Here is a 61,767-nt window from a genome sequence, read left to right as displayed (position 1 = left end):
CTTTCTTCCTCCTCATTAGAAGACTCCCCCTCTGTTGTAGATGACCAATCCTCGCTGGAACTCCATTCATCAGCGGTGGTCTCTAACACAAGATCCTGTTGTCGACCCTCCTTCATGTTGTAGATAGTGCTCTTTCATTTTTTCTGCAGCCCCTTTTGTGATCTTAGCTCTAAAGTCCCTATCTCCCAATCTTGTCTGGCTTTCATTCCCATTAGCCATGGTTGCCCAAGAATGAGTGGATAACCGTCCCCCTTCACTAGCATCACATACATGTCAAGCTCCAATTGCACTCCACACACCTTTACCTTAACTTTCTTTATAACTCCCAAACAATTTGCTACTACATTGTTAGCCATTTTGGCCCCAAATTCAGTAGTTTCATTTATCTCTAATCCCAAACGATGCATCAACTTTTCCTTCATGACACAAATCTCTACACCTCCATCCACATATGTCTTTGATACTCTCTACCCATTGATTTCGGCTTCCACTAGAGGCACAATATCTTTCATCTTTCTAGCCTGGATTACATTCACATGTCTATTCTTCATGGGTCTAATGCTTACCATTTTAAACCATTGTCATCGCACTGTTAGAGATAGATGTAGTAATTGTGGCCATGAAATTTTTGGCCCTTGATCCCTCACATCATCAAGCAAATCATAAGCTCTAGTACCTTTACCCAGGGAAGAATCATCTAGCTCAATGTATCGGTGTGAGCAAGCCCTTCTCTTTTTACTGCCACGTGTCTTTGCAGCCTTTGAAGACTCTGGCTTCTTTTCCATATTTTCAACCTCCTATGGTGGTGTAGGCTCCATCCTCTCAATTTTTCAAGATTTCTTCACCACCATTGCTTCAACCTCTACTACTTTGGCCTTCCCTTTGACATCACTCTCATCCAAACTAATCATCATGACATCATGATTCTCTAGCGGCTGGACAAGCTAGGGCGGCACCTCTGCAAGTGATCGAGAATGCTGGAGAGCTTGAACCGGCGGTGGAGGCCCTGGATTCAGTGGAACAAGCCTCTCCCTAGGTGGTGTCACTTGTTATCCCCTCCTTCTTGATTGGAACCCATTTCCTGGCAAATGCCTGGGATGAGGAAAAAAGTACATACCATAGCCAGTCTCCCCACAATTATAGCAAACATACTATCTTTCTTATCTCCTTAGACCTCGACTGCCTTCGTTTGTGAGGAGAGGGGGCTGTACTCCTTGCACCAAATTCAATGAAAGGCTTTCAAGTTGATCAGTAATGCATTGTAGGAGCTCTTGCTGTGGCATCTCTAGTTCGCGTGGGGCCTCTGCTATTTCTGTAGGCCTTGGTATGGTTGGTAAAACCTACATGGGCTCAACTCCCCCCTTCAATTGGGCTTGATACTTCAATTTTCTATCTTTCTCCCTGGCATAAGTAACTGATTCTTCATAGGATGTGGGAAACTTTCCTTTGACCTTCTCCCTTAGTAGAGGGTGGAGTCCAGCCAGAAAACAATCTTTCTTAAGGCAATCAGGTGCTCTCTCTCCTTTGGCTAAGGAGACTATCCATTTATCCCACCATTTTATAAACATACATTCATATGCTTGGTACTCCCCTGGTAAGGTTTGGCGAAGATCTAGGAGTTGTCTCCAAATATCTTCAAGAGGCTCTATATCTTGGTACTTATGCATGAATGTGGTCTTGAGATCTTCCCAGTTACCCTTGTAACCTCCGGGAGAGCTTTGTCCCACACTCGAGCATCACCCTTTAGAACTAAAGAGAAGGCCCGTACTTTGGTTGCTTCATCATCTCGTCCTGTGACTAGGAAGGCCATTTCTAAGGCATCTAGAAATGTCTAGAGCTTTCTGTCCTTTGTGCCCAAGTCATATCTTATTAAGGATAAAATAAATGGATTCACAGATGCATTAATCTCAGTAAGACGACGAGGCCCCAATAAGCCCCTTATGATATTTTGAAACCTGAGCTTGTGCTAATTATTATATGGACGGTTTGCCTAGCAAGTGGACGGATATGTCTTTACAAATCCCTATGGTTCATGGGATACACTTAGAGTAGAATGATTATGTGCACATTAAAGGAGATATTATAATCCAAAATAGGAAATATTATGGGATCAGGGGACAACAAGATCTCTCTCAACCTCTCAACTTCAAAATAGAAGACCAATCTTTGCTGAAAATGTATTTTTCTACTAATGCACACATCCACCCGAATATTTTGAACCGATTGAAAGTTATAGAAAGTAGGAGTAGTCATTTATGCATTAACTACAAATTTCCACTACAAACTTTCATGAAGCGTGTTGTTGAAGCTTTGGCCTCTTAGATCCCACCATTCGAGAAATGCGAAAGATTTTCTCACCACTGATTAGCGTATCTTTGGTGTAACCATCATCAACCTTGTAAAGTTCATAGGCTTCGATAGCCACCTTCTCAATTACTTTGAGTCTTCTTGCTAGTAGTAGTTAAATCGCATCACCATATGTAGCCTCTCGCTAATACCGCATACCATTGATGTATAGCTCCCCTTCCAAAAACTTGTTAATCCCCGAATTTGAAAGCGCCTTCACCACTTGAAGACGAGGCTCCTTAGGGAGTGTCTTTACACTAGACACCAAGCACTCAACACAATGCCTTGACCTAGAGACTTGATGAGAGCAAGATTTCTCTTGAAGCAAAGAATTATGTGTGTAATTAACTTGCTTTACTCGTATACGTGCCATTTTCCGATAAAGATTCTTCTTCTCTCGATCTTCTTTTGGAAACCATAGTGGTACTCTTGAGCAATGAATCCCTTAAATAGGGTTTAATGAAGATTCATCCTTAGTGATTCCTTGATAAACACTCGTTGAAGAAGAGAAAAACTCCTTAGATGTTTCTTTTTTCATAGAAATTGTAGAGCGTAGCTTGAGAACTCCTCTATGGATGCACAAAAAATGAAGGCTAAAATGATGAATGGGTTGCCTCTTACCCATCTAACCTCCAATCCTCAATAAGAGAACTAAAGAGAGGCACCACCTAGCCAAAGGGACAATGGGCTAGGAAACCCCTTTTCTCAAAGAGAATAAAAATAACCAAGACACAACTTCACAAGAGAGAATATATGTACTAGACACCATATTAGAATATGAGAGAGAGAGGGAGAGAGATTAGAGGAGAGGGAGACAAGAGGAGAAGAGGTAGAAGAAGCTTGCCATTAGGAGAAGAGGTAGAGGAAGCTTGCCATTATGTATTTATGGAATGAGAAGATACGAAGAGAGAGAGAGACAAGAGGAGAAGAGGTAGAGGAAGCTTGCCATTATGCTATATAATAAAAGAACTCACTCATAGCTTACCTCAAAGAGATAGACTAGCATGAGGGTATTCTAGAGTGCTCTCATGTGCTTGTCATTCTCCTTTCCATTGTCATTGTCCTCCCTTACATCTCCATGGGCTCCTTATATAGCCTCCATGAGGGATTAAATTAAATTAATCTTTTTGATTAACATAATCCTAAATTATATATAGTATCTTTGAAAATATGGAGAATAGTGGATGGGACAAGTCCCCACCTTGGTCATCATGCAAGAATCCAAGGGTGGTGGTAGACAAAATAGAGAAAGGGAGCTAGATTACAAGAGATGGGTGCTCAAAGCACATTATTATAATATATTTACAAGAAGGATAGAATGGAAAGTTGATGTGGTGAAAGAGAGAAGAAAATTGCATGTAGCCAATGGTCTGCACCTTCGTAACTTCAAATCGTTGAAGGATCTGAAAAAAGTTTATTCTGCAACTTTGTAGACCAGGTTAAAACCGATTGGGCAATGTGAGAATTTTCTTGAAATTTGCTTTTTCTTGGGAGTTATTGAGATTACAAAAAATGGCTTCCAAAAGCTGCTTTGACTTTAGTCCCCCATATATATATAAATACATATAAGTATGTGACAGAAGGAATCCATGCTTGTAAGCTTTTGTATAAGATCCAAATGACACCATGATGTGGATATTAACTTGTGTACTAGGGTGAGGTGTCCTCTAATGATAGTGATAGATTCCAAATCTTAGTGATACACACAGAACCCACGTGTAGTTGGAGGCTAGTCCTTTGAAAAATCTATGCACTCACTCAACTCCTAGGTGTAATCCATTTCCATATTCACACTAAGATAACCATCTCTTTTACCCTTTACATTGACATCCCTCCTAAGAACTCGTTCCCCCCCATTTGCTAGAGTTATCATAATCGAGAAGTAATGTAGTATACCTAGTGCTTGAAGAGTAAACCCAAAGTGATATGGTAAGGCTCTTGATAGGTGTTTTGGCCAAATTTTGTGGTAGAAAGCTGGTTTGTAAAAAACCCGGGTCACTATATATCCATAGCTTTACAGCAACAAGCCACAACATTTTATATCTATTTTGCAACTAAATGTTCCAATAAAGTGTCGCTACGACTACACACTTTGTTTGATTGATGTTGAAATTCAATGTTTTCATTCCATTTTCTTCACTTTAATGGAGTGTTGTATAGAGAGATGAATAAATGTTGTTAGCTAAAAATGTGTGCTCCATAGTGATAGAATATTGGAAACAACTCTCTCTAACAATCAATAAACTATGAGGTGGTAGAAGTGTAGAATTAAATATGCATACTATGATGTCTCTATTATGTTAATAATGAATCGCATGTGTATTTGCATGCCCTAAGATCATGACTAATAAAGATAAGTGGCTATCATTCATATAGACCATATGTATAGCTACCTTACCATAACAACGTTAAATTTATGATATATAAAGATCATGTAGAGCATTGAGTTTCTATATAACTTTTAGTTGATTCTTTCTTGAAATATGCATCTTAAGTTTAATAACACGTAGTTTTTGGGTGCATGTTCACTAGTACCACAAGCATAATGATATGTGGTCCCATGACCATTATCTGCACATTAAGTGTGTGGAAACTTGTCAATCCATGTCTACTTATGATTTAATGGCAAAACTTAAGCAACAAAGCATGGCAAGCACTATGTATGTCTATGGGATATTACAGTGTCTAGGAGAGTTGCACTTGTTCTACCATTGTACGTTAGGAGTATAAAAGTCATTTCACATGTCAATTGTGATTGAATATGTCATGTACCCCTTGTCATGGGCATTTTAATGTCTAGGACCCAACTTTAAGTGAGCAATGATGTGGTAGTTATCCCTAAAAGTAGCCCTGGCTTTTAAATGTAATTTATGGGTTGCATATATGCACCTATAGGGTAGGAAAAAGTGGCATGGAAAGCAAGCTTTTGCCGAAAGATCAGGGATAAGCAAGGTAGAGACTTGAGAAGACTGGTAAATGCTTATGGATGCATGGTGCTATAGATTTTAGATTTTGGGACTATTTTACTATTTTCATACAAAGATTTTCAGGACTAAAGTATTGTGATTAGATATTATAGAGGATTTTTCATTTATTCAACTACTATCTCTTGTATATGGAGTACTCAAAAACGGGATTTTTGTGGGAAATTTTTAATCCCTCTTTTCCTATTATTGTAGGTGAATGAGTGCATTATTCTAAAATACAAGGGTTTTGAGGCTCTTTCTTATGGAGTACATAGTTCTTTGGGCTATTTTGATCCAAGTCTATCATAGGGTTACATTGCGCTTGTTTTAAGGTCCTACTTGCATTGACTATGCGGAGATTGATGTATTGCAATCACTAAAGCTTTTGGATTGAAGTGTCTGGGTCTAAGATATCATCTCAAAAGTGTTATTTGACTAAGCTACCATCTTGATCATAGAGTTGTAAGTCTAAAAGTAATAGTGACATTCTATAGAGATTGAATGAAATGTTCTTTGCAAGTAACACAAGATATAGTTTGATTTCTCTCTTGCATATTTCTTTTACCTATAATTTCTTTTGTCTCTCATTTGTTAAATCATATTCTCAAGACCCTAGTGGTTTTAGGCCTAACACTTTATCCCTCCACTGACATTTGGTAAGTCTAATGTGAAAGGAGGACTTTAGAATTGAAAGATGGGAGACCAAATTGCCATGGTTGTTAGAGCAAGAGATATTAGGAATTTTATGTGCACTTATGACATGATCAAACATGAAGAGGCAATTACCAAAGCTTTGCAAGAAGTTGTTGCAGAGTTGAAGAAATTTGATGGAAGAAATATATTTAAGTTTTCATGTATCTATGTAGAGAAACTAAAGATAGCCAATGTTCCAGTTGATGAGATGCCACTATATTTTAATAGGGTTGTGGCTCATGAGTTACAAACCCAAATGAATGCAATTTATATAGAGCATGGATGGAACTAGGTTGATTTTAAGAAATCCCTAAAAGATGAATATTATATTAAGAATGCTGACCAAGTTACAAAAAGGCATTTTCTTGAGTGGGTTACAAACAAAACTTGCCGAAGGGCTTTCTACTTTAAATTTGCATAGGGAATTGAAACAATGTTATAACCAATTGAGTGCTACAAAGCAACTTACTCTAGAGATAGAGAATATTATTTTATTCTTGTTACTCATGGAAGATGATAGCGAAATATGGTCTTAAGACAAAGTGGAATAATATTCAAAAAGTTGTTTTTAAATTAGTGAAGAGATAAAGAAGAAGAGAGTTGTTGACTATGCCTAAGGCCTCTATCATGGATAGAGCTAGTACTAAGGCAATCGCAAATAGTACCTTTGTTGGGGATAAAGACACCCATGCCTAGTAGCTCGTGTATTACTACAGTGACAGTACCCGCACATCTGTACAATGCAAGTGGTAAGTGCCTATCACTGTCACTTCATTCTTTATTCATTTAGTGTTATTTGAATAAAGGAAGGCTGATCATACATTATGACTACTGGAGTTCTCACATCTTGTTTGTCTCTCTCTCTCTCTTGCTCTTGCTCCTTTCACCATAGCTCTTACTTCCACTCGTGTGCTTCCACTCTAGGCTCACTCCCTTCAGCTGGTATCAAAGCCAACCATTCCAGGAGATTCTTCATCCTTTGCTTTCACTTGTATTCAAAGCTTCAACTCAAGGTTTCATGGCAGCCATTGTTTCTTTCTCTCAAGGTATGCATTGAGTCTTTTCTTCTTTCAACTTGTTCCAACTTGCTTTGTGCTTGTTGAGGGGATTTCAAGGCTTAACTGAGCCTTGTTGAGTACTTATTGAGCCGAGGAGTAGCCATTTTATCCATGTTGAATGGATACAAAGCATGTTGTAGAAGTCCTAGATAGCTTTGGCAGCTTGATAGCATTATCATATTTTGGCCATAACTTTTGCATACATTATTGGAATTAGGCATTCTATAGCTAGAAACAAAGAGCCTGACAATATCTACATAGTTGGGCATTCACAAAGTTGATCATGTGCATTTTTTTATTCTTTGTTTCACACAGAACAGAATTATTCTAGTTTAGACAGCAAATAATAAATTCCATAATGCATATTTGATGCTTCGAGGATGCTATTTTGATGCCTGGGTTGTATGGTTATGCTTTTGGGACTGATTGGAGCTTAAAATAGCTTAGATTTCACTATCATTTTAGTGCTACAATAATAGGGAAACAAGCATTTATCAATTTAAAGCTTATGCTAATGCTCTTGATGCTTTACAGAATACTCAATGGATATATTGTTGCTTCGATTGTTATGTATACTTCCCAATATACTATGGCATGCTTTTGAGCTAAGACTCGACCTCTGTTACATTGATATTAGATGTGGTTGCATGCCTTCGTTACTTCAATGGCTTATATATTTACGGGCTTGAAGAATCTATTGGATTTTATGCTCTCGGCTTATGCTTCATGTATCTTGGATACTCAGATGTCATTCACCTGATGTTGTGAGCTTTGCTTGCTCGTTTGGTATTTGACTTCTAGGAGCTACTCGGCTTTATGTATTGAGCTACATTGACACTTAGATGTACTATAGAGCATTTAGTTTATGTAGTTGATTATCACAATGAGACAGTGGGACTCACTGCGACATGTACATGCTCTCTTGATATTCATTGGATGCAGTTATCCTATCATGGGCTGATTTGATCTCTTGGCTGGGACCTTGTACTTATGTATGTTAGAGTGTTGTCAGTGGTATTTATATGCTTCTGGTTTATGTATTGACCCTTTTCTTAGTGGGTTATACATCTAGCAATTCTCTTCTTTTACCCTTGAGATGTATCCTATGTGTGATGTCTATGCCTATTGCATGTATGGTTTCTAACACATTGTAGTTATTACTAGTTATAACTAGAAATCAAACTGCATATGAGCTTTGGACATAGATTAAGAATATTTATGACAAAGCATAGCCTTGCATCTCAAACATATTGATTGAAACAATTGATGGATCTTCACATGAAGGGACTTCTATGTCCATGCACTTGAATGAGTTTGACTCCATCATCAGTCATTTAGCTTTATAGGAGATTGAGTTTAAGGATACTTTGCATCCTTTATTTCTCCTTGGTACTCTATCTAAGTCATTGAATACTTTTTGTATGGCTCTCTGTGCTAAGGATGGGCTGAAATTGTAGGATGTTGAGAGTGCCCTCTTGACAAACGAGGTCAACTGAAAGAATGTGGATACTTACCTATGTCCCATGCATTGATGGTGGAAGGTTGAAACGATGGAAATGGCCATTGTAGAGACTCTAACATGTCTCAATCTAGGACATGTGGATAGTCTCATAGTAAGTCTCCTAGTTGTAAGTCTGATCTTACTTGTCATCATTAATGGAAAGTAGTTCATATTCGACCACAATGTCATAAAATGTGCAAAGACAAGCATAAGGAAAGGGAAAGGGTAAAGTGCAGGACAAGAATGATAATCACAACATTGTGCCTAGCAAGTCTAGTATCAAGATTGAGAAGATTAATGTAGTGTAGCTTGATGTATTTGATGATCTTATCTTGGCAGTTTATTCTTTGGATGCTTTATAGCTAAAATTGATGCTTTGTCAATATATACTCAGTGTTGTTTGATAGATTCAAGGAATTCCTTTCATGTGACCCCTCCTCATAGAGAGTAGTTTCACTCCTATCGTAGTATGACTAGATGTGTGTGTTTGGGTAATGACTTGACATTAGAGATAATTGGTATTGGTGATGTCTAGCTTCATTTTAGTTCATGCAGCATGTTCACTCTTCGTGATGTACGTCATGTATCGACTTTCACGAAGATTCTTATACCACCTTAGATGATGCAAGTTATGTTGTCTCTTTTGGTGATTCCTTATGGAAGATTACCCGTAGGAATGTTTTTATTACATGTGGTGCTAAGTCTAGTACCCTCTATCCTTTGCTTGTATCTAGGTCATTTGACCATGATTGGCTATGGCTAGAATTTCACATGTATCTCTTTGGTATCATTGCCTTGGACACGTCTTTGAAAGGAATGAAAATACCTATCAGTTTGCAATATCTTCCACCCCTAGACTATAAGTGTTTTGAATCTTGTTATCATTGTTTATATGGATGGCAGACACCTAGTATGCATAAGAAGTCTGGCATGAAGCACATGGGTGAACCCTTGGCTCTTGTTCATTCAGATGTATGTAGTCCCATGCCCTCTTGGTTGCTAAGTGATGCAAAGTACATTGTCACATTCATTGATGATTACTCACATAAGGTTTGGGCTTACCCTATTAAGGAGAAATCGAATGTCTTATCTACCTTTCAGCGTTGGCTTACTCTTGTTGAGAATCGATCTAGGTATAGGCTAGAATGCCTAAGATCTGATAATGGGGATGAGTATGTCTCAAAACCTTTTGAATAGTTTTGCAATGAGTGGGGTATTAAGCATCAGTTGACCACCCAATATACCCCTCTCTAGAATGATATTACTACCGAATGCACGAATAGGACGATTCAAAAGAGAATTTGCAATATTCTTAGCTAAGCAAGCTTACCACAACACTTTTGGACTAAGGCAGTTATTATTGTCGTACACTTGATTAACAAGTTCCCTTGCATTGCTATTGATTGCCAAGTTGTAGAGGAGGTTGTGAGGCATCCATCATATGCTCATTTTTGTCTCTTTGGTTGTGAGGCATTTCGCCACATTCCCAAAGACAAGTGCAATAAGCTAGATCCTAAGTCCGTGAAATGCATCTTTCTTGGTTATGGGGATGTAGGTGAGATGGGCTATCACCTATGGGATCCACATGCTCACAAGGTTATCTATAACCATGATGTCTTTTCCATGAGAAAAAGATGCATAAGTAGCTTGAGTAGGTGATTGAGGTACACGAGGTGATATTTTAGGAAGAGCCTCTTACTCCCATACAACCACCTAGATAGCCTTTAGTAGCAATTGATGCTCCAATGACCCAAGTCTCACCTGTTGTGCAAGATTAGCCTGCTTTGAGATGCTCTACTAGAGTTAGGAATCCAGCTGAGCACTTTACGCCCTCCATGGATTATGTATGGTGACAAATGCAAATGAGCCTCTCTCTTATGATGAGGCCGTGCATAAAGATGATAATCACTCATAGAACAAGGCTATGCGGATGAATTCTGACTCCTTACAAACAAACCATACGTGGGATTTGGTTCCTTTGCATAGTGGCAAAAAGGCATTAACATGAAGTGGGTATACAAGCTGAAAAGTATCATTGGACGCTCCAAGCCTGCTTATAAGGCATTGGTAGCTAAGGGTTTTAAGTAGGAATACGGCGTTGACTTTGATGCATTCTTTTCTCATGTAATCAAAGTAATGACCCTACGCTTAGTACTAGCATTGTTTGCTCATGTAAAGATGGTCTTTTTACATGGGGACTTGCATAATGAGATCTATATGTAACAGCCTAAGGGCTTTGAAGAAAAGAACAAAGAATACCTAGTGTACAAGTTGAGAAAAATCCTTTATGGCCTTAAGCAATTACCTAGGGAATGGTACCACAAATCTCATGCTTTTATACATTCACAAGGATATAGCCTTAGTGCTATGGATCTATGTTCATACACAAAGAAGGCTCGTGATGGAAAACTTATGATTTTGTTACTCTATGTGGATGATATGCTTATTGCTTGGAGCACTCACAATGAGCTGGATGCCTCAACTCACGAAGAGTTTTGAGATGGACATGGAACAAGCCTCACATATTCTTGGGATGCACATCACGTGTGTGATTGCTATAAGGGGCTCCTTTATTTATCATAAAAGGAGTATACCCAAAAAGTCCTTGAGTGGTTGCATATGCAAGATGGTAAACCTATTGGTTGTCCTCTACCTTTTCATGTGTAGGTTAGTCAAGTCGACTTTCCACATTTTGATGAGCAGAAGACTAAGATCTCTTATGCCTCTATTGTGAGATTGTTGGGAGTAAAGGTGCTTATGCCTAGTCATCATATATTACTACATTGTCAATATTCACACACTTGTACACTGATGCAAGTGACAAGTGCCCATCACTATCACTTCATTCTTTATTCTTTTAATGAAATTTGAATAAAGGGAAGGCCATTCACAGATTATGACTATAGGATAATGTAATTGGTGATCTCTAGCCTTCTATTGTTCCTTCAAAGGATAATGTAATTGGTGATCTCGTCAAGAATATGCAAGATTTATAGATTAAGCTTGCAAAGCCTAAAGATTCAGGAACACCAATAGCTTTGAAGACTCCCCCTAGGGAAGGATTTATCCGCAAATGTATTTGGTATGATAGTCCAGATCAGGATCACAAAGATTTTGATTTGTACAAAGAAGCCTTGCACAAGAATCTAAATTTTTGAAAGGAAGGTAAGATTCATGCTAGTGAGACAGGATTTCCCCTTGCTATGTATTTTGAGAAGGGAGTTATATGAAAAATCCTTGATAATTTGTCTATGCAAAATGCCTATGCAGTAGTGGATGTTGCAACCTATGGACTCTTGATAGAAGAAGCTCTAGACAATATTGCCAATTCAATTAAGAAAGTTGAAATTTGGACAAGTAAAGAAAAGCTTCGTAAAGCAAACTTGAGTAATGCAAGGAGGAATATTAGGGAAAGACTGGATGGGATTCACCCGTGGATTCTTATATTATTTATGCATATTTTGCAAAGGCACAAAATGTGGATATTGTTGAAGAAAAGAGAAAAAGGGAAGAGGAAAATCCAAGGACTTTGAAGAGGGTAACCAGAGGGGATGGGATGATTGATCATGAGAAGTCTACTCCTCTTGCTAAGCCTACACCAAAACATTTCACAGAGGATGCCCAAAAAGAGTAAAAAGGAAATGAATTTATCAAAAGCTGAAGGGCAAATAGTTGAGTGACAAGTTGTTTTTTTAATATAGAGATTGCAATAGATCTAAATAAGGTCTTAGAGGAGAGAGTTCTAAATAGTTACTTTGGGAGAAATACTTGGCATTACCAAGAAGGAGTTTCATGAGGAGATAATAGATATTATCAAAAGAAAGACACAATTTATTGGAGAGCCATCATACGTTATGATACAAGGTGAGAGGAAACAGGTTTACAAGGTATACATGTGATTTGTGAAGAAGATACATGTACTAAAAATGATAATTAGATGGGACAGCTTTGAAGATACCTACCACAAGGATGAGGATCAACTTGTTCAAGAAAAGAGAGTTAGACACCTATCAGGAGGAGGAGATAAAAGAAGAGTCTACACAAGAAAGCATTGAAGAGAATGAGATGATGATCTTGTGGAACATGAGGAAGACTTTGAGCCTGCAGAAGAGCAAGATAGAGTGGCAAATGCCAAAGGATGTGCAGGTTTAGAGGAGTTGGATGTTGTGACACTATGTGTCTGTGGGTTGAAACCTTATAGAATCTCTATTTCTATTGAGATCTCATGTATATGTCTATGGGATGTATATATCAGTGTCTATGAGAGTTATACTTGTTTTGACAATGTATGTTAGGAGTTTTAAAGTCGTTTTACATGTTAGTTGAGATTGAATATGGCATGCACTGTTTTCCAAACATCCAAGTGGCCCTTTTAATGTCTAGGACCCAACTTTAAGTGAACAATGATGTGGAAATTGTGTCTAAAAGCATCCCTACTCTTTTTGACACAATTTAGGGGTTGCATACAAGTGCCTACAAGGTAGGGCAAAGTGGCAAGGAAAGAATGCTTTTTTTCATGCTAAAACTCAAGAAAGATTAGGGAGAAAGCATGTGAAGATAGGAAAAGACTAGCAAATGCTTGTGGATGCATATTGCTACATATACGAGCGAGATTTGGGGACTACCTTACTAGTGATACAAAGATTTACAAGGCTAAAGTGTTATGATTAGGTTTATAGAGGATGTTGCCTTGATTCAACTACTATCTCTTACATGCGGAGTACTCAAAAAGAAGGTTTTTGTGGATAGATTTTGATTTCTATTTTCCTATTGCTATAGGTGAATGGGTGCAAGGATTTTGTACTAAAAATACAAGGGTTTTGAGGCTCTTTCTTAGGGAATGTACTACATATTTCAATGTCCTACTTGCATTGTCTATGCAAAGATTGATGTATTGCAGCCAGTAAAGCTTTTCGAATGAAGTGTTTAGGTTTAAGCTATCATCTTAGAAGTGTGATTTGACTGAGCTACCATCTTGGTCACAGGATTATGAGTCTAAAAGGGATAGTGAAGTTGTATAGAGATTGAAGCAATGATTCTTTGCAAAGTAATGCAAGACACCATTTAATTTCTCTCTTGCATATTTATTTTGCCTACAATTTCTCTTCTCTCATACGTTAAATCATATTCTTTCCCATCGATTTTAGGCCAGACACTCTCCCCCTCCCAATTATGCTACCCACGTGCTTGTGGACATGCTTGACTACTAATGTCATATTGAAGAATATAAAATTTTGGATATGTCATTTGAAGTATACTTGCTGGATGTGAAGTGGCTCAAAAGTGGTGTGTTGTCAGCCAAATATCATAGTTAGAAAAAGGACAAACATGGGCTCTTTGTGATTAACTGAACTCAATTTTGGATAGACCAATGCAACTAAATCTTGTTGATGTTGTAAGGAAGGGGATAAAACTCCTTGTTTCTTATAACAACCTTCCATGTGCAAAAAAAAATTCAATATATCCCTCCTTGAAATTTCTTTGTTTCTTCTCCATGAAGTGTTATCAGAAAGGCCACAACTATAGCATAGACCTATCACCAACATTGACATATCATTCCTTTAATGCAAAGGTGCAGATATTCCCATGAACATTCTAAAGTTGAAAAGCCTAGTATGAATTTATTCTATGAGCCATTCCTATTCATGAGTTGAAGAAAGGGGTTTTATCGGAATGCAGGTGCAGATATAGATGCACCTTAAGACTAAGAGTAACATTGCTAAGCCACATAGTATAATTAAAATTAGAGATTCATAATAATGCAAATGCACCATAAGAGTGATAATAACATTGGTAGTTTATGAAGTAAAATTGAAATTAGAGCTTTGTTACAATGCAAACGCACCTCACAAATAATAGTAATATTTGTAGGCTATGTAATATGACTAAATTTAGAAATTCATAACAATGGAAATGCACCTTAAGAGTAAGAGTAGCACTGTTGGGATATGTAGTACATTTGAAATTAGAGTTATTATATTGTAAATCCAACTTAAGTGTAATTGTAATGCAAGTGCACTTTAAGGGTAAGAGTAAATATAACTACAATGTGGAAGCAAAAGCTAGATAATGTTTAGAATGACATGGCTATAGTCATTTTAAATAATGGCTATTGGTAGATTGATGTGGTTGCAATCATCTAACTTCTCCTTGCTATTTGTAAGCCATGTAGTATAATTGAAATTAATTACGATGAAAATACATCTAAGAGTAAGAGTAGCATTTGTATGCTAGCTATGTAGTACAATTGAAATTAGAGATATATTACAATGCAAATGCAATTAGAACCCATGCCAACCCAATCATTCTAGCAGTTTCTCTAGGATCCACCAACAATAGCCTAGTACAACTTGTTATTATTACGAGAGAGTCAATTGTCTCTATTTCACCACAAGTACATTATCTTCAATATTTTTTTCAAGATAAAAACGTTTCCATGCATATTATTCTTTTATTATAACCTCTATTATAGTAAAGAGTGGCTTGCATTGAATGTTAGGTCTTGGTGGATGTTTCATATGAAAGGGATATAACAGTAAATAGTAATATATGTAGGTTACAAATTCCTTATGATGCACATTCACCTTAAGCATAACAATAACATTGGTATGTTAGCTATGCAGTATGATTGAAATTAGAACTTCAAAACCTGTTTGAACCTAATAAATCTAGCATTTTCACTACAATTCACCAATAATAGTCCAATAAAATTTGTTTCTATAAGAGTCAAATCTTTGTATTTTGCCATAAGTATGTTATTTGTACACATGTCTGCTAGTTCATTCAATCAAGATGCCTTACATATACACATATTCTTTCACCACAACCTTTATTTGTATAGAGTGACTTTCATCAATGCCTTGGAAGAAAAAATATTAGTTTATTGTGGTAAGCACTTGGGACTTGTCATGGACTAGAAACTTGAAATAGATTGTACAAAATTGCACATAGTTTAGTGATGTAGCTATGCAAAAAGGACAACATAATGCTCTAAAAGCTTTGGAGAATGTGTTGTCTAGTAGCATTGGAAATTTCTATCTCAAAATTGATTCCTTGTTGAGATTGATCATAAGTCACACCATCTAAGAGAGGGTTCTATTGGCACATTTTAGAGGCCCTTCATTTACCTAATCCCCTTACCTTAACTAAAAAATACATAGGGTAAAGGGCTCAATAATGAAACATGGTCCATTTAATTATGCGCTTTCTAGATCCTACTAGGGGCCAATAAGAAAACATGAGCTTCCTATTCATAATATGTTTGACAATAAGTCATGGTTAGGCATGCATTATGCATCCTTTTCCAAATGCAACTTCAAATCCTATTTCGTCATTGGCTCACATTTGTTTTAAAGTGGTCCATGGATGGTATGCATTATAGGCATTTTTTGAAAAACAAATAATTCCACTAGCTAGTTCATGCTATTGGCTCTGTACTCTTGTTGTAATATTGCCAATCCTCATTCTAGTGTGTATCTCTACTTCACTACCCCACACATTGGTAGAAGCTAATATATAGAGCACTATCTTACTTGCTAGCTCGTTGCTCCTCCCTATAGTGTTGCTCCTTGCTCCACCACTCCATACATTGGTAGTAGGAGATGAATATAACAAAAAATATTATCATTGTTATAATTATTACATACCTTATATTATCCATTGCAAGGTAAACTAACATATTTTATTATGTTTTGGGTGCTTGTTTTGTGGATTTTTGTATGAATTTTCAAAAAAAAAAAATTTAAAGGAGTAGTGAACTCTTCAACATATAAGATTTTGTTGAGATGTTTTCAAAAAATCTTAAAGATTCACTACTTTCTTTGTTAGAGCTACTTTTCAAAGCAATCATGAAAGATGATAAGGAGTAACTGCAAAATGACTACATGTGTGCAGGTACATGTACATGTGTGTTTAATACTTGCAATGCCTTTGTGTGGTCTCATAAGAGTGCATGTTCTCTCTCTTCCTCCGCATCATTTTTCTCTTATCTCCTTTCTTTTTTTTAAAGTCCCCTATCACTAATCTTTTTTCACCCTATATAAGTGCATATGTATGCATGTGTGTATGTGTGCAAGTATATGTTTGTGCTTCAACGTATGTGTTCGCATGTGTGTGTGTGTGTGTGTGTGTGTGTGTGTGTGTGTGTGTGTGTGTGTGTGTGTGTGTGTGTGTGTGCATTTACTTTAAGTTTGTATTCATTCTCTCTCTCTCTCTCTCTCTCTCTCTCTCTCTCTCTCTCTCTCTCTCTCTCTCTCTCTCTCTCTCTCTCTCTCTCTCTCTCTCTCTCTCTCTCTCTCTCTCTCTCTCTCTCTCTCTCTCTCTCTCTCATAGTGTTATGTGTACATGCATATGTTCATATATGCATACATGAGTGTATGTGTTTGTGCATGTGTGTGTGTGTGTGTGTGTGTGTAGAATATGCACACATGGAAATTGTCAACCATCAAAATATCATTTTATTTTAAAAATCGTCTCACTTTTTATAATGTGTGTATTCGTGGGTGTTTTTAGAGTATGCACATATTGCATGCACATGTTCAACCATTAAAATATAATTTCATCTCATAACATCAATTGGTAAAAAAAAGTCATCTCTATCTAGAGAGAGAGAGAGAGAGAGAGAGAGAGAGAGAGAGACGTACCAATTTCTCAAAGACTCACCTTTCCTCTTTTCATTATTAAATCACCCTTCAAGAAAACCCCTCTTTATTTCTTGAATACCAAACCTCTTGTCCTTGTGCCACATAAGCTCGAGGGTTTTCTCCTTGGTTTGAGAGTCACCCATAAAAAACCTTTAAATAATAAATAGTAAATAAGTAAAGATAAGCATTTACAAGGGGTCAAGCTTGTTTTCCTTACACTCAAAGCTTAAATGACATATATTTTCAGGTAGCTAACATCATATGGTGGGATTTACTATGAGTTGTGTGTATGCAAGGGATATCATGTGATTGGAGTTACCTTGTGTGGTGCAATTTAGTATATGGTGTGCATGTAGGAGAGATGGAGGAGACTATGATGTTTGGCATTCAAGAGAGGTCACCGAGAAGAAGACTTATATATAGAGCTTGATACAATTTGCCTTATAATATGTGAGTTGCTTGAAATCCTTTTTCATATGTTCTAGAGAAGATAATTATTGAGATACCTACATGTGTGAGTATATGTTTATATTACAATGCATGTGTAAGCAAAGAAAAACACAAGTTAGAAAATTTTCAATGATGTATAAATGTCAAAGCAAGATCTTGAGGATGTTATAATTAGTTAATGTTAAGGGTGGCCTTTTCCAATTTTCTTCATTTATGTTCCTAACATACACAATTCTTTTCATAATTGCTTGATATTTTTGTGAATTTTGGTTTTACTTATAACATGTCACATAAAAGGAGATGGAGAAAATAAGAGAGGAAATCCTTATTGCATTATTATGTGTTGTGTGTGTTATTTGTAATGCAAAGAGCATGTTGTTTGTAGGGCACAAAGCACATTGTTTGATTGTGTTTTTGTGAACAAAGGGATTGCTTCCCTTTTCTCACATAAATATGAAGTGAGCACTGTGTAACCTTGCAAGCTTCACAATGATGTAGACTGGCCAACAATGCTAGCCAAGCTAGCTAGTAGGTCTTAGATATGTGAGTGGTCAATTTGTCCTTTATACTTTACTAGCTATAGTGGCAATATTTATTTTTTTGTAAGGTAAGCTTAACATATTTTATCATGTTTCGGTGCTTCTTTTGCCTATTTTTGTATGAATTTTCACTTTTTTAAGGAGTATTGAATGCTTCAACATATAAAATTTTGTTGAGATGCTTTTAGAAAATCTTACACATTCACTACCTTCTTTGTTAGAGCTACTTTTCAAAGCAATCATGAAAGATGATGGGAAGTAAATACAAGATACTACATCACCAAAATGAAGATTGCTTAATGTCCACACATGCCTTCAAAACTAGCGGGCCCAAATCAACTTGAATAAATCCAAAATCGAGCTCAAAAAGTAGTCTTGCTTTGATGACAAAAACAAAGTAATTGTACTATTAAGTTGTGCCATAGAAAATGACTAAAAGTGATAGCTTCTAATAGGTTATCTATTCTTGATTACTTAAAATAGATGTAGGATGGTTTAGCCGTAAGACGATCAATGCATTCATGAAATAATCCTTTCACATAAACACACAAATGGTGTCATGGGTGCAATACATTGGACAGTCCTTGCATCCATAACATTACATGTTTTCTTTTTTCCAAGTTTGGTGTTCTTGAGGAAGATGAGGCTGGTAATTGCGAACATGTTAATTAGCAATAGTGTTTAAATGCCATTTGACTTCAATATCTGTACTGGGACCTGATGGCTACCACAGCTTAAAGCTAAAATTTTAAGAATTACTAATTTTTCTAGATATTGAAATTCTCATTGAATTTGCTTTGATGTTGGTTCAACCTTTTACCAATGAAAAACTCTAATTTATGTTATTCAAAAAGAAGAGAACAAATTCCTTGGACTAGATGATTTTTGTGGTCAATTATTCAATCAATATAAGGACATTGCAAGCATTTGTAGCCTTTGGACCACTTCATCTATTTTGATGATATGGCACGATTTGTAATGAAGGGTATGTTAAGTTAGCCCTCAAATTTATGGAGAGAATCCAACCAAGTTCCTCTAGAACTCTCCAATGCTTAACATTTCTTACAAAATAATTGTAAAAGCTCTAATATATAAAGTTAACTATAATTTGCCTAACATGTTACATTGATGGTTTTATAAATAGTAAAATATCCCTAATGCTAGCATTCTAACTACCGATTATGGGTATGACCATTTTGGCAAAGCTTATGAGAGAGTGAGTTTGCTTTGAGTTTTTGTCAGCTTTTACAAATAGTAGCAAGAATATATATTAGCTTACTAATGGGTTTGTTCTTTAAAGATCTATATGGGAAGGATACCTATTAGCACCTCTCTTATTTGTCACTGTTAAGGAACTATAGCTCAAAGATTTTCAATCTGAATTTGCAAGGCAATTGCAGTAAGTAAAAACTCCCAAACAATTTGGATTTTCCCTTTTGTACCTGGAATCATAACTCTAATATGCATACAAGCCACGACAAGGATTTGTACACTAAATTTAATATGAGCAAGGAGATAACTGGGATATTGATAAATTTACTATGAGCAAGGAGATAACTAGGATATTGATGCTTAGTTGGAACAACTTACTAAACTAGATTAATGAGATGGGTTTTAAGTAATCAATCATGGCTCTATCTCTAAAAAGGAAATATTTTAATGATAAGCAATGAAGATCAAATGCAACCCTTAAACTAGATGAAAACTCCTCCAAGATTTGGTGGAACACTTATATTCAAGGATCTTCCTTCCCCTTGGGCAATAAAAGGCTTAATATTGGGGAGTTGATCAAATAGATTCTCTAGACATCTGAATATGAAACTATGGCACATTATCACTTAGTAGTAAAAGCAAGTGTTCCTTAGTGGGAGAGCGGTTTGGGCATTTAGAATTACAAAGGAAGGTTAAAAGACTACGGTAGCACTAAACCAAACTTGGGGCATCCATTGGAGTGGTAAGATGTGCTTTTTTTGTAGACCTTTCAAAGTGGAAAGGTTGTGAAGCTAAAAAAGGTAATTCCTTTTTGTCCAAGGTAATCTAATAAAGGTACTTTTGAGGGGAGTTTTCCTCCTTGTTCCATTGAGCTTTAAAGTAAAAGATCGGGTTGTTCTGATCTTCTCGAAGTTTAGCATATCAATTGTATTTGTGATACTTTTCTCTCTCAATAATTGAGACCATATGGTGCAAATATATATTCCATAAAAGAACGAAATTTGCCATTAGTTAAGATAAGCCAACAAGAATCAATCATTCAAGGATTCAAGGGGTTTTAAAAGCAAATCAATCTTTAACATTAAGAGAGAAGATTTTAGAAAACCCTTGTTGGTTGGATAAGGAGACCAAGAGAATAATCCAAGTTGGAAAATATTATAATGAATAGAATACAATCAAGGATAGACTAGGTAAAACACTCTACAATGAACAAAGTTTTGTTATATCTCATCTAGGTTGATGAAATGAAGTCAAACTCCATAGAAGAATGCTATGTGACACGACAAAGGGAGTGTGAACGAGGTAAATAAAGTAGTTTTAAGATAAATATGGACCTTTAAAGACGAAGGGGTGAAGGATTCCATTGCTATACGTTTTTGAAATGCATGTAAGAATTGATTGAGCTCATGGAGAAATCTATTTCCTTCAATATAGCCTTCATACTTCTCAATAAGTAGTGGATAATGTAGTTATTGTTGCTTATCTTGATATTAAATTTGTAGCCCACATGTTTTCCATTTTTGCTAGGATGACTCAGAACATTTGACTATAAAATCAAACCTCTAAACCTCCAAGAAACTCGATGGATCCACAAAATCTTTCTCGGATGGTTCTTGAAAAGGCTATGATAAAATCAAGGGTCTAGCAAGGTTCAGCCAAAGGCAGCTAACCATAGTATTTCCCATACATTTAATGCTTTTATGAATATGCAAATGCAAAGGTATGGGGAATAACATCTAGTAGAACATCTTTGGCAAGAGATGGAGGTCAAAATACTAGTAGCTCCATGTATTTCTAATTAAAAGAAATTAGCTTGGTAACAAAGCGAGGCATGTTTATGTCAATTAGCCAATCTTGTTGGTACCAAGATCCCACAGGCCAAAGCTTAGTAACATTACTAAGGGGCAATGTTAGAGCTTATTGCTCTTCTTATGCACCTTTATGCACATTTCATTTAGCCACAGAAAACATCAAGTTGGTCACAAGGACTAACTTGAAGAAAGGCTTGGACACGGGAAAATCTCAGTTTACTTCCCAATGATTGATAAATCATAATGTACATCCCTTCAAATCACAAAGTTTCTCTCCCAATGGCACAAACGATCAAGCAATGCACACTCAGCTTGAAACTTTTGGCACTGACACAAAATCATCATGAAAGGTTTGCTTAAAATCCCGAGCAGTGTCCAAGAAATGCAGGAGAATCACCATAATGACAGAGCACGAAAACATGGGAATTGGCCCAAAGAGCCACAAAAACAATGGAAATGACAAATAAAATGCTCTCAAGCCCACTGACCAGAAGTGAGCTCCCCTGGTGATGGCTCGATTGACATACTCTGGTGTCGGCCCAGGGGTGGAATCAGTCATAGGGATGCTTATAAGAAAGCTTGCATGACAGTAGTACCGGATCGACTGAACATTACACAGAAAAGCAGCAAGAAAGCACACCAATACACACAGCAGCTTGAGCGAGGATACAAGTGCACTTTTATCTCCAACCACCAAGGTAGATTCAACCACACTGCTCTTGTTATTGCTCACCAATACAGCAATCAATGAGCTCAGTGTGATGGCAGCAGTTGCTAAAAGTGTGGAGGCCATAATGTTATTGCGCAAAGTTTGAACAGACAAAACTCCATTCTTTAAACCATCCTGGTACCAATAAGCAAACAAGAAGCTTAAGATAAACTCAATATTGTAAGAGCTTACATATGCCAACTGCTAACAAAATACACAGAATTTTGAAGCTTTAGCTAAATTGAACATTGGATGAGCTTATATGTGCAGGCTGCTATCCTGGCAGAGCAACGAGCACACACAATTTTGAAGCTTAAGCTCAATAGCTGAGATACGCAAGCTACTATCCTGATAGCAACAAACCATAGAAACGAACAAAAACACACTATGTCTAGACGCAAGCACCTAAAGAACAAGTTAAAAACCATTCTGATTCTGATAGACCATAAGTTGTGTTTTGGAATATTGTCATTTCATGCATATTGAAAACATATCATACTGTAAAGTTTTAATCATTACACCTACAAACCTTTGCTTGTAGGAATCCTTTTAAAGCGCTTCAAGAGAAAGATCCAAAGGGTGCAAATGTAAGGACGTACTCTCCCAGTCCCTCTCCCACCTTTTCTTTACACTCTGTCATGTTGGATGTTTGCCTTGTGCAATTGGAAGTTGACCAAAGCTGAGCTGTGTTGGATGTATTTGTCTTGCAGCATTGATTTCTCAACAATAAGGGCAGCAAGCAGGTCGGCTAGATCAGTGGCGTTTCAGCATATAAAAAACATCCAAACCTTGAGAGGTTTTCAGATAGCTATTTACACTAGTAATTGTGTTTCAGCAGGCTTGCACCCATACATTTGCAATTTAAATCCCAGACACCCAATTCAAATGACAGATTGAAGAATTTCCTCACAAGGATGGCTCCCAACCCTTCATCAGACTTCTTCTTAGGACAATTCCTTAAGAAATGCCCTTCTTCCTCGTGGAAAATATTTTCCAGCAGCTACCAAAGCTTGTTATCTTTCTGGCTTTGCTTGACAAAAGGAGCTTTGCACTTCTTTCCATTTGGGAATGGTGCATGAGGTGCACTCCCAGTCATCACTGCTTTCTAAACTTTGCTATCCTTGAAACTTACCACATGACCTATAAGCCAGGATATCCTGTTCAGGCATTCTCGATCAACTGAGTAATCTCTGAGCTCCATGCACAATCCAAGAGAGCATTTCTCAATCTGCTATGATAACAGTACAACCCTGTAAGAAGTAAGTAGAAGCAAAGCATCACTCTCTAGTAAGCCTGATTCTTTGGATCACTCACTTTTTGCTATGATGGTAGCAGGGTTTGAGTTGCCTCTAGTGCAGCTAATCTGAAAGTTTCTGGTTATACCACTACCTGCCAATGACTCCGGTGGAGTTGGAGCTAGTGAAAGGTTGCAGATGTAAACGGGAACCATGGCACACATGCAAAGGTTTTCTGCCAGAAGTGCGGGCAATCATACCCTTTGGATGGAAGGGTGAGCACCAGGATTCCATAGTGCGGAGGCTCAAACATCAAGGCTATGATGTATGGTAGCTTTATGGATCCCCATGCATATACATACCATCACTAGCTAGTCTTTTCAAAGATATTTTCTGGTGTTTGAGCTATGTAGATCGGAGATCCATGGCATTGTATGATTCACTTGGGTTTTGGGCATATGGATTCTTATGACAGACATATGGGAGTGTTCATGGCAAAAGTAAGGTGCTTATTGTGGCTAGGTGGAGGGTAGACTATCTTGGGCCACCTTACAGCATGGCATCCATGCATACAAATTGGGCAGCTTGTGTTTGGTCAAGCCTACAAGGACTGGACTGGCAACGTTACATGACTACTAAGTTTGATGATTGTGTAGCTTATTGGATAATGTGGCAGATGTGCACATGAAGGAAAGCATGAACTTGGGGCGGGCTAACATTTAACCTATTGATGTAAGGGAGATGCAATTAGTCTAGCAACCAGAGAAGGAATAAAGAAAGCAGTTTTTTAAAGCAATTACCAAGGCTTGCATTTATGGCCAGTGGTAGGACAACCTTGCCAAGGCAGTTATGACATGAAGCTCATGTTATGGCTCTTTGTTGTATATACATACTTGTCAATCTTTTGACCAAGAAAAGCGACCTTAGCTTTTCTGTTTCCTTGAGGGGGGAGAGTGTCTTAAAAGCACCAGGGCTTGCAACCTTTCCAAGGACCACTATGGATGGGAAGGAGGATATCAAAAGAGCAAGTGTCATGGGAGAGTAGTTCGAGGATATTCCTGATACACCATTGCTAGCCCACATAAACCTAACACAAGACACACCATGCTAGCCCACATATACCTAGCACGGAGTAATTCTGTTTTCCGCAGAGGGATGTGCCAAGAGAGGAAGAACAAGGATTTGGTTTTGCATCATGAACCTTGAACTTTTGTATCCCGATAAGCCCTTGCTAGCCCACATATACCTAGCATAAGGCTTTTGTATCCCAATACACCCATGTTAGCCCATCTATACCTAGCATGGGGTGGTTTTGTTTTCCTCTTGTGATATATGCACATACCTAGTCTAGTTTCTTGAATGCTTCTCATATGTTTTGGAGTGTTTCTTCTGTGGGTGTTTGAATAACTCCAGGCTGATATTGTGTAAAGGATCATTTTTTGTGCATTAAGAGTGAAAGTCTCCCGATCTAGAACTGATATAAGGCTGCACATGATCAGCCCCTACATGCTGCAACAGTGCATCAGTGAGGGTGCCGGACTGAGCAAGAAGAATGATGTAGGTGATGAGGGGTTGATGGAGACTATGGCAATGGCTCCATATAGAGGCATTTAAGTGGCAGAGTATATACAAGCAAAACTGCTGGAATCTAGCCAGCTGCTGCACATGAGGGCCAACCTGCTGCCACCATTTGGAACTCTGGCCAACTGCCATAAATGCTGAGAGCTGTGCTGACCAGGGGCTAAATAACACGAAACACCTTCTCTTATTGCCTTGGGCAGTGTGTTCTTTGCTGAAATTTGAAAAATTTCGGCACATTGAAGCAATATTGGTTGAGTGTGACACGATTTGGTGGTTCTTTTGATTAAATTTGGTCTATTACAGCTTGGCATTTGCTGTAATTTCTGGGAATTTGAAGATTTGCAGGTGAGCCAGCTTTTGCAATTGCTCTTTTTCCATTTGATTAAGTGACATTTATCATGGCAGCTCATGGACAGAATGATGTCTTCACTTATGTTTCAAAAGAGGATAGATTGGATGGCAACAACTATTCTCTGTGGTCCTTTATGATGAAAAATATGCTTGTTGCAAAAGGTCTTTAGGGTTATGTTAGTGGGGAAGAAGTACGTCCTGGTGATTTGGCTCCTACAACCCCTACACAAGCAGGAGGTCATGGACAAAGGCAAGAGGGTGCAACAACAACCTCTCAACAAGTAGCAGGATGTGGACAAAGGCAAGAAGTTATCCCACAACCACCACCCCAAAGAATAGCTGCTCTGAGGGCTTGGGACACTAGGGATGCCCAAGCATTGTCACTTATTTCATTGGCAATTCAACGATTGATAATACCGCATATTTGTTCTGCTACTACTTCACAAGTAGCATGGCTTACACCTGAGCACATGTTTATTGGTAAGAATAAGGCAAACATTTCTTTTTTGAAGGAGCTTGAAAATGTGAAGATGGAAGAAGGTGATGCTATGCAAGATCACCTTAATAAAATTCAAGACTTGTGTGAGCAATTGATCAATGTAGATGAGTATTATTTTGATGCTCAAATGATTTCTACTACTTTGAACTTAATGCCACCGTCTTATTTGGCCTCCCACACTGCATTGAATCTTACAATGCGGTTCTACCACTTTGAACTCTTTGCCACCGTCTTATTTGGCCTTCCACACTGCATTGAATCTTACAATGCGGGTTTCTCCACAGCCACTTTTCTTCAGTTGGTTAGCATATTGTTGAAAGAATGAGCAAACAAAAAAGAATAGTGATGTGGACTTAGTGCACCTCAACAGGTGCATTGGCAGGCTGCTCAGAGGATACTTCGATTTTTAAGGGGGACTTCCAACCTCGGGATTTCTATCCAGCAGATACAGGTGCTTCTGATCTTGTTCTTGCAGGTTGGAGTGATTCATATTGGGTTGGTGATGTGGATCAAAGGAGGTCTACTACAAGTTATTGTTTTACCTTGGGTGTTGGTGCTATCTCTTAGAGTAGCAAGAAGCAGCCCATGATATCCCTATCTTCAACTAAGGCACAGTATCGGGCTACGTCTTCTACCACATGTGAGGCTATATGGCTTTAGCGGTTGTTGGAGGAGCTTGGCTGCCCCCAAACTCGTCCTACTATTTTGTGGTGCGACAATGAGAGTTGCATAGCCTTGGCACGGAATCCCGTCTTCCATGCCCGGACAAAGAACATAAAGATCCAGTATTGCTTCATCAGGGAGAAGCTTCTGGATGCGACCATTGATTTTGTGTACTGTAAGACTGAAGATAATCTTGCAGATTTGTTCACGAAGGCGCTTCCCCAAACTCTTCTTCAAAGACATGTTAGATCCCTCAACCTTATATCCTGTCCAAGATCTAAGAGGAGGTGTTAGAGCTTGTCATCCCCTGGACATGCATTTTCCTCAGTCAAGCTGTGTACATATGTATTTTACAGCCATGCAGCCATTCAAGAGTGTTACAGTGTGCAGACCAGGTTGAGGTCAGAGTAGCAGACATGCAGGTGCCACATCAGCAGCCATGTCATTGCTGCCAAGGCAGATGCCATGTGGCAGTCTGCAGTCGGCCAAGTGCAGTCGGCCAGTACAGGTCGGACAGTTTTTGCACCAATCGAATTGACTGCATTTAATGCAGTCGACCTGGTCATTATTTGGTATTTCTTTTCTGCTATATATAGCAGCTCTCCAGCACATTGTTCCACACTTGTATCTGACAAATTTCAGCTTGCTGGTGAGGGAGACTGCACTCGGGGCTGACGGAGATCGAGGTCCTCAAGGCGAAGACATACGCAGATATTCTCTGTGCACCTGTGTATAATTCTGCATCCTTATACAGCATTCTTCGCTGCATATTTTCTGTGTTTCACTATCTCTTTCTGTCTCTCTCTTCTCTCTCTGTTCACTCTTTGTCATAGTCATTTGCTTCTGCATTGCTTCACTCTAACAATTAGTTTCACAAGCACCTTCTGCTTCTACTGTCACAAAGTCCGCATCTTTTATCATTGACCATGACTATTGTTTTTACACTTACAGCTATGATTCTTCTTGGGCAGATAGGGCATTCAACTCTATTGAGGGCACTAGTACTTGGTTTCTTGACAGTGGTGCTTCTAAGCACATTACATCCCACAAGGATTTGTTTACTTCTGTTGTTACAGCTCCTGTTGGCAAATCAGTACAATAAGCCAACAATGCATCTTATCATGTTAGAGGCATTGAAAAGATTGTTTTGAAAGCCACTGATGACTCTACTCTCCGTTTGCACAATGCTTTATATGTGTCAGGGATAAATAAGAATTTATTGTCCATTTCTTCTTTAGCAAAATGTGGAATGCATGTCACTTTTGATGATAACAAATGCACGGTCAAGGATAAGAAATTCTTGACTTTGGTGCTCACTTGTACATTATGTCATAGACTTTATGAGTTAGATGCTCACTCTATTGATCGATCAGTTTATTTAACATCTACTCTTACTCCTGCTATGTCACAAGCAAAGTTATGGCATGCTCAAATGGGGCATGTAAATTATGGCAGTCTCATGCTTGTGCCACATACTCAGATGTTGGAAGCCTTACCTCTCTTGAAGAGACCTCCTAAGCACATTTGTGAGGGATGCACTTTGGGGAAAATGCATCAGTTTTCTTTCCCTCGTGATGTTGCTTTCAAAGCTAAGGCCAGGTTGCAAATTGTGCATTCTAATATATGTGGACCCATGCAGACAAAATCATTGGGTGGATATTTTTACTCCATTACCTTCATTGATGACTTTACACATTTTTGTTGGGTTTTTTCATTGATTAAAAAGTTAGAAGTGAATGGTGCATTTTTGGCTTTTACTGCACTTGTGAAAAATAAATCTAGCTATAAGATTAAGAATCTCCGTTCGAACCGAGGAGGGGAATATATATCTTCATTGCTAAATCTCTTTCTAAAGCAAAAAGGTATTGCACATCAATTTACTACTACATATACTCCACAACGTAATGGGACTGCAAAAAGGAAGAATCGGTCACTCATGGAGATGGCCCAATGTATGTTGAATGCTAAGAAATTGCCACATGTTCACATTTTGAAAAGGCGCCCTACTAAAGCATTGAAAAGTAGCCTTTTGAGGCTTGGAACAGCCGTAAACCTTCACTTGGTTGCTTTCCTACCTTTGGGTATCTTGTATATGCTCATATTCCCAAAGCGTTGAGAAAAAAATGGGTAATAAGGCTATCAAATGTATATTTGTGGGGTACATTAGAGAAAGCAAAGGGTACAAATTATATAATCCTATTTTCAAGAAAGTTTTTGTCAGTAGAGATGTGGATTTTGATGAAAAATCAGATTTATCTCTTGCTCGTTATGAAACATATCAAGCTACAAAAGATATGTTTCAAGGGCTGCTGCCCATTTCTTTTGATGATACAACTAGAGCTCCATTAAATGAACAAAATGTTTAGCCAACTGCTCCGTTAAATAATGTAGAAATTCAGCCTTGCTAGATGGTATTTGTAGACTATGCAAGATAGTCATTTGAATGCTCCTCTTACTAGTCATACTTGAAGACAAACACATCTGCATGATTATGCCAATGCTATGGAGTTTGTTATGGCAGCAAACACACATGATGATGATGAGCCTGATTCTTTTGAGGATGCACAATAGAGTGTGCATTGGATGGCAGCGATGCAAGCTAAATATGATTCTCTCATGAAGAATCAAACATGGGATTTAGTTACATTGCCTGTTGGGAAGGAAGCCATTGGTACTAAATGGGTTTATAAGACGAAATGAAAAGCGGATGGATCCATTGATAAGTACAAAGCCAGGCTTGTGGCAAAAGGCTATGCACAAAAAGAAGGCATTGATTATGAGGAGACATTTTCTCCCACAATCCGTATGACCACTATCAAGTGTATGGTTGCATTGGCTGCCCATTATGGTTGGATTGTGCACTAGCTTGACATTAAAACTGCATTTTTTCATAGGAAACTTCATGAAGAAGCATATGTACAACAGCCTATTGGTTTTGCAGTTAAAGGATCTGAAGACTTGGTATGCAAGCTGAAAAAGGCCTTGTTTGGTTTGAAACAATCTCCATGAGCTTGGTACGCAAAAATTGATGCCTTCTTACTCATCCAAGGGTTTATAGACAACCCATCAGAGTCTACTCTTTACGTATGCAAAGATGGGGGATCCTTGTTGGTCATCTGTTTTTATGTGGACGATCTTCTGCTCATAGGGACACACGCTAATCAAATTTCAACATTTTAAAAAAATTTGCAACAAACTTTTGATATGTCAAATTTGGCGCCTTTGCATTACTATTTAGGCATTCAATGTATTCATGATATGAGAGACATTGGATTGTCACAATCCAAATATATTGGTAAACTCCTTGGGAGATTTGGCTTCCAAGATTGCAAGCCAGTAAGCACACCAATGGAGACTGGATTTAAGTTGTCTTTACATGACGACAACTAGATATATTGGTAAACTCCTTGGGAGATTTGGCTTCCAAGATTGCATGCCAGTAAGCACACCGATGGAGATTGGATTTACGCCAAATATTCAATTTGCAATTTCAGCCTTAACCAGGTATATGCATAGCCCACGCATGTCACATTGGCAAGCTATGAAGCATGTTTTCCGTTATTTACAAGGCACTAGGACTCTTGGATTGCTTTATGCCAAGGGGGGGCTGTTGCAATTACATGCTTACAATGATTCAGATTGGGTAGGTGATTTTGATTCTCATCACTCTACCAATGGCAATTGTTGGCTCTTCTTGCATTTCTTGGCTTAGCAACAAACAATCCATTGTTGCCACATCGTCTTGTGAAGCTGAGTACAAGGCAGCTTTCACTACTACAATTGAATGTGCTCAACCATCTCAAATGAAGCTTTACCCGTAAAACTATGCATTGTGTTGTTGTAAGCAAACTCAACCAAGGGCATGTTAGAGATCAGATCACAGTCAGTGCAATGGCAGCCAGTGCAATCGGACAGGCAGCCGCAGTGTGCAGTCGGACTGCCATGTGGCAGTCCGACCTGTGCAGGCAGTCGGCTGCATTTAATGCAGCCGACAGGCAGTTTTCTGGCGCCCTATTTTCCCAGATTTCTGGCTATAAATAGCCGACATCTCCAGCAGTCTTCTACACTCCTCTGCTCGCAGATTACAGACCGGTGACACGCGCAGATTCCGTCTCTGTTCGCAGATTTCAAACAGGAGACAGTGCAGACTGCAGCAGACTTCGAGGTGAACAGCAGGTTGCATCGTCGAGGTGGAGACACGCAGTCCAGAGCACTGCGCCCGTGTATATATCTGCATATCTTTGTATTCAGCACACTTTATACAGCAGATCTTCATCTTCCACTGTCTCTTTCTCTCTCTTCTCTCTCTGCGTTCTCTCTCTTAGTCCTACGCTTCCGCACCGTTGCACTCTGACATGGTATCAGAGCAGTGTTAGAGGGCTGACTGAGCACAGAATCAACCTGAAGAGGAGTTTCTATCGCGACACAAATTTGCGTTTTCAGCGTTTGAGGACAGACAGGAGGGTTGCGCCTTGGAACAAGGCTGAGGCAAGCGTGGGCGCACAAGAAAGGAGTCCATGTGGTGGATTTGCTGCTGTTTACTGCTGTTGGACGCGGAGGAAGTTTGAGTTTTCAGCCTACAAGTGCAGGTTTTGCTTTTTCATCGCCCCCGGCGGGTGAAGAAGTTTCAGGACGCGGAAGAGCCTTAGCAGGCTGAGTTTTCACAGTCAGAGGGGGCTGCTTTTGCGTTTGTGAAGGCATTACAGGTGAAGATGTCTACAGAGATTGACTTGGAGTTCCAGTCGATTATGGACTGGAAGGTGCCTGTCTTACCGGCTCTTCCTGCAGATCAGAAGCTCGACGGCGACAACTACCGCATTTGGCGCGTCATGATGTTGGCCATCCTTGAGTCTTATGATTTGGCGGAGCTTGTACAGAAGGAGATCGACCGGCCCTCGGTAAGAGATGAGTCCAAACTCTCTTCCGATGCTCGTGCGGAGTTAGCCAAGGCTCAATCTCATTGGGACAAACTGAATGCCAGGATTCGTTCCTTTCTTTTTCTATCATGTACTACAGCCGTGATCGCTCACATCGAGCACTTGACGGTGGCTCGGGAGATATGGCTGGAGCTTGATCAGATGTACAATCGGATGACCCTTATGAAGCGGGTTTCTTTGGAGGTACAGATGCGGACCTTGTCCATAAACAAGTCTTCTTCGCTGCGGGGGCACATTAACAAGCTAAGGCAGCTTCAGATGCAGGTTCAGAATGCGGGGAAGCCGATTACCTCCGAAGACATGGCGATCACACTATTGTCCCAGTTGCCGCCATGATTCGGTACATTCTACTCTACCCTTATTGCTTCGGGGCGAGAGTCTACTCTTCGGTGGGAAGAGTTGGTTCCTATGGTCTTGGACCAAGAGGAACAGCTAAAGGGACAGAATGCTTCCAAGACGGAGGCGCTGACAAGTCAAGCCTCTCAGAAGAAGGGGAAGGACCAAAAGAAGAAGAAGGGGGATAACAAGTCCAAGAAGGACAAGGACAAGGACAAGGACAAAGATTCCACATGCCATATTTGTGGAAAGACTGGCCATTGGAAGAAGGATTGCCCTGACAAAGACAAGAAGGACACCAACAAGAAGGACACAAAGGATTCTGAGCGGTGGCTGCACCCTCATCAGCTGCATTTCTACATCTAGCTGTCATTGAGGACTCTTCACCAAATGCTTTTGATGCTGCGATGGCGGCTTTCCAGGCTCCAGAGTGGATCGTCGATAGTGGTGCCTCCCGGCACATGACTCCTTCATCAGATGGTGTTGCCCAGTTGCGACCCTCGCGTGGGCAGATTCTCATTGGAGATAGCTCTTCAGTATCTATTGCAGGTCAGGGTAAGATGCAGCTTATTCCAGATGAACGAGGTAGTACCCATACCTCAGAGGTTTTGCATGTACTAGGCTTAGGGTACCATCTCCTGTCAATTCATAAGATTTGCTCCCTTGGCCTTTTGGTGGAGTTTGACAGTACTACGGTGCGCGTCCTTGATCGTGGGTCGAGGAAGGTTCTATCATCCGGATATGAGGAGAACGGCATTTATAAATTAAAGTCTTCCACCGCCCTCTCTACTCTTCTTCTTACCTCTCAGTCACAGTCAGAGTTATGGCATGCTCGGTTTGGTCACCTCAACTATGATTATCTTCGGAGGGCGTCACGTGGACAACTTATTCGAGGGTTGCCGAATATAGTGATGAGCCAACAGCCATGTGTCTCCTGCATACGGGGGAAGCAGCATAGGGATGTAATTCTCCACACAGCTTCGCGGCGGTCTACTTCCCCGATGGAGCTTGTATCTACGGATCTATGTGGCCCTATGAGGATTGAGTCCTTGCGTGGGAGCTCGTACTTCATGTTGATCGTAGATGACTACAGCAGGATGACATGGGTCTATTTTTTGGCATTAAAGTCAGAAGCGTTCTCACACTTCAAGGATTGGCTTCTCTTTGAGGAGAACCGATCGGGCCGGAAGTTGAAGACCTTGCAATCTGACAAGGGCGATGAATTTGTTTCTAATGAGTTTACTCGGTTTTGTGCAGATAAAGGAATTCACCAGGAGTTTGCCAATACCAACACTCCTCAAGAACATGGCATTCTTGAACCGAAAAACCGCAGTGTGATAGAGATGGCGCACACCATGATGGAGCACCGACAGACCCCTCAGGTTCTGTGGGCCGAGGCTGTGGTTACTGCAGTCCACATCCTTAATCGATCCCCTACTTCGGCCGTTGAAGGAATGACCCCGTTTGAGGCTTACTTTGGGACGAAGCCTGATGTTTCTTACTTTAGGGTCTTTGGGTGTGATCCGTATGTTCACATTCCCAAGGCTCATCGTGATAAATTTGAAGCAGCTTTCCGAAGACAGGTATTTGTTGGCTACAGCTCCTAATCCCAAGGCTATCGATTGTATGATCCCGTCAAGCGGGATGTGTACACTAGCCGCGATGTGCGGTTTGTGGAGGTTCCGGCCATATCAACGGGTGAGGAGCATCCCGTTCTTGGAGATCCAGGGGAGAGTTGGGCTCTTGCTACAGTTCCACTGGAGCCCGTGCCTTTTGATTATGATTCTGTTTCTGACACAGAGTCTACTGTTCCACCGGTCACCCCTGAAGGAGTTACCACCGGTGGAATTCCAGAGTCTTCCGCTGATGGCGAGAGACGAGGGGAGGTTCGGCCTCCTCCTCGCTGGGCCCATGACACACTCCGTGATTCAAGGATCGAGGGGGTTCTTGAGGAGTGGGGACCGCAAGATGGTCCGCGGCGGTCACGGCGGCACCAGGCACATTCTACGGAGCTTGTTTGCTCTAACTATTGTTTGATGACCCGTGTTATGCAGGATCGAGAGCCCACTTCCGTGAAGGAGGCTTTACAGTCCACACTATGGAAGAAAGCTATGGAAGCCGAGTTGGAGGCTATTGAGCGGAATGGCACTTGGTCACTCGTACCCCGTCCCCCGAATAAGAAGGTGATTGGCGTCAAGTGGGTCTTCAAGACCAAATACCTTAGCGATGGTTCTTTGGATAAGCACAAGGCTCGCCTTATTGCTAAAGGTTTTGCACAACGCCCAGGGATTGATTGTCATGATACTTTTGCCCCCACAGCTCGTATGGCGACCATTAGAGCTGTTCTTGCCTTGGCTGGCCATAGGAGAAGGCCTGTTTACCAGTTGGATGTGAAGTCGGCCTTCCTCAATGGTGATTTGAAGGAGGAGATCTATGTTGAGCAGCCTCCTGGCTTTGGATCTTCAGATGGGAAAGTCTACAGGTTGAAGAAGGCCTTGTATGGCCTCAAGCAGGCTCCGCGTGCATGGAACGAGAAGATTGATTCGTTCCTCCAGTCTCAGTTGGGATATCGGAGTTCCAAGGCCGATCCGCAGCTTTATGTTCACACTTCCGAGGATGGTTGTGTGCTTTTTGTGTTATATGTTGATGATTTGATTGTCACGGGTGATGATGCACAGCAGGTCCAAGAGACGAAGTCAGCTTTACATCGGACGTTCGAGATGACAGACTTGGGTCTACTCCATTTCTTTTTGGGCCATGAGATTTATCAGTCGCAGAGGGGGATCTTCATCTCTCAACAGCGATATGTACAGGAGCTCTTGGTGTCTTTTGAGATGGAGGATTGTCGAACCCTATCTACTCCTATGGATCCGAACTGGAAGGCCACTTCCCAGTCAGCTTCTCTCTTGGCAGATGCTTCCCGCTATCGTAAGTTGATTGGGTCCTTGATTTGGCTTCTCAACACTAGGGTTGATCTTTGTTTTGCTGTTGGGCTCTTGGCAGGGTTCATAAGTGAACCTAAGACGGTGCATTGGCAGGCTGTTCAGAGGATACTTCGGTATTTGAGGGGGACGTCTGATTTAGGGATTCATTACCCCGTAGGGACGGATGGTTCAGATCTTGTACTTGCAGGTTGGAGCGACCCGGATTGGGCCGGCGATGTGGACCACAGGCGGTCTACTACAGGTTACTGTTTTACCTTGGGTGCAGGTGTTATCTCATGGAGTAGCAAGAAGCAGCCCATGGTAGCCCTTTCGTCTACTGAGGCGGAGTATCGGGCCGCGTCTTCCACCACATGTGAGGCTGTGTGGCTTAGGAGATTATTGGAGGAGCTTGGGTGCCCCCAGACTCGTCCTACTTTGCTGCAATGTGACAATGAGAGTTGCATTGCCTTGGCACGGAACCCTGTTTTTCATGCCCGGACGAAGCACATAGAGATCGAGTACCACTTCATCAGAGAAAAGCTTTTGGATGAGACCATCACTGTGGAGTACTGCAAGACGGAGGACAATCTTGCAGATTTGTTTACGAAGGCACTTTCCCAGGCTCTGCTTTGGAGACATTCCAGATCCCTCAGGCTTCTGCCCTGCCCAGGCTCTGAGAGGGGGTGTTAGAGATCAGATCACAGCCAGTGCAGTCGGACAGGCAGCCGCAGTGTGCAGTCGGACTGCACAGTCGGACTGCCACATGGCAGTCCAACCTGTGCAGGCAGTCGGCTGCATACAGGCAGTTTTCTGGCGCCCTATTTTCCCAGATTTCTAGCTATAAATAGCCGACATCTCCAGCAGTCTTCTACACTCCTCTGCTCGCAGATTACAGACCGGTGACACGCGCAGATTCCGTCTCTGTTCGCAGATTTCAGACAGGAGACAGTGCAAACTGCAGCGGACTTCGAGGTGAACAGCAGGTTGCATCGTTGAGGTGGAGACACGCAGTCCAGCGCACTGCGCCCGTGTATATATCTGCATATCTTTGTATTCAGCACACTTTATACAGCAGATCTTCATCTTCCACTGTCTCTTTCTCTCTCTTCTCTCTCTGCGTTCTCTCTCTTAGTCTTACGCTTCCGCACCACTGCACTCTAACAGGGCAAATACTGCTCCCAATGTATTGTGGTTTGAAACATAGCACCTTAAAAGATCTAACACTGTGGAATTTGCTTCCTTAGATTCACCATCTGTCTGCGGATGGAAGGATGATGAGAATTTCAGTGTGGTACCCATATTCTCAAACAAGCCCTTCCAAAATAAATTGGTTATCCGAGGTCTCAATCACTAATGATCGACGACTTTTGCCTATCATGCTTTACCTTCTGGCATACGATACATGTCTTAACAAATTGTTCTACATCATGCCTCAAAGCTAGCCAATAAAAGAAATGCTCCACTGCCTTGATGGGCATCAATACCTCTGTGTCCTACATACGGAGGAACATGACTTTCAGTGATAACTCTAAGCCTTAACTGCTTTGTGACACATAGTCGTCCATACATCATCAGAAATTCATCTCTTAGCACAAAGTGTTCATGCCTTTGGCCATTGCAAAGCTGATCATAAACATTAGCAAAGTCTAAATCAGCAACATATTGCTCTTTCATGGCATCCAACTCAATGTGATAAACCATGCTGATAGCTGAAATTTGTGGCTTACATGACAGTGCATCAGCCACAACATTCTTTTTACCATCAATATTTACAATCTGAAAATGAAACATAGAGAGAAAATTTGCCCATCTCATATGCTTCTCTGACAACTTTGTCTGCGTCAGAAAGTACCTCAAAGTTTGATGGTCTGTCTACACTGTAAAATCAGCCCCCAACAAATAATGTTTCCACGTAGACAGTGCATGAATTACAGCCAAGAGCTCTTTCTCATAGACCTACAAATCCTTTTCTGCACCGTGGAGAATTCGGCTCTCATAAGCTACAACTCGGCCATCCTGCAAGGAACAACCCCAATGTTGTTACCACATGTATCACATTGAACTATGAATGACGTCCTTAAATCGGGCAACACAAGCACAGGATCTGAAGTCATCTTTTCCTTCAACTTTTCAAATGCTGAAATTTCCACTGATGTCCATCTAAATGGCACATCCTTCTTCTACAAGGCATGCAATGGAGATGCAATTTCAGCAAACCCGCGTAAATACTTCCTGTAGTAAAAACATAAACCCAAGAAGTTGCGGATCTTCAAAGGTGGCCATGATCGTATTGCTTCAACCTTTGCAGGGTCCATACGAATACCATCAGCCGAAACAATATACCCCAACAAAGCGGATTTCATGCATGAAAATTTCACTTTTCTTGTCATTGATAACCAACCTATGGTTACGCAGTTCATTGAACACCATATCCAAGTGTTTTCTATGCTCTGCCTCATTCTTTGAATAGACAATCATGTCATCAAAGAAAGTGCCCACAAATCCTCTATGTGGCTTGAAGATACGATCCATCATCTGATTAAAAGTGGCAGGAGCATTCGTAAGTCCAAAAGGCATAACAAGAAACTCATATAATCCAAATGATGTCCTAAAAGCTGTCTTAGACACATCTTCTGGTCTAATACGTATCTGATGATACCCACTTTTCAAATCTATACGGCTAAATATGGTTGCCCCTTGCAATCTATCCATAACATCATCGATCCGAGGAATCAGAAAGCGATTCTTTATTGTGATCTTGTTCAAAGCACGATAATCAATGCACATACGCCATGAACCATCTTTTTTTTGCACCAAAAGCACTGGAGACAAAAAGAAGATGAGCTGGGCTAAATCAACCTTTTTTCTAATAGCTCATTTACCTAAGTCATAATCTCCTCCTGTTGGGCTGCACTGACTCTATAGGGTGGCTTATTAGGTAGGCTACTTCCAAGGATAAGATCTATGCCATGATCTTTTGGCCTTTCAGGCAATAGCTGCCCTCGAAGTGACTAAGAGAAGCAATCAGCATACAGTTTCAGAAATGACATGCGATCCTTCTCTAACTTAGAAATATTCCCAACATTCTCACTATCATCTTTATCCTTAGTAAAAACCAAGTACGCTGAAAGATGATTTTTCATTACTTTAGAAATGGCAGCTACAGATATAACAAGGACAGATTCACCTTTCAACTTTACATCAAGTGTGAGTACCATTCCCTTATGTTGAATAGTGATCTTTTTTGCACGAGAATCAATCACTGCATGCATACGGTGACACCACGCATACCAAGCAATACATCACAACCCTCAAGTGGAGCAATGAAGAACTCTTCACTGTCCACATATCCTTGTATGTGCAACTGAAGCTTTCCAATGAGCGGTGTGACAGGCTCTGCATTCCCTTTACATGCCATTCCAAATTCCCCCATGGGTCCCATCTCATCCTCTCTAATGCCTAGATGGGCGGCCATGTCAACAGAGATGAAGTTAGCCCGTGCACCATTATCAAAGAAAATCAATGCATGTTGATCCCTAATTTTGCCCTATCCTCTGCACAACTTAGTAGTATCATCATTGGGCTCATCACTAACAACATACATTGGGCACCAATCCCACTGATGTTTTAGGCTTCTTTCCTTTGGAATCTCCCTGATTTTCTGATTTTCCAGCTTGCTGCCTATTACTACTTATCGCCCCGTATCCCTTCATGAGCAAGTGGAAAAATATGTTTGTTGGTTACCCAAAGGAATCAAGGATTTTTATATTAAATCCATCGTGTCTAGCATGTCTCAGCTTATAGAGATTACTGCTACAACCTATGCTTTGCTGCATGGGAAGGATTCGGGCTTCCTAGAGAGTGGGGAGAAGCCAAATAAAAAGTTGTTTTAAGGCTGAGAAAAGGGGCAGATCTGAATATCAGCCTGAAAAGAGGCCAAAACAACAAAGATGAAACCATGAAACCAGCATTCCTCCTCGGATAGGGTGGTAAATCCCTAATGACAACTTAATTACAACAGCGAAAAATAAATGCAAATCTGAAAATACAAATTTACCTGCTAATATTGGACAATGCACACCCAATTGGCCCCAAAATTGGCGCCCCTTTCAATATTTCTTTAGCTTTATTGAAGAAAAATTTGACTTACAATGGGATTCTCCCAATCCCTTTCGGTATTTCAACTTCCTCTTGCTATCAAAAGTGACCAGCAATTCTTCAATCTATTTTGCCCCTTGATTCGGGCACTCAATTGGCCTTCACCCACTTCATAGACGATGGAAATGCCCCAAATTCAATGGCTGGCTAGTCCTCCATCTAAATTCAGCTGAAATTCACCTTCAGCCTTGTTGAATCCAAGTCTTGGAGCTTCCAATTTCTGGCACGCTTCCCAAGGCTACTACTAAACCCTGCTTTATGCTGTACATTAGGGTTTACAGCAGAGAAATATGCAATTTCTCAGCCTCCAAGGCTCCAAATGCTGAGATTTTCGAAGCAAGGCTGTGAAATGGCTGGGAGATGAGAGAGAAAGCTGTAGAGAGAGAAAATTCAAAGTTTTGTCGCGAAGAATGACTGAAAATCAATCAAGTGCAGCTGCTGCCCTGCCACAACAGCATGTAGATGCAAAGAACTGAAGAACATCAGTCATTTACTAATGCTGCCCTGTCTCAACAGCCTGTAGATGTTGTCTCCTGTTGTTGATTGGTCTTCTCTTGCCCTTGACAGCCTCAGAAGGTCCTCCAATGGCTGCAACTCAGACCAGCAGCCTCTCCTCCCTCCCTCTTCCAGGATGAATTTATTAAAATGCCTCTCTCTAGTCTCTAAAGACGTTTTTCAGTCTTGCATGGGCATTTTTGACTAGTGACAGCCTTCCTAAATGGTTTTTCCAGCATTTTCCACAATTAAATATTAATTTTCAGCCTTAAGATACTGAAAATTAATATAATAATTATTTCGGTGCCCTGAAAAATAATTTGTCTGACCAATAATTAAATTGGCTAAGCAACTTCCATTCCCGAGTGTCTCTGCACCATCTTTGACTATCAGATTGGTGTTAGGTACCATTAAACGCCACTCCTCTAGTGCCACCAATTGACACTTATGGCCAAATGGATGACCTAGGCCAACAACTGACACTAGATACCACCAAGTACCTGTGTGGCATAACTTATAGGAACTTTTACCTTTGACATCTCGGGATTTCTTCGAGTTCCGGGCTCGTAAATTTACTTTAACCCCAATTGCACCTCACATGTGCATCATTTACCTAATCATGTGATTAAAAATTAATCCATATGTTAAGTGAGGTTTCAAAAATACATGTCCTCATGACAACCTGGATCAAATGGGTAGAAAAAAGTATCCCCATAATCACAACCCTAAACATATCCATCATCCACCAGATCATAACCATTATGAATCACGTGTACATCCTCATCATCAGCATACCAATCCTAATAGTCATTACAAAAGTCTTCATAATCATAGTCATATGCATACCGCTCTTCTTGTCGTTGGTGCAGACCTTAGTTGAGTGTGAGCTGATGCATATCCTCAACTAATCCATCATAAGAGTGATCAAAGACTTCAAATTCTTTATTTTCAACATACTTGTATCCTTCCACAAATGGTCCATAAAGCTGCTCACTTACTAAGTGATCCTCATATGCATTGTCCCCTTCTAAGTGATCCTCTTGCTGTCCATCTTGGTCATCTTCTTGTTGTTCATCCTCTTGTTTGTCATATTGCTCATTGGCCTCTTCTTGTCCTTCCTCTTACCCGTCATATTGCCCATTGTCCACTTCAGTATCATTATTACCTTGAAGAAACAAAGAATTCAGCATTGCATTTTTTTGTCCAAGATCAACGAAATAATCCTCTTCTTCCTAACATTGAAGTATACATGTCGCCCATGATTTATTCCTCCACAGTTAGCCATGTAACCAGCATCATAATGCTCCAAAGAAATGACCACATCTTGTAGAGTAGGCTGAATTTTACCCTCATGACTGCACCAAGTGGCAATCAATGCAAGCATTTTTTTTTTCAATTGAGCATGCTTCAATAAAAGATCTATTGCCATCTCCATACAACTACCAAGATCCTCATGGTAAATACAAAGATGAATCGATATGAAAGTAGCATATTCCTTTACGTTGATAGAACCTCTTCCAAGAAGTTTGACCAATGAACACATATCTACATTTCCAAATTCCCATACTACCTATCCTTCCAATGAAGCCCATGATCGCTTCTTAACCAATGGAGGTATACAAATTATCAAAGCCCATTGATGAACATCAATCTCTACAATCAAAGTGGAAAGCAATACCAATATATATTCTAACTACTGTTGAGATGATCCATTAAGCAATGATACAAACAAATGTAATACATCCTTGCCTTCAAAAGACGATAAAAGAGTAATGGTGCCAATACATCAGCTTGAACCTCCAAATTATCCAAAGTTAGTAGTCCCACCAACATTCTTTTGGCTCCACATTACATATACATCTTTGTAAACCACTATTATCATAAAGATTGATAGGAGCCTTGCTAAACCAACTTAGAAGCATAAGGTTTTAATAGGTAGATAAGCACTTGCTCAATCAAACTCACATCTACCTCTAGATATCCACCAAAGGAACATCATTCCTACTAGAACCAATCTCTCTGATAAGACTCATAATACTTTGTTTCCTTGCTTGTGGAGAGTGCAGTCCTGCAATACCTATAGTTACTAAATCAGCCATAACTTTTGTTTGAAAGCTTTGATTGACATATTCCTTGATTCACATCGGAACTAACGTCTGTTGTGCTAAGAAATGCACTTAGCCACTTAAACAGCCCCAAAACATGCTTATTTTAGGCTTATTTTAGCCAAAACCCTAAAACAGGGAGCGGATCGAGAAATTTAAGTGGGAGAGGATCTAGAACCCTAATTTTCTATAAATTGGCGGCTAGCCCTCCACTCTTTTATAATCTCGTTTTTGTAGGTTTCAGGTGTTACCAGCTTACTGCCCACACCCTGGTCACGGAGGACATCTCAGCCCTTGTTGTCCATCACTGTTCCCTACAGTTTGGCGCCTGTTTCCAGCGCTCAACACGCTGATTGCTATTGTTTCTGCCTCACGACTGACTGTTGTTCATCTGCACTGCTGTTGTACAGCCTACCACACCAGCAAACTGCTGCGTTTGCAGGCTCCAGCTGCTGCCCTGCAGTTTTCTCTCCTGTCTGCAGTCGCTGCAGTCTTTCTCTCTTCTGCAGGCTGTCCTACCTACGTTTTCAGTCTTTCTCTCTCCTACAGGCTCCGTTTTTAGTCTTTCTCTCTCCTGCAAGCTGCCCTGCCTATGTTTTCAATCATTCTCTCTCCTACAGGCTCCGTTTTTAGTCTTTCTCTCTCCTCACTGCTGTCTCCATCAGATCCAGCTTCTCACTACTGCGTTTGCTAGTGTTCGACATCCGGAGGCTACCTTGCTGCGATTCGAGATCCGTTTGGAGTACGACACACTCTCCAACTCATTACCCCTGCCCTAATCCTAGAGATACAGGAGTTCAAGGTTCAGTATTCATTCACTGCATAGTGTGTTTGTTGCATGAGCATTGTATTATTAGTAGTCATATCATTTCATTTATTCACTGTGTTCATTGTCTTTGAGTTACTCTAACCCTAACCCTAACTGTGTTCTTTTTATCAGTCTGTGCTTTATCGTACGGTTTCTATTTATGTTTTTGTGTTAGGGTATTTTTCTTTACATGGTATCAGAACCTGGTACTCTCTGAGAAAACTAGGCCTTTGATCTGAAAGCTCTTCGCAAAAAGCAAGAACAATAGTAGGTTCAAATGACTTCGAACACATTAAAACCGATTCAATCTCCAGATCAGCCTATACTGAGAACCGAGCGAGAGTGGGCCGATCAGCTTGCTCCACAAAGTTCTGACATGGTGGGTGAAACATCTCAGTACATGGAAGAAAAGATAGGCAAGCTAACCTCTATGGAATATAAACTGATCATAGCCTATCGACAAAAGAAGATTGAGGAGCTCGACCAAGGGATTGCCCTTCAAGAAAAGCTTCTAAATGAAGGTATGCATGGATTTCACTCTTCAAATGTTGTGCGTAAGTCTAATGATGTTGCAGGGCCGTCAAGACCTCCATCAGGGATAGACCCCCCTCTTGGAGAGCAAGATCCAGAGTACATTCCATTTTTTCAGACTCTTCCGTCCTCTCGGGTGCAATGTACTTTTGATTCGTCTTTTGTGCCTTCTTCTTTTACCTCTTCTGTTTTGCAATATACTGGTAGAGATCATGTGGAAGAAACAGTCCAGTCTGTTGACTACGGAAAAGGTCCTCTAGAGGACCAATTCTTGTATGTTAACACACATCACGGGAATTATAAGAAAAAGCCAAGTAACTCTTCTTCTGTCCTTCCTTCTTTTCCGTCTACTTCACATAATCAAAATGAATTTGGTGTTCCTTTCACTTCATTACATGGTGTATCATCATCTTTACAGTTTCATTTTCAGTCTTTAAATGATAAAAATGAACAAAAAGAATCTGCACCTCATACACCTCACTTTCAAAACCCACCCATCCCACAACATTCTTTTACTGCTTCAACACTTCCATTTACACCATTTACATTTCCATTTTAGACACCTCATGTCGCACCGCACATCACACTGGGGGGTTATGAAAACATAGGCACATCGTTTAGGACCTTATCCTTCTCTCAGCCGGATAGTGTTTCACCTACCTCATACACACTTTCGGAATCATTGCAGCATGGGTATCCCACTCAGTCTCTCCCAAGTGTGGATCAGTTGCCTTCATAGTTTGCCTCCACGGCATTGCCTAGTGGACCTTCTGGTCATAATGTTGTGTCCCATCCTTACTTTGGACAAGGCTACTGTGTCCCAGTGCCTCCACCTACACTGGCACCTTATGGAAACATTCATGTTCTAGTGCCTCCGCATCAATCAGCACTCATTGGACACTCGCAATCTACTTCTGCCTACCCACTTCTTCCCCCTCCTTCTTACTCTTATCAGACACTCTCACCTCCACCATCTTTCCCACCATCATCTTACTCCACCCACCCGATACCTCATGGTTCTAGCTCATCTTCTGCCAAGAATGCATTTAATGACAAGACTCGTTTTAACGGGTCAAACTTTACTACTTGGTCGAATTTGATGAGATATGTTCTTGATTCACAAAACCTATGGGATCTAGTGCAGGGGTTGGAACCCCAACCCGATCCTGCATTTGTTCCATACGAGGCCGTCCGCTCATGGAAGGCTAGGAATGCCTCCGCTACTGTCGAGCTAATGCAAGGCTTATTGCCAGAGTTTCATTCTCAGCTTCAGCATTTTGACTTAGCATCAGTGCGATGGGCACACTTGATTGACCGCTATGCGGCTCGAGATAGGACCCATCGTATTAATCTTGACCATGAGCTTCAACTTTTCAAAATCACTGACCGGGATGACTTGAAAGTCAAGTTGCCTGAATATCGGCGTCTCCTCACTGAATTCTCCACTACGGGGACTCCCAAGTCCTTTGACGATCAAGTCACATTGTTCCTAAATAAACTCCCCAAGAAATACTTCAATTTTGTGGAAGGAATAGTTTCAACGCCTACCATGCCTACATTCTATGAATTTGAGTGTCAGCCGTTGCGTTACGCACGGTTGTTCGATCAGTTTCATATGAATTCCTCTTCAGAGGGGGCTCTTCTTGCTCATTCTCAGAAAGAGCAACAAGGGAAGGGCAAACCAAACCAAACCTCCACTCAAAATCAAAATCAAACTCAAAAGCTAAATCAATCTGGGGATTCTCAAGGAAACTCCCAGTCACAACTCAAACCTGGGTGGCAGAATGTACCTAAAAAGAATAGGTATTGTCAACATTATCAAAAGGCTGGCCATTTTGACAACAAACGTCGATCAAAGGCACGAGACACAGCACCAAAACCTAAGTCTCACACCCCCGCCCCTCAATCGGGCAATCCCCAACAGGGGAGGCAGGGTGATGGCAAGGGGCAGTTTAAAGGTCAGACTCACACTGCCACCGCACAGTCATCTCAGTCGACAACGTTCTCAACTCCAGAGGGCTTGTCTGACTGGTCTGCAGAGGCCCATATCGTCTCCATAGAGACATCAGATGCGAGTCTCGTCCACATTTGTGAGTTGCCTCTCGACGAGGTTATTGCAGAGGCCTACTCGTCACAGTCGAGTACTTCAGCTCCAGTTTGGATTGTGGACAGTGGAGCTACACATCACATGACTCCTATAGAGGACATTTTCCGTACCCGAGCCCCTGCAGCCGGGCGGGTCCGTGTAGGAAACAACTCCTCGGTCAAGATTCAAGCTCAAGGTTGCGTCAGTTTTGCCACTGACAAGGGTCCGGATCTGGCTTCGCTGGACAATGTATATCATGTCCCTCAACTTGGGGTGAACTTGTTATCTATTCAGCAGCTTTGCCGGTTGGGACGAGCAGTTTTTTTTACAGCGACCACAGTCGAGGTCCTTGACTCTCTGACTGATTTAGTGATTGCTCGCGGTAAGGCACAGCCTAATGGCCTATACCACATGACTCATTTTCTCACTGAGCCGACTGCTGAGGGCTCCGTGTTCCATAGCTTCCAGGCCTTAGCCACATCTCGGGAGCCTACGCACAATGAGCATCTTTGGCATTTTCGCTTAGGGCATCTTGGTTATGACTCATTTCATGAGTTGCCACGTCGTGAGCTGGTTGAGGGCCTTCCACGCCTGAAGCTAGCTCGAGATGTCTGTAAAGCCTATCAGCTCGGGAAGCAACACCGTACCCCATTTCCTCAGCAGTCTACACATAGAGCTGAGGAGCCTCTTAGATTGATTCACGTTGATCTTTGTGGGCCGACATCCATTGCTGCTTTAAACGGCACATTGTACTTCTTTTTTATAGTGGATGATCATTCTCCATACATGTGGGTGTACTTCCTCAAGCATAAGTCAGATGCTTTCAAATATTTTTCTGCTTGGGTGCTACTGGTTCATAACCAAATTGGTCGTCGTGTTGGGTGCATGAGGAGTGATAGAGATTGTGAGTTTATCTCCCACGAGTTTTCCAAGTTTCTACAAAAGCATGGCATTTCTCGCCAGCTCACCTCTACCAACTCCCCCTCTCAGAATGGAGTCGTAGAGCGTAGGAACCGCATTGTCATGGAAATGGCACGCTCTATGCTGTTCGCAGCAAAGCTTCCTAAGCGTCTTTGGGTCGAGGCTGTTAACACTTCGGTGTACATCCTCAACCGGTGCCCAAATGCGGCTCTTTCTCAGAAGACCCCGTATGAGGCATTTTTTGGCTCTCGGCCTGTTATTTTCCATTTCAGAGTCTTCAGGTGTCGTGCGTACACACACACGCCTGATGACAAGATAGGTAAGCGTACTCCCCGAGCTGATCTCCTTATTTTTGTGGGATATTCCTCTGAAGCGAAAGCCTATCGTTTGTTCGATCCTCGGACAAACAAGGTGATCGTTTAGCGGGATGTTATTTTTTATAAGAGGGATACCCTAGGACAGCCCTTCGATGCACACACCTATCGTTCTGTTGTAGGAAAACTTCTTTGGTTAATTCACACTAGGCCAGATTTAGCTTACTCAATTAGCATACTCAGTCAGTATTTCACAGCACCTAGAATATCACATTGGATTGCATATCTTCGTGTGTTGCGTTATTTACGGTGTATTTTTTCTTATGGCTTGACATATGGTTCTGGTTTATGTTTGCAAGGGTACACTGATTCTGATTGGGCAGGAGATACTGACACCCGGCGTTCCCATGGCAGCTACCTTTTTACCTTGGGCACAGCTCCCATTTCTTGGTCCAGCCATAAGCAAGAGACGGTGGCGGCTTCCAAGGCTGAGACTGAGTACCGGGCTCTCTTCAATGGCACCACCGAGGCCATCTATCTGAGGAGTTTACTAGCGGTGCTTCATTTTCCATGTGACTCTCCCACAGTTGTCTACTGCAACAACCAGATTGCCATTGCCCTTGTTGCGGGCAATCCGATCATCACACCACGGACACGCCATGTGGGAGTCCACTTCCGCTTTTCCAGAGAGCAGGTTGAGCTAGGCACTATTCGCCTAGAGTTTGTTCCTTCATCAAATAATTTTGCAGATATCTTGACCAAAGCGGTCAACCGGCCGGTTCTTCAGTACCTGCTACCCAGGATTGGCTTGGGTATACCCTCCCCTACTTCTTCAGCTTGATGGGGAGAGGGTACTTCCCTCTTGCTTTCCCTTCCAGTTTAAGAGGGGGCGGCTCCTACTCTTAATCGTGACAGTGATTATACTTACAATTTTTTAGACATTACATTCACTTATTCTTCTGTATTGTATTATGGGCATTTGTAACTTCATTCGCACTATCATGATGACCTGATTGTAAAAGGACACTTGGACAAGTGAACACTTTCCCTGCGAGGGCACTATCCCAGTGGTACCGTTGCACAGAATATTGCATGAGCATGACATCTTGCATCTCCCTTTGCATTACCCTATGCATTGGCATTCTGTTCATGTCAACATCCATCTGTGCGCATTTATCCCTTTTTGGTCTTTTGGAGTGGTCGACTCTAGGATCCACCATATTCATGGCATAACACATGGCAATTCTCCTAAAGGCAGTTTCCCTACCCTTGCTTGCTTACTTGCTTTGCTTGTCTTGCTAAGCCCACCGTTTTTTTTTGCCCCTCACATATTCAACACATGATTGGCACATACACTCACTTTTATCATCCTTAGGCACTTATCCTCGTCAGTGCGAGGAATTGGCTTGCTAGTTTTGTGAATAACTTGGGTTTAGAACTCTCTTTATATTTTCCTATCTGTCACTTAATCGGCCGTTGCCCCTATATTACTTATGTATTTTCAAAACACTTCACAAAAAGAAAAAACAAAAAAAAACAAAACAAACAAATCCATTGTTGATTCCATCCACCTTTGTAGGCCTTGATAGGCCCTTGGGCAGCAGACGAGCATCCTTGGTCCAATGCCCTGACCTCTCTGGGATGATCACTTGGGCTCCCTTGGTAAGATATCCATCACCTCTGTAGTCTTGGTAGGTCACTGGGCAGCCGACGTGCACCATTTGTCCGATACCCTGGCTGCTTTGGGACGGGACGCCTTGGGGTAAATCAAAATTTAGGTTGATCTACTTTTCTCGCCCAATTTTGGGCTTGAGAGGCGGTGTTGTGCTAAGAAATGCACTTAGCCACTTAAACAACCCCAAAACATGCTTATTTTAGGCTTATTTTAGCCAAAACCCTAAAATGGAGAGCGGATCGAGAAAGTTAAGTGGGAGAGGATCTAGAACCCTAATTTTCTATAAATTGGCAGCCAGCCCTCCACTCTTTTATAATCTTGTTTATGCAGGTTTTAGGTGTTGCCAGCTTGCTGCCCACACCCCGCTCACGGAGAACATCTCAGCCCTTGCTGTCCATCACTGTTCCCTACAGTCTGGTGCCTGTTTCCAGCCCTCCACACGCAGATTCCTGTTGTTTTTGCCTGGCGACTTACTATTGTTCGTCTACACTGCTGTCGTACAGCCTGCTACGCCAGCAAACTGCTGCGTTTGCAAGCTCCAACTGCCGCCCTGACAGTTTTCTCTCCTGTCTGCAATCGCTGCAGTCTTTGTCTCTCCTGCAGGCTGTCTTGCCTGCATTTTCAGTCTCTCTCTCTCCTGCAGGCTCCGTTTTTAGTCTTTCTCTCTCCTGCAGGCTATCCTGCCTGCGTTTTCAATCTTTCTCTCTCTTACAGGCTCCGTTTTTAGTCTTTCTCTCTCCTCACTGCTGTCTGCATCAGATCCAGCTTCACACTGCTGCATGTGCTGGTGTTCAACATCTGGAGGCTGCCTTGCTGCGATTCGGGATCCATTCAAAGTACGAGACACTCTCCAACTCATTACCCCTGCCTTGATCCTAGAGATACAGGAGTTCGAGATTCAGTATTCATTCACTGCATAGTGTGTTTACTGCATGAGCATTGTATTATTAGTAGTCATAGCCTGTCATTTATTCACTATGTTCATTGTCTCTGAGTTACTCTAACCCTAACTCTAATTGTGTTCTTTTTATCAGTCTGTGCTTTGTCGTACGGTTTCTGTTTATGTTTGTGTTAGGGTATTTTTCTTTACAACGTCACCTCTTCAAACAGTGCACTTAACAATAAATTTCAAATTAGGACAACAAAAAAAAAAAAAAAAAAAAAAAAAAAACAGGAACAACCCAAAGTTAGCTAACTGAAACTATACAGAACCTGCCCTATCTGAATGAACTTTTAAGAGACCTATAGATCTACAACTTTGACCCTCCTTAACCCTGTAGACTCACTGATAGAGCTGATGGCACTCTTTAGGATACCAAGACACGAATTTATGACTATAATAAGTAAGTAACATCCTAAAATCACTGTGTGAATTGAATCGCTGCCAAGATGAATCCACCATTGCTAACATAAACATTTGCATTGCCAACATGATCATTTGCATTACCAACATGAGCATCACCTTACCACCACTACAAACATAAGCAAGACATTGCATCATAAGCATAGGTATAACTATGAACCCTCTACCATAGACATATCAGCATCCATCTCACTGCTGTCCAAAAATACATCATAGCTGGGGTTTACAAGCTTCAAAATAGAGAGAATAGCTGCTTAGAGTGGAATAATGAGGAGTTGAACTTGTAGCAATGGTTTGAGTTAACATTCAGTATTAGAAATGGCCTCTTGATGCTCCAAATGTTGAAGAAAAAAAGAGTATTTGATGCTGCCCTGTTTTACTCAGCAAGAGAAGCTCAATATTGCTTCAATGGAAGAAGCATAGTCTTCAATCTTCAGTGTTCAAGCTCCAAATGTACCAAGATTCTTGATAGGATGAGCGCAGAGCTCAAGTCCTTGACAAAAGGCTAAAATCCTTGACAAAATCTGAAGCAAGCTGTGGCTGCCCTATTTATTACAGAAAAATGGAGCAATCTCTTGCTCAAAGGAGTCCAATAAGCCTCTAATGTTAAGTATTAGATCTTAACTTGAGCCTTGAATAATGAGTAATGAAACTAACCGAGATTAGATCATGCTGAAGAATAGTTGTTTTATGCTGCTGTCCAGGCCTAACTTAGCTCCTAATAAGACAGAGCTCAAGTTTGTTTAATGGAAAGCATATAAGAGAAATGGCATAGAAGAGAGTAGTAAAGCCACTCTTTAAGGAGTGCTTGATTCAAGCAACCAAAACGTGCAGCTGTCTTAAGCATTGAAACCAGGCCTTCAATGTGGCACAAACAGCACAGATCTGTCCAGCAATCCCACATTTTCGATCAGCTGCAATGATGACCACCATGGGAGTCTTTGCACTCCTTAAGCACTAAGCTTTCATGCCAATAAGGTAGGGTTGAACAAATTAGCCACAACAAAGAGATCAGAGGCTTCTTGTATCCATGAAAACTAAGAAAGAGCTTGAAGAAGAAGAAAGAAGGCTTACTTCAAAACGTAGTGAAGACTTTTAGTCTCCTCCAAGTTTAGTGAAAGCTCTTCTCCCAAGCCCCCTGTCAAAATGACTCAAAATTTGACCATGACCTGCTAAAATAGCATGGAGGCTACCATTTTTGTCATAAGCTCCTGTAAATGCTTCTAACCATGGTCTCTTCTAGCTATAGCAGACCTGCAAGTCACAATCTATGTAGTACTTGTCTGAAATAGGTCTTTATGATGAAAATTGAGACTAAATATGAAGAAAAAGAGGAGAAAATGGACCAAAGACCAATGCTCTGATACCACTTGTCATGAAGTGAACCCCAGAGGAGAGAGAGACTACTGAACGAGAGAGAGACTGTAGGAAGAGAGAGAAAAAAGGAATTGTTGTGAGAAACACTAGCAAAAGAGAGAGAAACACAAAAAAAGGAAGATGCTAGCCATGAAAGCTAGAGGAGAGAGATGAAGCAAGAAAAGACTTGTACTATATCAAAACTGGGTGCAAAATTATTAGTACTTCCACCTTTTATACCCACACCCTATGTACTCTATTTCCCATCCTTTACAATTTTCCTCAACAACATACTTATTTATAATAAGTCCTTGAAGTAGCATGCAAACCACGTGCGTATCACCTTATGACTCTTAAGATGAGTACAATAGTTTGCAAAACTATCCAAGTGCAAGATTTTTCACACTAAGCTTTTACATCTCAGATATATCATCTCAAATGATGGGTTCCGTATTAATCCCAAAAAAGTTCAAGTAGTGCTTGATTGGCCTATTTCAAGGACCATAAGTGAATGTTTTTTGGGTTTTACTAGATTCTTTTAAAAGTTCATTAAGAACCATGTTCATATTATTGAATCCTTCACATGTTTACTTACAACAACTCTCAAAGCCATTGCCAATGTTTCCAACATCACGCTTAGCTCACCTTATCCCTAGCCCTTGAGATGTGGAGGTTTGAGGGTATTTGAGCATTCTACATCTTGAGTTCCATTATTTGGCATACTTTCTACATTTCTCTATCTATGTCCAAGGATTTCTTTACAAATCTTACGAGATATGTGGCACAAATGAGTCTCAATTCCTTTCTATAGGACTCCTTTGGGCATGGGCATGTTCACGATATGAGACCCCTTAATCATCCTAAATTTTAAGGTGCATTCACACCTACTAACCAAATTGTCAAGCGTCAAGGGCCAATGCTACATGTACCCATCTAGGATGTCCAAGGACATAGTACTTACCCCCTTACAAATGATTGCTATCCTCAACAATATCTTCAAAGGCAATCAAGAATGCAACTCTTAACAAAACAACCAACTCCTCTATAACCTCAGTCTCTTAGCAATTCTTTCACTTGAACAACTAGTTTAGAAAAGATACGACAACATCACTTAGTCCTATGGTTAAGGACCGATGCCGGTTCGAGTGAAATATCATAAGTATGGAACTTCCTCAATTAAGACAATCAATTCACTCACCCTAAGTGGTAACTCAAACAATTTACACAAGACATTGAATAAATACAAATATCGAAAAGTAAATCCAAGCAAAAAGAGACACTTAACTTCTTAATAATTTGGACTAACCCATAATACTGTGAAGATACTTTACACACAAGTGGCTACACATTGAGGAAAGGTGAGTACCGATTGCATTCTCACTCCGTTGAGTCCCTCAACAATTGGTGGTTTTGGCTAACCATATACCAATGCAAATGAGCCACTCTTGATAGACAAAAGCTTAGTATTATTAAAAGAAACTTGATCTAGTATATGAAACATAATGCTCCCCATTAAATTGACAATGAGGACATATTCTCGACACATATTCTTCAAGGTTTGATGATTCATTTCAATCTATCCATCTATCTTGAGATAATCTAAGGATGGTATACAAAAGCGGGACTCTAAGGATGGAAGTCCATTCACTAGAAATGGTCAATAAGCTTAGGATGGCAATAACAAGCAAATCTCCAACTAGTAGAAGACTAGGTGCCAAAAATAGCCTACTTAGTTTGATGATCACTACCAATTTCAGTAAGAAAACCATTAGTACCAAGAATCGATAAATAGATAAGCCAATTTGTGGCTTTGCAAGGTTTTCCTTTGCAAGGAACAAGCCATCTACAATAACATGACACATATGTAAGGACATGCTAGGGCAAACAAAGAAAGCACAAAATGTACAACAACACACAATAACACAATCTAATAAATACTCAAGGAAAATCATGTATATAATGATAATAATGTACAAGAAGCCACTAGACTTCATGTCTCAAGGACTAGGGCTGATAGTGAATTGAAGGTGCCAACAACATTGAGGACAGTTCTAAGAGTGTGTTCTATTCAAGATGGATACAAAAATGCAATAGTAGCAATCTGCACATACGCCTTCTCATGTAAGGCATCGTTCAAAAAAGCAATGTGGCATGCAATTGATGCACATATCTATTGTAGTGCACAACCAAGGCCCAAAGCAATAACTATGTGAATTGTAGTCATTTGAGAGGCGCGTGAAAAGGTTTCATCATGATCAATCCTACTTTTTGGGCATACCCCTTTGCAATTGGTTCAACTATCTATCAGAACCAATGGAGCCAACTGCTTCCAGCTTTAAAAATCCGCTTTGAGCCAATAGTAGACTTGACTTTGGACAAATCACTAGATCCTATGCATAGTTACAAACTCCTTGTTTTTGGGCACACCTCTTTGCAAGTGATTCAGCTTTGCAGCGATAAATGATCAAATTTCAGCTTAAAAACCTACTTGTGCCAAGAGCAAACTCATTTGTGAGTGCTTGGTTTGTTGTCTCCCTAGCAACACCCTATTTTGATTGCACATTCTTCAAGTGTTAACTTTACACAGCTTGTACACAAGTATTCATGCCAAAGGGGAAGCTAGGATTGTTGAAGTGGGTTGTCTTACCTTCTCACAATTGACATCAACAGTTAGTACACAAAACAAGCCACTGAATTCTTATAGCATGAGATACTAATGATCCACACACAAAACAGACTCACTACTGTTAGAGAGTCAGTTCCTGGACAGCAATGTGCAGAGTCTTACGGACAAAGCAGGTGCCACATCAGAAGTACGGCAAGATGCCACATCAACAGGGCGGACAGGTGCCACGTGGCACAGGTCAGTTGGACAGCAGTTGTACATAGTCGGACTGTTTTTCTGATTATTTTACTGCAGTCGGCTGCATTTACTGCAGCCAACCTGGTGCAAGCATTCTTTATTTTCTGGCTATAAAAAGCCAGTTGGTGGCACACTCAGTCATTCATTGATTCAGGTTCTGATCTTGAGATTTGTTGGCTGAGACAGACTGTGCTCAGACTGACGGAGATCGAGGTCATCAAGTCGGAGACACACGTAAATATTTCCTCTGCCCCCTGTGTATATTTCTGCACTCTTATACAGCATGCTACACCGCAGATTTTCTGTGTTTACACTGTCTCCTTTTCTCTCTCTCTCTTCTCTCTTTGTTCACTCTCTCTTAGTCTTTGTCCTACGCTTCCGCATTGCTGCACTTTGACAACTACTACTATTCATTAACACAAAAAAGTGAAAAAAGAGTGAGAATGGTACAATTTTGAGCTCACAGGCTTTCTTTGAATCTTTACAATCTTCTTATCGTGTAGCAACTTTGGAAGTGTATGATTTTGGAGACTCACACATTTGTAGCGGTCTATCCAACGACTCTCTCTCTCTCTCTCTCTCTCTCTCTCTCTCTCTCTCTCTCTATATATATATATATATATATATATATATATATATATATATATATATATATATATATATATATATATAGCTTACAACTATAAAAGCCCAAGTGTCATGTTGAAGTTGAAATTTGGAGCATGGATTTTTCATACTTAAACTTGATGTCTTTTCAAAGGTTACTACTATGGGGGCCTCAATCTTCACATTAGAATTCTTACCGTTGTTGCTACTAAAGTACACTCTACAATTGTAGCACATAGACATAAGGGTACATGGATTATCAGCATTTCTATGGTCCAAGCTGCCTCAACTACTATGAAGGCCTTGTAATCTTTGTGCTTCTCTTTGGTGAGGGTGGATCATTTGTCTCATGTATATGAATACCCTTCACATAGTAGCTGGTCACTTGGTAGGCAGCCCACCTTGAGCTTTAATCTCCAAACCATGGTCATTAGTCAATGATGTTAGCTCATCTTGCAAGATGTAGTGAATGAGCACAAACATCCAATTGGGTTTTTCTTTTGAATTCATGATCTCACAAACAGAACTGCATTACAAATAGAACTTCTCGGACCTCTTCCCATGCGATCAAGCCTTGGATGACTCTCCTGAAGTCGTCTTGAGCATAGAACCTTTTGCTCCGGTGGCCCTTGTGTCTGGCAAGTTTTGTGAGAGTTGTTGGGTATCGTTGCCTACATCCTACGCTCTTTCATCTCGGTTAGTGCATGTTCCACAGACATTGTTCACCTTCTATCTTGCGAGGATTTCAACTTGTATGCAAGGTAGGCAGCTTTTCCACCAGGTAGGCAGCTTTTCCACCGTGGACAATTTCAGTATAAGACACACAACACTAAAATTCTCGGAAAATCATGGACGTTCTTTAGCCAAACACGTACAAATGCATCTGTAATGCTCGGTCACAGACGTGCAAAGAAAAAGAACAGAACGCCATGTGGTCATGGACTGTGGTCGTAAAACAATCTGTGTTTTTTCGTCTTATAAGCAGACATACCGCCATCATGGCGCGAACCCAGGCATGTCTGTTGAGGTCGTTGACGCCGATGACGGTCGAAATGGGGTGGTAGAGGATGCGGTAGGCGAGCTGGGCGTGATAAGCGAGCAGGACGGCTACGCCAGCAGGCACGAGCACCGAGTCAAGGAGCCCTTCTGTCCACGCCATGGCACCAACGAACAGTCCTTCCTCGGCTTCTTCTTCTTCTGTGCTTTCTGACGAAGGCAAGGAGGTGGCATGAAGACGCAACGCATACCAACGCGTCTATGCCACATCCCCTCTTCTAAGCTGTCGTTAGACATCATCATGTATTGTATTACCATTATCCTTGTATATTCTATTGTTATTTCTCATGTCACTCGATTTTTTATTGTTGTTTCTTATATTACTAGATCGAGAGGTTAAAATAATTTAATTCATCCGTGTTTTTTGTCCAAGTGCTTGTTTTTCAATATCTTAGAAGAGTGTGGTTGAGTTTTCTTCCGATTTATACATATCGTACCAATTTGTAGCGCACGGTTTTAGCAATGTTTTTCTAGAAGCCATAGTTTTCCTCTTACTAAAAAACCTTAATGAAGCCTTGCAACTTGGCATATTGTATAGAGTGCATCACTGTTGTATATTCTATTAGTATAGCAATGTATGTTTTTTCATGTCAATTGTACCATTCTATGATGACTATATATGGTTTACATCTTAATCTCCATCCAAGCAAAATCAATGTGTGTCTATTGAACTATGTATGAGAAATGAATGTGTTTTTTGGATCATATTAATATTGTTGAATTGAATGTGTTTTTTACCATATTTGAGCAAAATGAATTCAAATTTTTCAAACTATGCACTAGATGTCACAAGTTTCTGAAGATTTGGTATAGGAAAGTTGTCACACATGCACATTATGTGCTGAAGAGTACCCATAAAACTAGAAACTAGAAAGTTAGTTGGTCAAAGTGTGAGATGTGGTGATTTTGACATTCCACTAATTCTTCAATGAAGAATTAACTTGTAAGGCCATAAAAGCATAACAATAACACAAAAAACCACATAAATATGCTATACAAGAAGCATGACAAAAAGTTGGCACAAGTCTCTTCGTTGGCATATGTCATAGCACTGACCTTAAGGGTACTAGAGAGAAGTGAACAAACTACATATAGAAGTAATATGCTTTGTGGCACCAATATCAAAGTACCATACATTTGGATCCATAATAGATATGAAAGAATTATGTAAAGCATGGTCATAATTGCATTGCATCCTAAATGCCCATTTTGTATCCTACACAACATTTGCATATTCCAACTTAGAAGGAGAGGCATTTGCTAGCCATATGGATGGTTCTTTATGACATGACCTTTCACCTTATAATATTTGTAAAACATCTAACTCTCTTTTTTCTTCTCATCCTATTAGCCTTCTTTATCTAAGAAGCATTTGTAGATTTTTGCTTACCAACAAGAAAATGAAGCTTTTTGTTTACCTTTCTAACTAGCCACAAAAGCTTGGTTTGCAACATGCATATTGGACTTTTTGTCTAGATTGTTCTTCTTGAAACTAAACAAAAGCCAATTCATCAAATAATAAAGCATTCAGATTGTCCATCATCAAAAAAAGAGTAGATGCAAAACTCTGATAAGAATCGGGAAGCCCATTGAGAACAATCTACATGAGTGAATTGTCTGGCAAAATCTCACAGAAATCAACTAGTCCTTAAGATATTTGATGCTTGTAAAAAAATTGTCCATGGAATCACTCTCATCCATGTAGAGGCTTATATGTTGATTACATTGTTTAATAGACAATGTAATCAACATATAAGCCTCTACATCTCTACCATCCATGAATCTACTCATGTGAGTAGGTGGTGGTAGCACTCTAACATGAGCTAGAGCAAAACTTAAACTTGCAGTATCATCATATATCACTTGTTTTTGTTGCTTTTGCTACACTTGCAACTTTTAAAACACGACCAATATATTTTTCAATTCCACGTACAATGTTCAAAAAACCCCATTGCAACCAATGCATGATGCATCATATACGCTCACAACAAATAGTTGATTCCATCCAACTTGTCGTCAACAACCAACATATGGAATACATCATTGTTTCTAGCCATTGCCATTGACTGTACTTGATGCAATAGTTGCTTGTATAGAGAAGAATGTGACAACATGTGCTATATGTACCCAAAACCTTGGTAACTGTGAAATGCATTTCATTGGCACTAAAATATGAAATGGCTGAAATGTTTCACTGGAATGTGAAACACCCTAAGTGAAATGGCTAATTGAAATAAGATTTTTAAATGGGAAAATTTGTTTCTCCTTGCTTTTTTGAGAGTTTTCAGACACTCTACATATAGGACATTATTTATTGACATGAAAAGTATAAATATGTAAGCAACTCATTGTTTATTAAGAAAACTATCTCATATATGTTATTTAGCCATTTCACTTGGTGTTTCTCTTAGGACTTGCCTAGAGGTGAAATCTTTCAAAGTGAAACACAACATTTTAGGGGTGAAACATTTTGGTGATGAAATGTTTTGCAATTACCTTGTATAGTGTAAAAGAGATTATAAGGGTCCTTACATTTAGAAATGACTAATGTCAAAAATTATACACGAAAAGATGAAATAGCTACATAGTATAAAACCCGAATAAAAAATGACAAATGTCGACTTGCAAACACTCGTAAAATCTTGTCCCAATCAAAGAAAATTAAGTGGAGCATAATGACAGCTTTATTGGAGCGGTAGAAGCCTACTTTGATACCAATTGTTGGATTTGGGGTTGCAAGAATGCAAATACACAGTAGAAGGAGATTGAGAGAACACAACTCAAGGTTTTTTAGAGGTATTAATAAACAAGATTACAAGACTAAGTATGCCCCAAAAGTGAATAGGCATATATACAAAGCCGAGGGAAAAAACCCTCCTAGAGAGGGAAAATGGTGGCCCGACAATCAAGTGTGTTCACCACCACAATATAGCAAGAGTCCTTAAGAAGTCCTCTTGGCATCCATTAGATATTCAACTATTAGCAAAAACAACTAATTCCCTATTAGTTGAAAATTTAGCTCATGCTAGAATCGTTTCAAAAGATGCCAAATGGGAAATTTACCCCCAACTAAAAATGATGGGAAGCCTGATCTCTATTGTTGATGTGCTAGAGTCAACAACGAGGGTTGCCTCATTAACACTAGTAAGGCCATTTATCGACACACACACACACACACACTCTCTCTCTCTCTCTCTCTCTCTCTCTCTCTCTCTCTCTCTCTCTCTCTCTCTCTCTCTCTCTCTCTCTCTCCATCCATTAAAACATTGTATCAATTGCCACATCCATTTCTTGCACTTAACTTCTCCCTTTTTCTCTTCTCACTTCCTTTGGATTGAGGTTGCACCTATACTTCTAGGGATAAGCATGCCTCATCAGTTTTAGAACTGCATTATGGTTGCATGGCACACCAACATTGCAAGGAGAGGGAAGGTGTAGCTATGCTTCTATTAATGCCAAAGCAAGTGCAACAATTAGATCATAAAGCATTATCTTGTTCATATTTGAGACCTAACCAATGGGAAAGAAAGGATTTTCTTAACCCCATTCCCTCTTGGTTGGGCACAATCAGAGGTTCCCTAGGCGTGATCCAACTCCTCTTTCTTGACCATAACTTCCTCCTCCTCACCAAGTACCTATTTCTCTCCACAACTTCTGGTGCACAGATCGGATGTTGTATGCTCGTGTAGTGAACGTCGGAAGGTCCCCAAGAACAAAAGAACTCTACTTTTTGCACAAAACTCAAGGTAGAAAGCATGCATGACATGAACAAGAGACCAATTGGGTGCAATCTCCCCCCATGCCTTGTGTGAGCGCTCCACAAAGCATGTATTTTATGTATTAATCATATTCAAGCTCAAATAATAGCCCCAAATTACAAAATAGGACGCTTTTGGCTTTTGAGTTTGCTTTAGTGCTAAATAGAAATAAAGCTAATGGGCGGACACCCAAAGAGTCAGGCGTACCCAATACAATGTCCAAATACAAATATCATAATCGTGCGTCCATGCGCATACAAAATAATAAATAAATATCCAAGGCCTTAATAAATAGGCACGACAAAATGTAGACGCCATGCCTAAGGTATGCACCCATCAAAATATAAGTGATAACTCGAATACACACTACTCCAATGCTTTCCTTTGCCACTGCTGTTATCTCTACACATCAATTGAAGCATTCACAATCGTTAGTAAAATAATACAATTAAACCGACAAAAGTGAATACCTAGCAGTCTTCAGCTATATAAATAAATCAACTGGTTATAAATCAATCCTAACCTTAATTTATCACGAGTGCGCACTCTAAACTCATAAACGTTTATTAATTTAATATGTACTTTGCGGAATCACCCGCTATGGAATCGCCCATGTACACACTACATTAACGAAACGCCCGAAAAGGATAGGCGTTCCCATCAACTTCTCGCACAAAGAATCCACTTTGTGTATGAGCCCCGGTCAACAAAGTTTACGGAATCCACCGGAAAACCTCATGGAATCCACCGTGGCACGGAATCCACCATGGCACAAAATCCACCGATCATATCCGTGCCATGGTGGATTCCTGAGGTTTTACGGTGGATTCCGTAAACTTTGTTGACCGGGGCTCATACACAAAGTGGATTCTTTGTGCGAGAAGTTGATGGGGACGCCTATCCTTTTCGGGCGTTTCGTTAATTTAGTGTGGACATGGGTGATTCCATAGCGGGTGATTCCGCAAAGTACATATTAAATTAATAAGCGTTTATGAGTTTAGAGTGCGCACTCGTGATAAATTAAGGTTATGATTGATTTATAACCAGTTGATTTATTTATGTAGCTGAAGACTGCTAGGTATTCACTTTTGTCGGTTTTATTGTATTATTTTACTAACGATTGTGAATGCTTTAGTTGATGTGTAGAGATAGCAGCAGTGGCGGAGGAAAGCATTGGAGGATAGCATGTATTCGAGTTATCACTTATATTTTGATGGGCATATACCTTAGGCATGGCATCTACATTTTGTCGTGCCTATTTATTAAGGCCTTGGATATTTATTTATTATTTTGTATGCGCATGGGCACACGATCATGATATTTGTATTTGGACATTGTATTGGGTACGCCTGACTCTTTGGGTGCCCGCCCATTAGCTTTATTTCTATTTAGCACTAAAGCAAACTCAAAAGCCAAAAGCGTCCTATTTTGTAATTTGGGACTATTATTTGAGCTTGAAAATGATCAATACATAAAATACATGCTTTGTGGAGCGCTCACACAAGGCATGGGGGGAGATTGCACCCAATTGGTCTCTTGTTCATGTCCTGCATGCTTTCTACCTTGAGTTTTGTGCAAAAAGTAGAGTTCTTTTGTTCTTGGGGACCTTCCGGCGTTCACTACGCGAGCATACAACATCCGATCTGTGCACCAACTTCTCTCTCATATCATTTGGTAGAGCACAACACCATGATATTAAATAGTCACAAATGAAATTGTGTTATACATTTTTCTTATTTGTTTGATGCCAATGTAGATATTGAAATAAAAAATCAATTATTCTTTGTTGAATTGAGATACTAAAATAAAAAATCGATGGTAATGATTTTGTTTGTGAGATTTAAACCATTACAAAATAGAAGTGTTTACCTACGTGAGGAGCCAACTTATAAACATTGAAATAAAAACTTGATAGTAAAATATTACTAATAGCACTCTTGTCTTATTAAAGGAGTTGAAAAAAACATGCTAACTAATGTTAATGACAGCATTTTCACACTTATGGATGCTTTGCATGCACCAGAGTTAAAAAAGAATTCAAGGGAGAAGCCCGAGTGAGACATGAGCAAGCAGAAGCAATGGAAGTGTTAGCTATAGCAGATGGAGCAAGAGAGCAAGAGATAGAGACTCAAGATGTGGGAACTCCAATAGTCATACGCGTGACCAATCTCCCTTGTTCTATTAGTCAACTGAAAGAATAAAGAATGAAGTGTGCAATATACAGGTGTGTGAGTACTATCAGTGTAGTTAATACACGAGCATCATAGGTACGGGTGCCTTTACCCCCCCACAACCTCCCACCTGAAACTTATGGAACTCCAAAGACAAGGAATTGATACTATAAATCAGTTGCTTGACATCAACAATGACACTAAGCAAAAACTTATAACTATGCAATCAGAAATGGATAGCATTTAAAGAATGCCACTCAGCACTCAAGCCACAGGATCCCCACAAGATTCTCTATTAGATCTAGTGTAGCAATGCCTGTTTGACCACACTAATATACTACAACTAGGCATGCACATAGCCTAGACACTCTTGACTGGAATGGAGAATATGCCTGGAAGTAAAGACCAACCTAAGACTCCGTTAATGGCTAAACAATTAGATAAATATCAAGCTGGGGATTACCCTTATAGTTTCTTTGAACAATTCAAACAATTGAGCAAGTATGTGAGACAAATAACCTCATGGGAAACATGAAAAAGATGCAAGCCTTTGGATTGTGCCATAGCAAGAAGGGACAAGAGCCTGGTTCCAAAGGTTGGATGCCACCGAGAAAAATCCTCATTCATCCTACTCAAATATTTCTTTATCAAGCACTTCACAAGAGCCAATTTTATGGTGATAATATTATCATCCGCCTAACAAACATTTAGTAGTAAGAGGACAAGAGCACGCAAGACTACATCTCCAAAATAAGAAGTGTTGTCAAACACATACTAGTTGTGTTGAGAGATCCAGTGTTGAGATTGCAACAAAAGCATCCATCAAAGGAATCCCTAATGAAAATATTTACAAAACCATGGCTAATAACTCAAGTCTCAATCACTCTAGCATCAATCACATGCTTAATGAAGCAATCTGCAGCATTGATGACCTACACCATGAAAGAAGTAGAGATAAGAAAACTATAGATAACTACCTAGACCCTCAACTAATCCACTATGAAAGGTGGTAGCAAGAGTTAGAGTGTAAGCAAAAGTAAAAGAAAGT

General features: G+C 40.3%; 1 protein-coding gene across 1 annotated transcript; it reads right to left on the bottom strand.

The window, feature by feature from the left end:
* Positions 1 to 20,849: 20,849 nt before the first annotated feature.
* On the bottom strand, positions 20,850 to 55,013 carry LOC148018532 (uncharacterized). Its single transcript, XM_087661892.1, has 2 exons — positions 54,726 to 55,013; positions 20,850 to 22,062 (listed from the first exon to the last, which is right to left on the bottom strand). Exons 1-2 carry the CDS (start codon positions 54,891 to 54,893, stop codon positions 21,526 to 21,528), a joined length of 705 nt encoding a protein of 234 aa, XP_087518018.1. The 5' UTR covers positions 54,894 to 55,013; the 3' UTR covers positions 20,850 to 21,525.
* Positions 55,014 to 61,767: the final 6,754 nt, after the last annotated feature.

This window comes from Lygodium microphyllum, chromosome 21, assembly GCF_053477565.2.
Source record: "Lygodium microphyllum isolate KBCC chromosome 21, Lygodium_microphyllum_v1.1.10, whole genome shotgun sequence".
Classification (NCBI taxonomy): domain Eukaryota; kingdom Viridiplantae; phylum Streptophyta; class Polypodiopsida; order Schizaeales; family Lygodiaceae; genus Lygodium; species Lygodium microphyllum.
This window is presented reverse-complemented; position numbering and strand designations above follow the sequence as displayed.

Coding starts and splice junctions, on each gene's coding strand:
- LOC148018532 (XM_087661892.1), bottom strand. CDS start 54,893: ATGGCGTGGACAGAAGGGCTCCTTGACTCGGTGCTCGTGCCTGCTGGC. Junction 22,063..54,725: donor GGGTTCGCGCCATGATGGCG/GTATGTCTGCTT, acceptor TATTGGTACCAG/GATGGTTTAAAGAATGGAGT.